A 62924-nucleotide genomic window follows, 5' to 3' on the forward strand; every position below is an offset into this window, starting at 1 on the left:
TTGAATATTCTTCATTGTTGTAAAGAATTCTTTCTTTCACGGGGTGTGAAGAGAAAGGGGAATATATTCAATTCTTTCTTTCACGGGGTGTGAAGAGAAAGGGAATTGATTCACTTGGAAAGGGGTTTTCCAAGGGTATAAGAATTAGGGAGTGTGTAAGGTACATAGAGATCTCAGGGTGAGATATTGTAATTACAACTCATAATTCTTAGTGGAAAAATCTCTTGTGCGGCAAGAGTACTGGATGTAACATTCGGTGGACAGGAAGGTGAACCAGTATAAAACTCATTGTGTACTCTCTTCTCCTTATCTCTTTCATTTTATTTCCTATTATTTTACTGCATATTATTCCGCTGCACTTTAACTTTGATTTTGCAGAAAAAGCGGTCATTATTTTAAGACAACTAATTCACCCCCTCCCCCCTTAGTTGCACTCTGATACTTACAATAACATGTTACTCAGGTCAAGTAAGTCATTACTTAGCATTTTTTACATTGTATAAAGACTTGTCCAATTCATTTGAAAATAGTTTTGATTCCTTTGAGCATTGCTACTAATTATAAATTGAGCATAAGGATAAAAGTATCTATTAAAGGCTCAAACTCTAATATCCTTGAAGCTTGAATCTTCTATGTCTTCATAGTCTTCTTCATTTTTCTTCTTTTTGTGATATTGTTGTCTTAATCAAAATCGTGTCAAAGTCACGAGCAAGATCTTCTTTAGAGATTTTACTATCTGAAGACATTAATTTTCTGATGCAATTGGAAAATCAGATTACAATCATACCATGTTTATTTTCCGTCCATCATTATTTTGATTTAATTTTATATCATACGAAATAAGTTTTTGATTTTAAAACGAGATACACATAATAAATGACAATGTATATAGTATTAAAAGCACTAATTATTTGTATCATCCTATAAAAATATTTAACCCATTTACAAATCAAAATTTATTTTGTTGACCATTAATTTCTTGAAGTAATTTTAAAACCATGTTCAATATTTTGATTTGAAAAATCAAAATAAGATTTTTATTTTAAAACGGTATTCTATTAATAAATGACAATATATCTAGTCTTAAAAATACTAACTATCTATAATATCCTATAAAAATTTATCTCCTTCACAAATCAAATTTTATTAGTGATTATAATTTTCTCTTCTTTTTTTATATGGACAATACAAATTTGAGTTTTCACATCGATTGTACCATTTTAATATGGACGGATTGGTGTTAGTATCTTCCTTGAACATTAATCAAATCCTGAGCTCATAGCTCTAGTTTAATAACTATATTTTCCAAAATTGACATAAATGAGGTTTTTTTGTATTTTATATGCAAAAATGTAGTAGCAATTCTAAATCATTTGGAAGAGAGTAAAATTTCTTCTCTCCTTCCTCATAAGTAGTGTGACGGTTGTTTACTGAAAATCAAGATGCAACATCCACATTTTAAACTCACTAGTCAAAAGGTTTTAAATTTATTCTCATTTTCTAATATATTGAGTATAATTTTATCTAACCTTTCATTATATTTTCAACAATAAAGCTTTAATTTTGTAGTTGCAAAAATGATGTGTTGTATCATGCCTCAAGAAGAATAAGAAAATAAAATCCAAATGTATTTTTTTTGTGGGCGAGTGTATAAATGTGTCCTTCAAATAATTTAACATAGGTGATTTTTGCCTTCACCATAATTTATCTAGCTTATAATTTTATATGAGATTTGTTCAAATTTGACTGACTCCTTTTATTTATATATATATATATATATATATATATATATATATATATATATATATATATATATATATATATATATATATATATATATATATATATATATATATATATATATAAATAAAAGGAGTCAGTCAAATTTGAACAAATCTCATATAAAATTATAAGAGCAATAATTATGAGTTTGTGAGGGAGATTTAATTAGAGAATAGAGATTATATATATGCACAAAAGGATAGAAACTCACTCCACACACAAAGAACCTGATATTGAATTGAATTGAATTTGACAATAATAAGAACTTGGTTGAAATCGATGATAATTGGGTGAGAATGTATAAGAAACATAAGCTACAAATACATTTGATAAAGATAGCGAGTTTTGAAATCGAGGATAATTTGGAGAGATTGAACTCATTGGAAAGATAATGAGTTTCGAAATTGGAAATAATATTTATTAGAAATATTTTATTCTATCAAAATATTCTTATTGATACAACTATAAAGATAACCGATAGCTAGACAACGTAGCTCAGCTTTTTCCTTATTTATGATGCTAATATATTTTAACTTACATCTTCCTATTATTATACATGAGAAAAAAAATATATACACATCTTTACATTATTACTATATTATTAATCAGTAATATTTAATTATTATTCAACCTTCAAAAAAAAATAATCTAAATGAACAATTAATGTTGTAATGAATATATATAAATTTTTACACTAACATTGTATACATATTAGACTCTTATTATATTTCTAAATTTAAATTTATCAAGAATTTTTACTTTGAAGGATTTAAGTTTTATGTATTTTATTTTGGTCAACCAAAACATTTTTTGTATTAAACGTATTTTATATTGTAATTTTATTTAATGCACTTTATATTATATTTTTTATCTTTATTTTAATTGTTAAATTAAGGTGAGGGATCGTTAATATGTTGGTAGTAATTGCATATGATTTTTGTTGTTGTAAAAACTAATAAGGGTTAAGGGCAAAGTAAATTATATTATGGTAGTAGTTATCTCATGTTTTTCCTTTAAGTTTTATGCATTTTATTTTGGTAAATTAGAATATACTTTATATTGTAATTTTTATTAAGTGCACTTTATATTATAATTTTGTCTTTATTTTAATAGTCAAATCAAGGTGATAGAATCATGATGGTAGTTATTTCAAGTTTTGGCTTTATATATAGTATAGATATAGAAGCATAGATATATATATATATATCTATACTATTAAATCTATACTATTAATAAAGGGAAAACATAAAATAATCACTCATCATTATACTATTAATAAAGGGAAAACACAAAATAACTACCCATTATGGTGTAATTTGTGTTTTCCTATTTTGCCCTCAATATCTTTTTATTTCTACCAAAAAACCATATAATATTATTTTCTTATTTTATCCTTATTATCTTCTTATTTTAAAAGTGTATTTAAAAAATTGAATATTAGACCAATTGAATAAATTCAACCATAAATTTAGCGCAAAAAATTATATTTGAATTTATAAAATACAAACTATACATTACAAACGATAGGAAAGCGGGTTGACAGACACGACAGTGCATATCAACACGCTAGTATATATAATATAAATAGTAGTATAAATATAGAAGTATAGATAGATATATAGTATAGATAGATATGAATATTATATTTTTGTTTTTTAAAATAATAAATTATTTGAATTTTGAATATCGTTCATATCAGCTTATAAGGAGTTTTTTTGGTACAGTGATAAGGAATTTAAAATAATGTAAATTTTGTTTTTTATACATCCACTGATCAGATTTGAATTAATAATTATTATAAAAATATAATATTTTTTAAAGTGATCAAAATTCCATGAAATGTCACTGAAAACAAAAATAGAAATAATAAGATTGTCTTTTAATTATGATGATAGATCTTAAGAAATGATAAGAAGATTAATAACGGAATAGTTATTTGGGAGATGACCACCAAGTTATTGGTCTGGTGACCAGTGGTTAAGGAATTATTAGATCCTAAAAAAACTAAAAGAAAATTTTCTAATTTTTGGAAATGAAATTGATTGAAAGAGACAATCACATATTAATAATACCGAAATAAAATTAATTGGGAGATGGTTTGAAAGTTTAATTTTTGAAAGGCTGTTAAATTGTTACTCTCTATTTGTAATCTTTATGCATGGAAAGAAAGAAGTATAAACTTCATCATTCATTATTTATTTAATATAACATATTCAATACTATCTCATTAATCAACACATCTATATTAACAATTAAATATATAAACGTTATCTTTCATGAGATAAATCTTAATAATATTTTCATTAATAAGTTGTGCTTTTATTCTTTAAATAAATTCATACAAAATACATTATCATCTGTATGAATGCATGAATATCTTACTAGTTCTATTGTAAATTGGAGGATACAACTGACATATCCCAAGTAGCAGTTGTCAAATTAGTAAAACGTTTAAAATATTAAAATATAGAAATTAAAAAATATAATATTTTTTTATATAATTAAAGATATTTATTTAATTATGATTAAAAACTAATGTCTTTTAAAGTGTATGTATATAAAGTATACCCTAAAATTAATCTACAATATTTTATATAGTTATGAAACACTAACTATTTGTATCATCCAACAAATTTTTTTAACTCATTCACAGATCAAAATTTATTTTATTGACCACTAATTTCCTCATGTAATTGAAAAATCATACCATATTTATTTTCCATCTATTATTTTGATTTTAAAAATACTTTTTTTATTTTAAAATGAGACTACTAATAAATGGTATTTATCTAGCCTTAAAAACATCAACTATATGTATTGTACTAGAAAAAAGTTATCTTATTCACAAATCAAATTTTAATTGCCACTCTAATTTCATCTCTTTTTAATATTTCTCTTCTTTTTTATGTAATCATATAAAATTGGGTGTTTTCAACGAATCTACTATTTTAATAAGATGAACGAGATGCTAATACATTTTCTGGACATTAATCGAATATTAAGCTTAAAACTCTAGTCCAATAACCATAATTTCCAAATTTGGCATAAAGATGATTTTCCGCAACTTATATATAAAAATGTGGCCACGATTCCAATTCATTTGGAAGATAATGAAATTTTCCCTCTTCTTCATAGGTAGTATAACTTGTATGTATCGGTCACGACATCCGCATTTTAAATTAGTCAATCAAAAACTTTTGAAATTATTCTAATTTTCAAACATATTAAGTTTAATTTTCTTTTAACTTTCAACATTTTTTAATGAGAATAAATTATCTCTTCATAATATGAGATAATTTATCTTCTACAACTAGTCAAAGTATGATATATGCAATATTTTGTTTAATTTAGAAATATTTTTGTAGAAAATGATTCAATAGGACACATGTCGTAATTTTAATGGTTGAATGATATAACTTATTTTCTTATACCAAAAGATACTTTATTCTTTTTTTTAATAATAAAACCTTAATCTTGTACTTGCAAAGGAGTGTGTTATGTCATGCTCAGGGAAGAATAAGAAAATAAAATCCAAATGTATTTTTGTTGCATATATAAGGGGAACATATATTCTATCCTATAAAATATACAATTTCATATGTCACTTTGTATTATTGATAAAAATATTTAATTATTATATTTTTAATTTATCACATGAAATGTCTTATAGAGTAACACATTTTTAGGATATTGTATATATAATTGTGCCCCTGAATTGATTTTTAAATACTAATTTGTTTGAGGGTATAATGATCACATACATGAGTTATGCTTCTACCATAATTTAACTAGCAAATATCTCATGTATGCATTAATTTTATAATATATTTCCGTAAACCCTAAAAAATGTGAAAAACACAAAAATAATGTATTTGAAAACCCTAAAATTATTTTAATTTAAGGATAAGTCGTAAAATTCATTATTCATATTTTGGTTTACCAAATTGCAAATTATATTATATATTGATATCTTAGTCTTAATTAAATATCCCAATACAGGTCAGTAACCCAACCGGCTTCTGTAATCAAACTGCAAGAACAAACATATAACAAAGAAAACCATAAAAAAAACATAAATAACAATTTTATTAACCACCCAAAAAATATTTGTCTTTAATGATCAGTTTAGAATAAAAATAAGAATAAGACTAATTCTCCCAAGGAAAAAAAGAAGAAAAATGATCCGAATATAATAAATAATAAATAATATTTTAAACGCTTTTGGTTATTCCCATTGCGAAGCCACATTTGCATGTTTGATGTTTCGCTCACACACGAAAACAAAAAAAGGTTTTTTTCATTTTTTCTCTCTTCGCCATCCACACACATTGAAGATAAAAAAGCAATACAAAACAAACAACAACAATAAACTTCACCATTACCGCATTGATCTCTGTTTCTATTTAGACACACAAATAAAACAAAAAATTAAAATAAAGGTAAAGCATATCTTCGAGTTTCCTTCACCTAATAAACTAAACTTGTTGAAGCCTCTCTTCTTCATCTTTCATTATTTTTCTTCTTCATCATTTTCTCTCGAACCCTAACGATGACGGTTACGCTTTTCTTATAGCATTTTTCTTCTTCACTTCTTATAAAGTTTTCACCTTTCACTTTCTCTCTCATTCTGCATTTCTCGCGTTTTTTCATCGATCCAACTTTGATCGCTCTTTTTTTCGTTTTGTTCTTAATCGTTTCTCGATCCTTCTCGTTTTGAAGCTCACGCCATCGATCTGTGAGTTTCTATTTTTGCGGTTGGATTATCTCTTTTTTATTTTTTGTCAATCGTTTGTTGTTTCCACTATTCAGCACTTTTGATGGTTGATTGTGTGATTTAAAATAAAAATCTTTTTTGGTAAGTTTTGAATTTGTATATGATTTTGGATGATGGTTTGAAGATTGTTTTTTTGTTGAGTGTTCAATTTGTTTTATAAAAGAAAAGTGATTTTTTTAGTTGAATCTATTTTGATGATGAAAGGATATGGCTAAAAACTTGCTTGTCGTTGCTTTTGCTTAATTTTTTTTTTAATTTGATGATAAAATGGTTTAAACTATTGACTGACAAAGGATTATATAGGAGTGTGTTAAATTTGGAGTGCAAAAGTGAAGGATTTTCTTATATGCTTTTAGGGACATTTTTTGTTGTTGTTTGATTGTGGAATGTGAAGTATTCTTTTGCTATAAGTAGAAGTTGTTTCATGGTATCTACTGCCTTTTCAGGAAACTACTTTCCTTATAGAATGATATCTAGATATAGAATATAGTATATTTTGGAGTTCTTCTTGGAGTGCCCTTATAGAATGTTATCTAGATATAGAATATAGTTAGATATTTTGGAGTTCATCTTAGAGTGTATGTTCTTGTTGCTGAACAGTTTTCTTAGTAAATTATTTGTACTCATCTTGTCTATTTGCTTTGAATTTTCTATTGCAGAGGTTGTTTGCTGTTTCTAGGGTGACTAAGGTGGCTATAATTTGAATGGGGAGAGGATGCCAGAGTTGAGAAGTGGAGCTAGAAGGTCGAAACGGCTTGGTGATCTTCAGCCTGGTCCGCTACCTGTTGATCAAGGAGAGAATTGTGTACAACCTCCTTCTCAGAACAGAACTAGGAGGAGAGTTGGAGGTGGAAGAGGAAGAGGTGGTAATGCCACAGCTGTAGGCAAAGGGCCTTCACCAGCTGTACCCACAAGGCGAACTGCAGCTGGTAGAGGCCGCAGAACAAGAGTGATTGATCTCGATCCTGAACCTTGTGACGTCCTTCCAGAACCTGTTGCTTTAGGGGCCTTGGAACCCATTTACAATCAAGTAGAGGTAGTGGCCAATAATAATATTGTGATGGAAGGTGGAAGTGGAGACAAGGTGGTGGCAGCTGAGGAGGAAACAAGCACAACCCCAGTCCCCGAGAGGGTATTCCCATATTGCTTGTTACTTCTATTGGATTGCATTATTGCCTTTCCAAAATGTACTGCAATTTAATTTTAATGATGCGAAGGTGCTATGTTTGTTTACTATGTTAATGACTGTTAATATCTTTAATTTTTATTTTTGCTGTATAAAGATAATATTTATCATGTCGTGGCTCATCATTTAATGTAAATTGGACCTTACTTAATTTAGTTACTCTCTGGTTGATGCAGGTGCAAGTCGGTGGTTCTCCTGTATATAAGATTGAAAGGAAATTGGGTAAGGGTGGGTTCGGCCAAGTTTATGTTGGTAGAAGGATTAGTGGGGGCTCTGATCAAACAGGCCCTGATGCAATTGAGGTATTAGGCAGGGTTCAATTTCTCTTTAAGGATGTAATGAAATATTAATGATTGTGAGTGGGATGATTGATACTTTGACACGTTTCTTGTTTCAACCTTTTTACAGGTTGCACTCAAGTTTGAGCACAGAAACAGTAAAGGTTGCAATTATGGGCCTCCTTATGAGTGGCAAGTCTACACGTAAGCACTCCGTCCTTCGTGTCTAAACAGGCTTATCAAGAATACATTTTTCAAGCTGTATGTGTTGTAACTTTATTTTCTCACTTTCCCCTTCGTTTTTTGGGTGTTGATAGTACCCTGAATGGTTGCTATGGAGTTCCCCGGGTTCATTACAAGGGTCGACAAGGAGATTTCTACATTCTGGTAAGATATAGTTTGAAGTTCCACATGTCTGGATGTGTTGATTTGCTCTTTGTTGTCTAAAGGAAAATAAAATATTTCAGGTCATGGACATACTTGGACCCAGTCTCTGGGATGTGTGGAATTCTCTTGGCCAATCGTAAGACTCTCTCTCTCTCTCTCTCTCTTATTACCCTACAGTTTTACTTTGCAATCTCTTTAAATTCTTTCCATTTTGGCTCCATTAACTTTTTAGCATCTTGACAGGATGTCTCCAAATATGGTTGCCTGCATTGCAGTGGAGGCAATATCAATCCTTGAGAAGCTCCATTTGAAAGGGTAAAGCCTATTCATAGTTTTTCAGTCCTGTCAACTGTAACGTTTTAATATTTTCTATATCCTGTTGACAGCTTTATAAATGAATCTCATATCATTTAATCAGGTTTGTGCACGGAGATGTAAAACCAGAAAACTTTTTGCTTGGTCAACCTGGAACAGCTGATGATAAGAAGTTATATCTTATTGATCTTGGTTTGGGTATGTTGTCCTTCTGAACCATTTGCTTTTGCTTTGTGTTAGGTTTTCTGTCTCAACACTAGGTTTAGTTATTATATGAAACTTTTCATAGCACATTAAAGCCCATATCTTGTATCTCCAGCATCTAGATGGAAGGATGTGTCATCTGGTCTACATGTGGACTATGATCAGAGACCTGATATATTCAGGTTTGTGGATATTATTATATGACTTTAATTTTATGGGACTATCTTTTGTTTACATATTGGTGTTGATAATATTCCTTTTCCTGCAGAGGAACAATAAGATATGCCAGTGTACATGCTCATTTAGGTAGGACTGGAAGTCGAAGGGATGATCTTGAGTCACTGGCATACACTTTAATATTTCTAATAAAAGGGAGGTTGCCGTGGCAGGGTTATCAGGTCCGTTTTTAGTATCACTTTATTGTTTTTTTACTAAGTTTCCATTATATATAACTTCTTACTACTTTTTCCTGAACCTACAGGGTGACAATAAAAGTTTCCTTGTTTGCAAGAAAAAGATGGGCACTACTCCTGAGTTGATGTGCTGCTTTTGTCCTGCTCCATTTAAGCAGTTCCTCGAAGCTGTAACCAACATGAGATTTGATGAGGAGCCAAATTATCACAAGCTTATATCACTTTTTGATAGCTTGATTGAACCATGCACTCCATTGAGACCTATTAGAATTGATGGAGCATTAAAGGTTGTTTTAATGTTCTTTTAGGGTGTTAAGTTGTTGCATATTTTTATTTTTATTGGTTGAGTTGTGTATGAGTGCTAAACCCTTCATATTAATAGGTTGGTCAAAAGCGGGGAAGGATGCTTATTAATCTGGAAGAAGATGAGCAACCTAAGAAGAAAGTTCGATTAGGGAGTCCTGCTACTCAGTGGATATCAGTGTATAATGCACGCCGTCCCATGAAGCAGAGGTAATAAATTCATGATCCTCAATTTTTTGTGTTCCACATTATGTGTTGAACCTTACATTTTCTTTCTCTAATGGTGGATCAAGTGAGTTTTGTTGCTTGATTGAGTTCCGTGTTTAATCTCTGGGGTTTCTAGCATTCCGGATAATTGGGTGTCAACCTCTCCAAAATGTTGAAATATAGCGACTTGTGTGTGAAGCCCTAGGAAGTCAGCCATATATTGATGCATGTGGCAGCTTCAAGTTCCTTTGTCGGTCTAATTAATTATCCTGCTTTAAATGATAATGGAAGGAAGTAGTATTGCTTAGTTGGCCAATTCCACCTCTCCCTTAACAAAAAGCAAATATTGGAGAGAGTATTACAGGGACATACTGAAATATTATTTGCCATGGCAAGACATCTCTAACTTCACATGTTCTTCAAAAGATATATTTTTTTGGGCTAAAAAGAGTTAGGAAGGAAATTTATTTGTAAATGATAGCTTCAAAAGGTTTCTCCCCAATATTTCATATTTATAAGTATATACGATTCTATTTATTGTACTATGTAAATCTTTACTAACTTAAAATGAGCTGTACTTATTTTCAAACTTGTGAAGTTTATGAACCTACTATGGATTTATAGATGCTGATCCATCCAACTCAAATGCTTTGTAATGTTGTACTGGTTGTGTAGTAATGCTCATTTAAAATAGTCTTAAACAAGGCAGTTATGGTTTGTAATTACTAGTGCATGGTGCAGGAATTGATTTAAAGAAGCTTATTTAGTAACAAGTGCTTATTTTTCTTGGTCTTAAATAACATTTACTTCGGTTGCAGATATCACTACAATGTATCAGAGACCAGGCTCCGGCAGCATGTAGACAAGGGTATTGAGGATGGGTTGTATATAAGCTGTGTTGCTTCTTCAGCAAACCTGTGGGCTTTAATCATGGATGCAGGAACAGGTTTTTCTTCCCAGGTTTATGAGTTGTCAGCAACCTTCCTGCATAAGGTGGTTTTTCATTCTTCCCTGATTTATATATTTTTTTCACCTCCTGTTGAGCAAATATGTATGAGTGGAATAAATGATGTCCGGGTGCTGGTATTTTGATTTTGAATCAGGAATGGATTATGGAGCAGTGGGAGAAAAATTACTATATCAGTTCAATAGCTGGTGCAGCTAATGGGAGTTCCTTGGTTGTCATGTCGAAAGGTTTTTTTTATAACATTTAGTGCATAGCTATATATGACTGAGTCCACTACTTCAAATTTTATATAGACTATTTAATTTATTTAGAAAGAGGTTTACTTAATCATAAGACTTCCATTTTACTTAAATACCACTCTTACCTGATTTATATAATTTTTATGTCTTCGCTTTTTCTTCTCTGTTTTGGCAATTTTTCTAGCTGATGTTTTGTTTTGCTAGCACTTCAAACCTGTAAACAGTACAGCATAGACTGCAAGTCTTGGTCATTTTAAACCAATTTAAATATCACCTTAAACATGTTACTATAGAATTATAAAGCATTTTGAAGACAAATTGATTCTCTCCCTTTTAAATATTTTTTCAGTTGTTTGGGTCAGTTGGTCTTGATGTGTGATTGTACTGCTACCTAGGAATGCTATCTAGATTTGTAAATATCAGTTTGTAGAGTTATAAGCAGTCACTCTTGCATTGAATTAATTGAACCTATGAAATATCACTTCGTTCTAGGCCCAACTTATTTTGTTATAGAAGCTGATCAAAGAAACTTCAAAAATTATTTTATCAGCAGACTTGCTGTTCTTTTATCTTGTTTAACTTCTGTCTGGGATGAGAAAACATCAACTGTTTTTCGGAATATAGATGACTTGCTGTTTGTTTCTCATGATAGAATCATTGCTTTGTAGGAACTCCTTACACACAGCAATCATACAAAGTCAGTGAATCATTTCCTTTCAAATGGATAAACAAGAAGTGGAAAGAAGGATTCCATGTCACCTCCATGACCACTGCTGGCATTCGATGGGGTGTTGTTATGTCCAGGAATGCCGGGTATTCGGATCAGGTATCTGGATCCTTTTTAATCTGCTTTGCGGTGATGTATGCATTCTGGCTATTTTTATCGAATGTACTTGCTTTTCATTTTGATGATGCAAGGTTGTGGAGTTAGACTTTTTGTATCCAAGTGAAGGAATCCATCGACGATGGGAGAGTGGTTACCGGATTACATCTATGGCTGCTACTACTGATCAGGCAGCCTTCATACTAAGCATCCCGAAACGTAAATTACTTGATGAAACGCAAGAGACTCTGAGGACATCTGCCTTCCCTAGCACCCATGTAAAGGTGTTTCCATATCTTGTGTTGTGTCCTATTACTTGTTAAGTTGGCATTCATGTAGTTTTAGCATGCCTTTGGTGTTAATATGAATCCCTCTTTTTGTTTGATCATTTGGTAGTTTTATCAGAGAATCAGTTGATAAAAGGAGTTCTAAAAGAAAAATCCAAAATTACTATAAATTTCAAATCCTTTCTCTCTTCATAACCAAAAAAGGAAAATAAATAAATAATCATGACCTAGAGTTAGCTGTGGTGCCCTGTACTATTTTCAAAGTCATAGTTTCATTGATCTCACCATAAAATTTATTTGAATGTTGACAAAGTTATAGATTTAGATTTTTTTTAAAATAGAAGACTTCGACCTATTTTTATATATTCGAAGTATGAGATGTAGAGAAGGGCCCAAAAGGTAGTCTTTTTTTTTCTTAGGTTTTTCCTCAGAAGATATTAATATTTAACTTGATGGTTTTGCAGGAAAAATGGTCCAAAAATCTATATATTGCCTCAATATGTTATGGGCGAACTGTTTGCTAGCTTCTGTCATGAACATTTGCCACATTCTTGAAGGAGATGGGGTAAAATTAGAAAATATGAGATGGTTTCTATGATCATTAAGTTGGAATGGGTAGGTTTTTTGCTTTTGGCCCCAGACCCAGTTACTTAAACGTAAAATCCCTCTCAAAAAATTTGGTTGTAATTAGAAAAGGAAGAAAAAGTTAAGAGAAACAGAAGCATTTATTATATGCTGTGAGAGGAATGTTCCCCAATCAATGGGAGCAATGATTTGTTGAAGAGTATTTGTTCAATGGAATGTAAGGGGTCGCTATTTTGGCCATGTTTCATGGTTGTTATTTAAAGCAATTTCCAGTTTTGTATGTACTGATTTAATTTTTTACCGACATCAACATGAGCTAAAACAACTAATTTTAAGGTATAATGATTTCTATATTTGAAGGCCAATTCATAGCATTCCTGAACTGTTGTTTGTCAGAAAGCGTTATGCTCGACATTATAATCACTTGGCGTCAACTAGTATTGCATACTCGTTTTGAGTAGACAATGTGTTATGACATATGATTACGTCTCTTGTGCCTGAGTGTCCTTAAATGGTATTGTTAGGTGGAGCCAAGATTAGAAGCATAGTTTTAGTAGATTAGTAAAACTTGAAATAATTTCATTTTTCCGCACATAATATTAGAATGAGGATGGGAAGACTAAACTAAATATTTAAGTAACAGCACATTCAAATTCTTGAAATAGTATTTTCATTCTTGGGAAGATTATGAGAAAAAGGTATATTATTTGTTTAAGAATTTTTTACATTTTTATTGCATCATTTATAATTTTTTAATTATCATTGAATTTTTAGATTTGAATGGTGAATGATGTAGATCTATAAATTTTTAAACTATGTTATTCTTATGCATCGTGTAAACTATGTTATTCTTATGCATCGTGTATCAGTGTATTAGACGGCCCTTTCTATATAATTTGGATTGACTGAAGAGAAGAGTGACCTTTTCTCAACCTAGGCCCATTATGTCATGTATTTATGAATTTACTTTTCAATAATTAGTACACTTGATTATTAACATCACTTTAGTTATTATTGGAGAATGCTGAGAGACATTAGTCAAGAAGAAAAAAAGAAGTAAATTTCTATTGAAAATGTAGTATTCAATGTATTGAGAAATAGCTTATGTATGTTTTGAATAAAAACTTACTTTTGGCAATTCCCTTATTATGATATTTTTTTATCCTTTTATTTTCTTAGTATATCATTTAGCCAGAATGGCGAAAGACTAACCTCATGCATTAGGCCTATTCCAGAGATTTTTAAATATGCATGAATCTAATGATTCAATCTATATTTAATGCTTAAATGATTTAAATCCTTCCACATAGTCAATACATTGACCATATTGTTGTATTAACCAACTGTATTTCTGAACTACATAAGTAGGAAATTAATCTTTTTCAACTACAAGTTTCACTTTCAAGGAAGTCATGCTATTTTAGGTCAGCATTGTTAATATGTTTTTTATGTACAATATATTAATATTTTAAAATTTCAAAAATTGCATACCGCAGCTGCTAAGGTTTTTCCAGTTGTATGTCTACAATAAGGAAATGATGGTTATGTTCCGAACTACATTTATTAGTATTATATCAAATAGTATGGGATATTCCTTTTTTAGTAATTGAATGGAAACAAAACAACTAACTAAGGCCTATAGTACCATGGTCCAAGGGCGTTAGAATACAACATGTATCTAAGGTTATTCGGTAGCGAATTTATTATATTAAACGAAGAAGAAGAAGAAGTAAGTCCTTTCTTAACGAGATAGTGTGTACATGAGTTCCCCTGTCTCAAGATATGTTAAAAAATTGTCTCCCACTCCATGAAACCTCCAATTCACCATAGCCAGTCTTCATTGGATCACCCAAAAAACATTTTGAGCAATAAAGTCACCACAAGGCCAATTCCATTACACCCAACGTTGACACTTAGGTATATGATTATGATTGAGGTGCACCACTTCAATATCAGCAATGTTATTGTGGATTGAGTTTGTAGGATAACGTATATCGTTCCTTTCTTGCTCCATGTAGAAGAAATTCATGTTTCGCCACGCCTGTTACAACGTCACTAAGAAATGCTTATCAACTTCCTTGGGGATATAGTTTAACCCATTCACTAGGGATTATGTTATGGTAGAATCTGTATTCTTGAAACCTATAGCATTCCAAAGCGCAACTAAATGTGGGATCAAAGGCATTGTAGAAGTGATTCATCTCTAAGATTGCATCCTGGACATATTGAGGGGACATTAATACCACAAGCTGGTCTAAGTGTGTTCGTTGGATAGAATTATGAGAGACTTTCCAAATGAAGAACTTGATATTTTCATAGGCTTCATCATGTGAACCCTTCTTGGAAGGTTCTTATGCAAGATCTATCTTGGTTGGTATTGGCCAAACTCACGGTTTGATTGAGCCCATTATGAATAAGTAAGCATCAGAATTGATTAAGTAAGATAAAAGAAGATGTAATAGATTTGAGGTGATAGGGCACCATAACACTTAAGGTATTGATAAGGTAAGGTGATGCTCGCCACAATAACTTGGTTCTTGATAAGAACTTTTAATCTTGGTTCAACTAAGAATATTTGGAGAATGCACAATGCTCTCACAAGGCATTAAAGTCCTAATTCATGGTGATCCAACAAATGATACCATTTGACTCTTAAACTACTCTTACACATGTTTAATTCGGGTAACATGTGCCTTATTACAATCAAGAAGAGAATTAAAGACATTAAACATAATAATGAAGACATAGGGTTCTTGTTGATGTTTGTGAGTCCACAACTTGATGAATTGAATAGCATATAATTCTTTGCCTCATTGATGCCACAGTTTAAGACATGAATCACATGGTGAAATTCTTGTCTTAACTTCAAGTTATGGCTCTTCGGTTGAGGAATGAATGTTAATAGCATAAGATCCTTCTTCCAATTATATTCCACAACTAGAAATGACTCCACTTTAAACAAATGGTGAAATAGGAGCTAATTCACCCTTAAATGTGTCCCACAACCTAGAATTGATGAGAATATGATGCCATCTTCAAGAGTAACCTTGCTAAGTGAACTTCTTATGTGAGTAAAATAGCCTAGGATGTTGTTGGGATCATTTATGTCCAGCAAGCCAAGCCCCAACGGCTAGAATGTGGCGTTAAACCTCCATAAATGAGCACATTATGGCCCCAACGTGCACTTCACGTTTCCCACAAGCAACTCTTCTCCAACAGCTCTGAAAATGACTTAGGATTCTATTTGATGATTTATGCCCATCTGAATTATACACCAATGGTCTAAACATGATGTAAAACCACCATTAATGACCCACTTAAGTCCCCTTCAGTCATAATCATGATCCCCACAAGAATTTCCTCTCCAATAGCTCTATTAGTCTTTATTTTTCTACCAAGAAGCATTAAACATAGTTAGAGTATCATTGGTTCAGTAAAATAAAAAGTTGGTCCAAACATTAAAGTGTCGGTTACACTTTTAGGCTTGTTTAAGTCGAGCCATTTTTAAAAATTCACATTATTTCTGGGCAGATTTATTAAATAAACTATAAGATAAAGTATACTAAGTGTTGGTCCAAACTTGGCTCATGCAATTATTATTGAAAATAAGAATGACCGATACTAAAGTGTTGGCTAGGCCTGACTCGGTCAGGCCACGCCCAACGCCGCACTTGGCACGCTAGGCGTAGGCGCCTCGGCCAGGAATCCTGGCCAAGCCAGATTGGTCCAGCACCTGGCTTAACACTTGACGCGCCAGACTCCTTGCCTCGGTTAGTTGCGACTGATGCACATTGGCCTCTGCCTCGGTTAGGCTTGGTGCCTGATGCACCTGGCCCCGTGCCACAGTCAGAATTGGCGCATTGCCAAGTCCTTGGTCTGTCTCATGCGCATGGCCTAGTCTATCCTTGACTCGGTTAGAACTATGAACCATGATGCAATTGAGCATCTTGACACCCCCTTGGGCTAACTTTGAATCACCATCATGGATTAATCTTATGAGTTGTCCAAGGGCATTTTGTGCCCTTTTTGCACGTGCCCTTGTCATTGGGCCACTCATGCCTTCAAGGCCATCATAGTCAAGCTTGGTCTCCTCGGATATTGCATCACTCCACGTTTCTAAATCTAGAGTTAGACACATTGTTGAGCTTCAATATTTTATAAGGCACATATATCCCTCTTTTGTAGTATATTCTCTACGAAAGTTGTTCTCCCACGCATATTCATAATTCTGGTGAGGGTGAAGGTGAAGGCGTTGAATGATTATTATGTTATTGAGTATAGGAAGAGTATAGGGGGAACTGTGGTAGCAATGTTATCAAATTTCTAGGTGTTGTTAACAAAGACATCGTTAATCTGAAGTTCATTATCAAGAATATTCATGCAGTTAACCAAAACATTGATATGGTCAAGTTCAATCCATGAACCCAACCAAAAGGAGAGGTTTCCTTCACTAGTGGCCAACTTATAGCCATCTTTAAGGAGAAACCAAGCTTTATCAATGAAATTCCAAGTTTGAGAGCCATATTTCTTTTTAACACTTTTGTTATTGGAAGATGAATTATATTTTTCCAATAAAATACAAACCCATAGCTTGTTCTAGCTTTGTATAAGGCTTCACACAAGTTTACCCAAAAGAGAATTGTTGCATGGTTTTGATATTCTATGACCTAGACCACCATTGGCTCTTCCCCTTGTTATTTTTTCCAACCTACTAAGTGCATATCCCTTCCTCCTAAAGAGCCCCATATGAAGTCACAAATGAACACATCTATCTTTGAGTAATGAGATTGAGGAATCCAAGCTATTTTTATGTAGTAAGACAAGATTGAGGAGAGGTTCGACTTTGCTAAAGTGTCACAAACATGTTTAATAAAGAGGTGTAATTTCCTTGACACCAATATTTGTTGCATTTTGTCAACAATAAAATTGAAGTTCTCATTACAAACTCTCCCTTGTTGCATGAGAAAACCCAAATAATTTCCAGTATATGTAGTGAACTGAATACAAATTATAGCCATGAATTCTATCTTTTTTGAAATTTTGCACCCCTTTTGAATAGATAGCATGAGATTTCGATATGTTTACATTGAAATCATAAGTTTGACTAGGATTCTTGAAAAGATTCATGCTGTTCCGCAACTATGAGCATTTAGTCTTACATAATAGTAGTACGTCATCAACAAAGAGAACGTGAGAAATGCAGGCTCACCTTGAAACCTTAACTAGAGAGATAAAAGTCTCCCTGTCTCATACCTCTATTGGGATGGATATTTGGAAGCCTACAATCTTTCAAGAGAAAAATAGAGAAGACGTTGAGATGAAGAACATAATGATATTAATAGTGCAAGAGGGAAATCCAAATTATATAAACAAGATTCCAAAACCCCCTAGTCAACGTTTTCATATGCCTTTTCAAGGTCAACTCTAAAAGCAGTATCTCCCTTAGATCGCTTCGATTTACTCATTATATAAAATTTCCTAGAGAATAATAGTATATCTGATGTTCCCCTACCAATAAGGAAACTGCATTGAATATGACCAATTAATGTGTTCAAGATTGGTCGAAGTCTATTTACAATGACCTTAGTTATGAGCTTATAAAGAACTTACAATGGTCGATATGCCTAAATTCCTTAAAAGTACTTGGATGATCAACCTTTGGAATGAGATATATGAGAGTATCATATATTTTTGGATCAAAATATGTATTTAAATTACTTTAAAGCTTCAACCTTTAGAACAACATCATAAGAACATGCCAATCAGCTAGGAAAAGAAAGACAATGGATTTTGTTTCTCATCATTCAAATGATGGCCTGGGCATGGAAAAATTTGGTGTTCTTATTGCCAAATTCCACTCAATTTTCTCGAGACTTATGGTACCAATGCATCTCCTCATGCCGAAGGATTTCATCATAATATTTTTTAGGTCCATTTGAAGAGAAAGTAGTGATGATTAATCTCCCACCTCTTTTGCTCTTGGAATTCCTATTAGCCTACCTAACAGAATTCTTTTTGCGTTTGAAAATGTTGCCAAAGCTATCCATGTTGAACTAGGTTGAGTTATCTTTAACTTTAATGAGAAACATATGAACATTGTTGGAGAAATAAGTCCAAACTTGTGTAACCACTTGAAGATATTGCTCATAACTAGGGATGGCAATATGGGTTTGGCTTGACAGACCAACCCGTTTGGATTGACATTATTAGCAGGCCGAACTAGGGATTTTAGCCCAAAAACCTATATTCAACCCGATTTGGAAGCCCGTTTTTTAGACGGGCCACAGAGGGCTTGGTCAGGCTGGCCCGACGGGCCAACATTAAGATAAAGATAGGGCAAAAGAAACACATTACAACCACAGACATTACAGTAGCCACATACATTAGAAACACATTTCAACACTCAACAGCCACATACATTGAGTTATCAATCTCAGCAGCCACATATATTATAGCCATGAAATAGAAAGATAGGGCAAACGAAAAACACCGTATTAGAAGAGAAATGAACCATGAGAGAAGAACATTGAGCTATCAATCTCGTGTCTCACCTCTCCCCTTTTAATCAGTCGTCTAGACCCTGCCAACAACACTCTTTGCATCTCCACCTGCACCACGAGGTCAACCAAGGAGTTGTGTGGTCTTCTTCTACATACCGTGGTCGATGCAAAGCATAGAGGTTTTTGCGTAGCTCAAAGCTTTAGGAGGAGGCTTGCTCTCTGTCTAATTCAGGTACCACTATCATTTTGGCTTCTCTGCAACCTACTATAAAGTATGTAGTCCCATCTTACACTTCGTACGCTGCTATGTTGAAATGGTACACAAGAGATTCTAGCTTCATGTACCTATATTTTTTCAATGTATTTATTCATGGGTGTTATTTCAGTTTCAATTACTGAGTTTCAATTTTTGTTTTTGGAGAATTAGATTAACACACATTGTTGATGGTCAGCTTTATAGTAGTTTTTGAAATTATGTTTTATTTGATAATGATTCTTGCATAAAATTGACTTTATATTAGTATTCGAAACTTATTGTATAAAATTATTTAATGTAGTCTTGTGTACTCTGCCTTCTTTGTGATTCATTACTCACATGATGCTAACTTTATTTTGTATATTTTGTTGTTATTTTGGACATAATTAATATGGAAGGTTCTAGTTATAATTCAAATCCTATTAATGTTGAAAATGAGATGAAAGATGGTGAAGATGAGATTTAAGAATCTCAATCGGTTGAATTGGGTAAGAGTAACAAACAACCTAAATCTCTAACTTCCGATTTATGGAAATATTTCACCAAGATAAGAGTTGCGGATGTTAGGATTGAGAGGGCTAAATGCAATGGTTAGAAAACCATATATAAATGTAGGGTTAGTGATGGTAAAGACTATGTTATATTACATTTACATCGTCATAGAGGAAGATGTACTAAAATAAAACACGGTGATGCTGATCAAATGGTAATGGATAAGGAAAGAAAACTGATATCTCGAACGATTGATCAAATGGTGGTACATGACATGTTAGCTTGTGCAATCATTGAACATGATTTACCTTTTATATTTGTTGAGTTTAAGAATATTAGATGCTTGATTAACTACTTGAATCTAGATTATATTCCCGTTTCTAGAAATACGACTAAGGTTGATGTCATGAGAATGTACATGATAGAAAAGGACATGCTTAAAAAAGAGATGTCTAACATTCCTACTAGGATATCTCTAACTTCCGATTTGTGGACAGATTATACAACTGAGGATATATTTGTTTGACTGCTTATTATGTTGATTCAAATTGGAAGCTAGCAAGTAAAATTATTAACTTTTGTCACATGCCTACCCCTTATACTGGATCTGAATTGTCTAAGAAAATACTTGAATTTTTGAATGAATGAGTTATAGACAAAAAATATTTTTCTCTAACTTTAGATAATGCTTCCTCCAATGATGTCATGCAAGAGCAATTGAAAAATAAGCTTATTGTGGAAAACTCATTGTTATGTGATGGACAATTCTATCATGTGGGTTGTTCTACACACATGGAATTTAATTCCCTTAGAGGGGTTGAAAGTAGCTAGTGATACCTTGTATAAAATTAGAGAGAGCATCAAGTATGTGAGAGGTTCAAAAGGTAGAATGCTCAAACTTAAGGTATGCATTGAGAATATATGTGATGTTGATACTTCTGTTAGCTTGTGTCTAGATGTTCCTATATGGTGAAAATCTACTTATTTGATGCTTGAATATGCTTTTAAATATAAGCTCGTATTTGAAAAAATCCACATGTATGATGATAGTTACAGGTTTTCTCATTCAATAGAAGAGTGGAAAAGAGCAGAAAAAATCCATGTGTTTTTGTTTCCTTTCTATCATACCACAATCTTGATTTCTGGCACATCTTTTCCTACTTCCAACTTATATTTTATGCAAGTTTGGAAGATTCAATGTGTACTCCTTAATACTTTAAGAGATGAAGTTGAAGTTTTGATGAGCATGACTAATAGGATGGTTAAGAAGTTTGAGAAATAACAGGATGATTATAGTGTTGTGCTTGCAATGGGGGCAAGTCTTGACCCAAGAGTGAAGTTGGGGACATTGAATTATTGTTTTGAAAAGTTGATGATTCTACTTTTGAAACAAAGTTGCAGTTAGTTAAGAGAAAGCTGTACATGCTATTTGATCAATATCGTAGCACAAGTGCTCATACTTCTATGCAGACTCTGACTTCTGATGCTCCTCGGAAGAAGGATAAATTTCAAGACTTAGGCTATGCGTTTGATGTAAGTATTTTATACTTTTTTTAATTAATAGTTTAAATATTTAATGATTTAATATATTTATTTGCTATTAACATGTTTCATTTGTAAAATATTTAATATGATCTCGATAGACACAAGACGCAACTTGCCACAAAAACAAGAAAGTCACAACTTGATCTTTATTTGGAGGAGGCATCTTTAAATTTTAAAGATAATAATGATTTGGATGTGCTAGAGTGGTGGAAAGAAAATAAAAATCGATTTCTAGAACTATCAATCATGGCCTGTGACGTGCTTTGTATTCCTATTACAACTGTTGCATCTGAATCTACATTTAGTATTGGTTGACATGTTCGTAACAAGTATAGAAGTTGACTTTTATCCAAAAATGTGGAAGGTTTGATTTATGCTTGGATTTGGTTGAATGATTTTTTGTGTGAAGGTAATGTATTCTTTTTCAATGTAATTATCATTTATTTGTTAGTTAATTATTTTTGTAAGCATATATTAATTTAATCATGTACACAATGTAGATGACGAAGAAGAATAAGATTTGAAAGTCGTTGATGGTGGTAGTAATAGAAAAGTGGAGGCATATTTTTCCAACATAACATCTAATGTTTAAAACTTAGGAGTTAGAAGCTTTATTGCAAACTAGGAGTCTAAAAGTTTAATACTATGTTGGCATGTTGTTTAAAACTTACAACTTTCAAACTAAGACGATATGTTATTGGGAGATTGTGGACTTTGGTTTGTAATTTTTTGTTTTAAAAGACATTTATGAGGCGTGATGATTATTTATTTTTGAAATTGTGATTGAGTTGGTTATAAATATGTTTTTTGAAGAAAAAAACAGACCAGCCCGCCGACCTGCTAGCCCTGCCAAATATGGGTTAGGCTGACATTTTGAGCCCTTTTAGCAATAAGGGTCTCGTCTAGCCAAACCATATTTTGGCGGGCTAAAGGCAGGCCGAGCCGAGCTGGCTTGTATTGCCACCCCTACTCATAACCCATCCAAGCTACTCCAAAACCAAAAGGTCTTGGTCCTCTAAAGTCCATAGAGTCTATCTTGCTTCCACAATGAAGAACAATAGGATTGTGGTGAGAGTGAAGTCTACATATATTTTCTATGAAGAAGAGCTTCTAATTGACATTGGCTAAATTTTGACGTAGACACCAACATCAATAAAGAAGAAAAAAGTTGAAAGCCTTATAGATTGGAAAGCATAAGTTAATAGATAATATTTTATTGCTTTCTAGTTTAAGGTTTTGAAGAAGATCTTGCTCCTGATCTTGACACGATTTTGATGAAGACACCAACATCACCAAAAAAAAAGACCTTGAAAGTAACACCTTAACTCATCAGAATTAAAATAAATAAACAAATGAAGAATTGATTCATGGCGGAAGCAAAGTCATTTTGAAAAAGTGAAATAAATTTTTCCAAAATATTTTTCAAACTCATTCTAAAACTGTGCACTACATGCACCTCATCCAAAACTTCAGCCAAAAGGATGGGGAGCCAATTGTTGAAGCTTGGGAAAGATTAAATGAGTTGACTGAAGCTTGCCCTCATCATGGCATTCCACCATGGATGCTTGTTCAGAACTTCTATAGTGGGCTAGACTTTCCATCACAACAACTGTGGGACTCTTCAACAAGTGGTACCTTTATGTGCAAAGGAATTGATGTTGCTTCAAAGATCATAGAGAATGTAGTTTCCAATCATCATCAATGGGAAAATGAGAGGAGACACCATCCAAGAAGAGACTTTGGTGCATAATATGCAGGCAATCATATGGAGAAGGTAATTTTCACGCTGGAGAACCTTTCTCAAAGGTTTGGAAAGCTAGAAAATTACCATGCTAAGACTATTGTGTCTACTGCAACATGTGAGGGGTGTGGAAGAAAAGGACATGAGTGGTCTGAATGCAAACACTTCACTGAACCTGAACATGGAGCATTGATTAATGAACAACCTGAATCATGCAACTACTATGACTACAAAGAGAGGAGTGGGCAAATATTCAACCCACCATACAGGCCGGACAATCCCAACTTTTCATGGAGGATCAACAACACTCTTAATCATAAATACTAGGATGGACCAGGTAACAGGAAACCTCCAACAAGGTTTCCACAGGTAAAATCTTCCCCTATTGATCACACTCTTAAAACATTAATGGATGGTCAGGAAAAATTGCTTACTAACCAAAATAAATTTCATGAAGATCAAGTCATGATTAATAAAAGTATTTCAAACATGCTCAATGACTTGAATTCTAAAACATGCTCAATGACCAGGTAACAGGAAACCTCCAACAAGGTTTCCATAGGTACAATCTTCCCCTATTGATTCTACTCTTAAAACATTAATGGATGGTCAGGAAAAATTGCTTGCTAACCAAAATAAATTTCATGAAGATCAAGTCATGATTAATAAAAGTTTTTCAAACATGCTCAATGACTTGAATTCTAAAAAAGAAAACCTAACCATCCATGGTAAAATGTTGGAAACACAAATTGCCCAATAAGCTAGTAATCCTAATAGGCAAACAAGGATGTTTATAGGACAACCAGAAAAAAATCTAAATAAAGAACATTGTAAAACTGTCAAATTAAGAAGTGAAAAAGAACTAAATGATATTCTTCAAATTAGGAAAAATGCGCAAGTGGAAGAGGAAGATACTGAGATAAAACTCCCTAAAGGGGGACAAACTTTTAAAAAAAATGCCTAAGTATGTAGCTCCACCACCGTATGTACCACTAGTTTCTTTTCTTCAGAGATTGGCAAAGGTAAAATTAGAAAAGAAATTTGATAAATTTTTAGATATTCTTAAGAAATTATACATCAGCTTACCCTTCACTGAGGCACTACAGGAGATGCATGCATGCATAAACAAAATTTCTTCAGGATATTTTATCTAAAAAAAAGAGACTAGAGGACTATGAAACAATTGCTTTAACTAAGGAGTTTTTCTATCCCATGTTTAATAGGAAACACTAGTTTTGATCATGCCTTATATGACTTAGGGACAAGTGTGAGTCTCATGCCCTTATCATCAGATAGGTCAGTTAAATTCTCTATAGGCATCTTGGAGGATGTTCCTATCAAAATTGAGAAAATTTTCATTCCAACAGATTTTGTAATATTGGAAATGGAAGAGGATTCTCAAATCCCAAACATACTAGGTAGTCCCTTTTTGGCTACTATTGGTGCTATAATTGATGTAAAGAATGGAAAACCTTCCCTAAGCATAAGGGATAAAAAAGTTGAATTTGATATTGCTAAATCTATTAAACATCCTTCTCTTGAGGATTCATGTTGCAGGGTTGATATGTTGAACCAAGTTGTGAAAGATGAAACAACTAGAGTGCAATCTAAGGATCCATTGGAGAGATGCATGATATATGATGATACTTTGAATGTTGATGAGGAAGTGGCTGAGATTATTGAATTTCTGAATATAAGCCCAACACTTCCTCATAACCTGCAAGATGAGAATTTGAAGGTAATGCCCAAATCTGAAGATTGGGAGGAGGGGAAAACACCTAAGATTGAAATAAAAACACTCCCCTACACCCTCAGGTATGAATTTCTTGGACCCAATTCATCTTACCTAGTTGTTGTTAATGCTAAATTAAATAAATTGGAAATTGAAAAATTACTAAGGGTCCTGAGAATGCATTGGAAGGTAATAGGATACACATTGGATTATATAAAAGACATATACCCTTCTTTTTTGCGTGCATATAATTTTCATGGAACCTAACCATAAATCTTCAATTGAAAACCAGAGGAGACTAATATGAAAGAAGTGGTTAGAAAAGAAGTGCTGAAACTTTTAGATGTTGGAGTAATATATCCTATATCTGATAGTGAATGAGTGAGCCATGTTCATGTAGTTCCTAAAAAGGGAGGATTGACTGTTGTGAAAAATGAATTAATACAAACTAGAACAGTCACAAGTTGGAGAATGTGCATTAATTATAGAAAATTAAACACAAACACTAAGAAAGATAACTTCCCTCTTCCATTCATTGATCAAATGCTTGAAAGGCTTGCTACACATGAATATTTCTACTATTTATATGGGTACTTGGGATTTCATCAAATCCCTATTCACCTTGAAGACCAACAGAAAACTACTTTATAATGTCCTTATGACACCTTTGCGTAAAGGAGAATGCCTTTTGGGCTATGTAATGCTCCAACCACTTTCAAAAGATGCATGACGACAATATTTTCTGATTTTATAGAAAACATAATGGAAGTTTTTATGGATGATTTTTCTATTTATGGACTTTCATTTGATGATTGTTTAACAAAATTGATAAAAATATAGCAGAGATGTGAGGAAGTAAATCTTGTATTAAATTATGAAAAATGTCACTTCATGGTGCGCAAGGGTATTGTGTTGGGGCATTTAATTTTGGGAAAAGGAACAGAGGTGGACAAACCAAAAATTATAGTGATAGAAAATATGCCACCACCAATTAACATAAAAGGTGTTAGGAGTTTCTTAGGCCATGCAGGATTTTACCGCAGATTCATAAAAGCTTTTTCAAAAATTGTGAAACCCCTTTCTAATCGTTTAATGTAAGATACTACATTTGATTTTAGTGCTGCTTGTCTAGAATTGTTTTGCAGGTTGAAGGAGGCATTGGTCACTACACCAATATTGCAATCACCAGACTGGAATCTTCTCTTTGAAGTGATGTGTGATGCTAATGACTATGCCCTAAGAGCAGTGTTAGGCCAAAAGAAGGACAAGAAGATACATATAATATACTTTGAAAACAAAACACTTGATGGAGCTCAAGCCAACTATGCCACCATAGAGAATGAGCTATTAGCTGTTGTGTTTTCCATAAAAAAACTTAGGTCATAGCTAGTAGGTTCTAAAGTTATAGTCCACACTGACCACTCTGCCTTGAGATACTTGATGAGTAAGAAAGAATCCAAGCCACGACTCATCCGATGGATTCTCCTTCTGCAAGAATTTGACCAGGAGATTATTGACAGTAAGGGGATAGATAATCCGGTCGCATATCACTTATCTCGGCTTGAACATCCAAGTGGAGAGGATGAAGACATACCTATTAATGATTCCATTCCTGATGAGCAACTCCTCCTCCTCGACACTTTAGAGGCACCTTGGTATGTTGACTTTGTCAACTATTTAGTCAACAAGATTCTTCCACCTGAAATGACACCGCAACAGAAAAATAAATTCTTCTCAGATCTGAAAAAGTATATGAGGGATTATTCTTACCTCTACCGACTCTACGCTGGTGGTATTTACAGAAGATGTGTTCCAGAAGAAGTGTCAAAGATCCTTCTTTTATAGATGTTGGTTTCTTCACCAAAACCTAGCCAAAGCAAATTAGAGTTTCTTCTTTACATAAAATATTGATTATCTTATCATATCATAGGTCATTAGATATAGGTATCTTATCATATCATAGGTCATATGATTTTTAGCCCTTATTTTTTCTCTCTCCTAAAATTGTGTTCCTGGTCCACGAGTCATCATTTTTGCACCAATCCGGTGCATACTTCATGTTGGGTTTATTTAGTGTTTATATGGATTTCAGATGGGTTTTTAGGGTTGCATGAGTTTTATTAATTTAGCATTTGTTATTCATATTTTATTTTTATTTCATTACTACTAAAATGATTAATATTAATTAGATAAAAAAGAATGATATTAAAAACATTTATATTAAAATCATAAAGATTACAAATATTGAAATTAAAAACACAGAAATTGGAAATATTGAAAAAGTGAAGTTGTGGTTACCATCCACAACTTTAGGGGAGATAAAATGGAAAAAAATGAAATTGTGGATACCACCCACAACTTCAGGAGAGAGAAAAAGTAAAATTGTAGATGATGTTCACGATTTCAAGGCGAAAAAAACATTTTGTTTGTATCCACGAGTTCAATGAAAGTACATTATTCTGGTAATACTTTAAAAAGTTACACTAAAATTGTAATAAATAATTCAAAATATACTAGTTCTATAAATTTTTCGCTCATATTGTCACAGACGTGAACTTTTTTGAGGCCATAGTGCAATGAGCGACCGAAAATATTAAGAGTAGAGCCTCATTTCAGTCACTCATGTTTTTTGTTCTTACCAATTTGTTCTTTCAAAAATTGAAAAATCTAAAATGTTTCAAAAATAATCAAGCATAAGTCAAATTAATCCTTTTTATGGTCAAATTAGTTCCTATCAGGTATTGCAAAATATGCTAAAAAAGACTAATTTAGCTCATATTTGAAATTTTAGGTGAACCTTTTTAATTTTTTTAATTTTTAGGGGACCAAACTGATAAAATCGAAAACATAAAAGATCGAATGTGTATTTACTCTTAATATTTTGTCAAGTTTTTGCATATGGGTGTTATATAATTATGCTATACGAATAATAGTTTAACCAAACTAAATCATATCCTTGTGTTGGTTTACTCAATTATACAAACAAGTGGAATCAATCCTAACTATTACACTCTAATTTTAACAAATCATTGAAAGGTATAGAAATATTATCTAGAATAATTTTACTTTCGGTTTTTCAAGTTTTGAAGTGTTATGTGGGAATAATTTGACTTTTGATGGTTTCAAATTTTAAACATGGAGGCCTAGTGCATTTTATGGACATGATTTTTATAGTTGATAAAATATATATTTTGTTTTTCTTTTATCAAATGCATTCTTATTTAAACATATTAATACTTTTATAACCTTTTTCCAACGTTATGCTTGACAAAAATTAATCTATGTTAACACATTTATTATTTGTTCTACTACTAATTTTATAAAACTCGGCTCAAATTAGCCAGTCCGACTGGTTCAACTGTGAACTGGATATCTAACTGGTTTGAGTCTCTCATCTAACCAGTTTTGCATCAAAATTGGGCTAACTCGATAAGTTTGAGCCTAAAACTGACGACTCGGATGGTTGGACCGGCCGAGCCAATCAAAAAATATTTTTTTTTAACAAAACAACCAAATCGATATCTTTTTTAGGTGAAAAATCAAGTAATTTTAACTAGTTATGTTTGTCATTTGTTAGCTTATGTTATAGCAAAATCTTCGTTATTTAATTAAATTTTAAATTTATTATACGCTTTTTTTGTAGTTAGAGGTGGAAACAAGTCAGACCGCCTGTTAGGGGTCTATTACATAGCCTAACAGGCTAGGCCAAACCAAGTTTTTTTTTTAACATGCTAGACTTAGACTTTTTGAAAAGCTTATTTAGTTTAACACGTCCGATTTTAGGCCAACCAAAAAGTCTATTAATTATATTATGTAATAATGTTCATATTATACAATTTTAATATAAGTAATGTTATTCTTTATATGTAATTTTAATATAAAAATGTATACAAAAATATAATTTGATTGTTAGGTTTAGAATGATTTAGTTAAAAGTAGGGATATTAGCCTATTTAAGTATACACATAATGACTTATTTTAAGATTATATAGTATAATATGCCTTTAAACAAACTAACAGGTCAGACCTAGGCTTTTAAATTTTTTTTTAAACATGCTAGCAGAGCAGACTTAGGCTCCTATATGCTATATAGGTTCGGCCTGTTTAAGGCAAAGTCTGGTCTGACCTGACATATTTCCACCCTTAGTTGTAGTTAAAGCATAGTTTATATGATGTTTTCAACTATTTTATGTCATTATATAGTAGTATAATCTTGTGTGTTAGTTGTTTAATTAGGTATCTTAATGTTTTAAAATTTTGAGTATATAATTATTAAATATTATTATGTAGTATTATGAATTTTTTAGAATTTTTAACATAAACCGAGGTAACCAATCCAATCATTGATCCACTAATTGAATCAGTGACTCATTGGCCTAGTGCCTTAATCGAGTTATTGACATGCTCGAGTTCAATAACACTGATTTTCTTTATCTTATTTAAATAAATTTTCTAATGCATACCCATCATTAATTCCTTAATGTGCACATATTCCTTAACAGAAACATCTAGACAACCAAATTGGAGAAAGAATAGACTCTAAATCATGTTTTTGTCGTTCAACTTGTTAAATGAATTTTTCAACCATAATTAAAATGTAATATAAGCAAATACCATCCAATAAAATGTTTAAAACTCATTGAAATTTGTACACCACGTCATAATTAAGGATGATAAAATATCCGATCCGTAATTAACCATAAAATTATCTGCAATAGATACCCATAATAATAATAGTTTATGGGTGAGAATAAATATTATGATAATGCTCCAATATTTATAAATTTTTTAATTGAATATTATGAGGAGAAATTCGTTTATACCCATTTTAAGTTACACTAATTATAGTCAATCTCATCCATTCATTTTCTTAGATCTAACAGACCAAATGAGTAAGTGCAATAAGTGAGTAGAGAGAAAAAAAGAAATCTTAAATAACTTTTATATTTCAGTCATTTGGTCCATTGGATTTAAGAAAATGAATTGCTAAGATTGAACGCAACTAATGTAACTTACTTGAGTGTAAACAGATTCATCCTATAATTATATATTGTATATAATTAAAATTGAAAATCTACTAAATACCCATAAGTACACGTAGGTATATCCGCAAAAAAGTACAAATATAAGTATGGGTAAGTATTATATGTGCCTTCCTAACTTGTTGTCATTCCTGGTCTTAATTGATTTAGTGACTTTAAAGTTGGAAAGCAAAGTCACTTTGAAAATAAAATCACTCTCATTAATTTGTATGGTTGAATGAAAGTGGAATGTCTCTACCTTATGAAACTAAATAAAAACACAAATTGGAATCGAAATCATTCCATTTTCATCCAATGATATAAATTACCCAAAGTCATTGGATCAATTTCTAATTGCCTATCCAATTTCCTCTTGTTCCCCACCCCATTGGATAAAGTTGGAGGAAAAAACCCTAAAATAGAGAAGCAAAGGCCCTTTGAATTGGGCTTTGGGCCCAACATTGTAACCTGTTCGGTTCATAAAAACGAAGCACAAGCCCACACATTGAATTAATCATTATAAGCTATATACAAAACCCTAAACCTCAAATACTCCCTTGTTCCAGCACCCATTGTTGAAGCTCACGAGCTACAACCACAACTCTTCCATTTTCCTAACAATGAGACCCCCAAGAGGCGGCGGCCGCGGCGGCGGTTTCAGAGGTGGACGTGACGGAGGTTTCAGAGGCGGTAGAGACGGTGGTTTCAGAGGCAGAGGCGGTGGTCGTTTCGGCGGCGGTGGTCGCGGTGGTGGCTTTCGCGATGAAGGACCACCCTCTGAAGTCGTAGGTATGTAGTAGGAAACTCTTAAAGTTCTATTCTTTTCCCTGTTTGGTTTATCACAATGGTATCTGAAGATAAAAAAGTTTCGTGCTTTGTGGTGTTAATGGAGAATTTGTGTAATCAACTTACTTAAGCTCAATAATATTTTTGTAATTAAGCTAGAAGAAAGCTTATTTTTATATGCTTCTGATAAGCAGCTTATTGGAATAAGCTAAAGTGATCAAATAAGAGGTCATAGCCTATTTTCGTAAGCTATTTTTATGAAATTATTTTCATAAATTATTATTTTATGTCCAAATAATCTCTTTTGTTAAATAAGCTCTTCATAAAATAAGCTCTTTATAAAATAAGCTCTTTATCAGCTCTTGTGAAGACCCATCATTTTTATTTTTAATGTGTTTGATTTGATGTACGCAGAGGTCTCAACGTTTTTGCATGCATGTGAGGGAGATGCAGTGACAAAGCTTACTAATGAGAAGATTCCCTTTTTTAATGCTCCTATATATCTGCAAAACATGACTCAAATTGGTAAAGTTGATGAAATATTTGGGCCCATCAATGAATCTGTGAGTTTCATTTTGTATATCATAACAATTAACATGTTTATTGTTTCTAGTTTTTGGGGGTCTGTTTTATAGAAATTCTCATGTGATGTGGTTTTCTGTTTCATTTGTTAAATTGCAGTACTTTTCGGTTAAAATGTTGGAAGGAATTGTTGCTAATTCGTATTCATCCGGTGATAAGTTCTATATTGACCCGAGGAAACTGTTGCCTCTTGCAAGATTTCTTCCACAGCCAAAGTATGTTCTCTTTGCACCTCATTGCCTAATAATTAGCCTTTCAAAATGTGTGCAGTTTGTTTGATATGCAGTACAGTTGTTCCTAGAAACCCACTCACATGAATGTGCACTGGAAAGTATATGAAGATAAAGAAGGGCAGTGCCCAATTAATATCCCTTATTTCATATCCAGTCATGTATGATAAACTTTAATCGTATTATTTTATTTTTGTAAATATTAGTAACTAAATTAATCCTTTTGTCATTTATAAATAGGTAAATTTGTTTAAAATGGTTTTCAATTCAAGTAAAGGGATCGACTTAAAAATGAACTAAGTTATTATAACAAAAAGCATAGTTTAACTTTTATTTTTTTATTTTTCTGGGTATCTTAACCTTTCCTTTTATGTTTCTGACTGTCTTTGTAAATTTTTTGAATACTTCTTCTTTGTAACCCTTTTAAGTTTTCAGTGAATCAGAATTGAACGAAACTATAGGGTTGATCTCCACATTCCGTATTCACTGTTATAATTTACATATCCCCTGATATCAGTCGTGTGTATGTATCCATGTGTCAACACTATTCTGTTTTACCATTATTCGGTTTTAGCTTTCTGCATCAGCGTGATTCTCCTAAGTATACTTATCTTTGCAGTTTGCTGAAGCTGTATTTTTTCATTGTAAAACCTGTTAAATATTCAATGCTATAACTTTACTTCTTGATCGTTGCTACGTGTTCTTATGCATTCTAGTAGTTTATCCCTATTTATTTTGAATTTAGTACTACACCACTCTTGTTTGTTTAAATTTTTTGATATGTTGTCAGATCATTGTGTGCAATTTCTTGATATCAAAATGATATGTTGATTTACCAAAAAAGGAGTGTCTTATGCCATCTCTGCCAACAATTTATTGATTTTGGACGTCATTAAAGTTTTAACTTGATTTACTGGTTACTGTTGCAGGGGACAAGCACAAGGTGGTGGCGGCAGAGGAGGTCGTGGAGGAGGCAGAGGAGGTTTTCGTGGAGGTGGTGGTGGTTTTCGTGGAAGGGGTGGCCCAAGGGGTGGGAGAGGTGGTCCTCCTAGAGGTGGTGGACGCGGTGGTGGTTTCAGGGGAAGGGGGAGATTCTAGGGAAACTTTATGTAATGTATTTTTCATGAATGCTTCAACCATTTTGCTTTTAAGATCACAAAGGTTGAACAATTGAAGATTTGATGCTACATTGAATTTAATATTTCTTAAGCTTTGAGTTGTTCCATTGCATGCTGCTTGATTATATCCCATCTCTTGATTGGTAAGGTGGGTTGAGTTGCGTAGTTCCCATCCGCATTCTTATTTTTTCATTCTTAATTATAGTGTGTGAGACTTGAACCCTTAACTATCTTATTATTTTATTCTTTAAACCTCTCACCCTCAAACATTTGACCCCCATTTGACAATGTATAATCTTGATGCTACCACTGAACTAGTTAAATGCAAGTGGGATGATAGTGCAGAATAGCTTAAGCATGTTGTTGATAGCTTCATCTACTCTTAGTTCCATAAAGATTATAAAACTTTGAAAAATGAAAGTAAACAGGGAACATGTTTTTATTACTTTGTCCAATATATCAGTTAGAGTTATAATTCGTGATAATTTAATTACAAAGCGATGCATTGATTTTTTATTTATATTCTTAGTTTTAATTTAGGACCAGTTTTTTGATACTTTTTTTACTTTATGGAATGGCCTGAGGATTCTGTAACTTCTTTTTTCTTGCATAATCTTGCTTAGCCTTTGCTATTTAAATATGTAAAAACAAATTTGGTACTACCAAGGGTATTTTATTATCTAATGAGTAAATATTTAATCTCTTTCGGTGTAAGGCTCTACATGATATTCGAAACGACCAAAATGATTCATTATTGAGAGCGATATTTATTGTGAGGGAGTCAAAACATCCTTAAAGATTAGGGTGATGAGATACATTTGGTACTAACAAAAAATTGTCACATTTATTAACGTTATATTATTTTATGGATGTAATATTTTTATACTGACAATGTAAATGATATTACAATGATAGTGTAAAATGTATACATTTTCTTGTCTTATGTTATTAGGTTAAAGTATATGGCTAGCTAAGCTCATTTTGCTAAGATTATTTTCTTAGCAAGTATTTACCAAATAATCATATGCTTAAGGCAATTTCCCTTTGAATCGCCAACCCTTTATCTGATTGAGGATTTTGCATGCACAGATTAACATCACTGATGTCTGATTTCACTTACACAGTTACACTTGTTTTGCATTAAAAAACTTTCCATACAATTGGTGGTATCAATTGTACATAATGCATGCTCAAGTTTTTAAACTCGCTCTTTTGCATTATCTGGATTAGATTTGAAACATGGATCAAAAGTCAATCTAATGAAATGGTAAAATTTATAAGAATTTTATGGAAAGTTTTTTTATGAAGATAAATTAGTTTTTATTAGATTAAAATCAAAAGGCCAAAAACGTGTGATAGATGGTTGCATTGTTTAATATTATGTCAAAGATTTAATTCTAGTAAACTTTTTGTTCATAGAGAAAAAAATTACTTTGATAATATCTACTTATAAAAAAATATTAGCTTTTGGTTATAAAATTGAAAATACCTTTAATACCTAAGGATGACAGCCAGCCGAATAATCACGGGTAGAATTTTCCCATAGTTATACCCATATTATTTGTAAGTACTCATGCGGATAGTGGACCTATGTGGATACTAAACAAGTTTTTAAGTTGAAATATATATTTATCAATTTTATAATATTAATATATAAAATAATTATTACATGAATAATAAAAGTTATATACATGTTAAATATATCATTATATTTTAATCAGAAAAATTCATTATAAAATAGATAATATACAATTATAAAATTATAAATTATATAAAATATTTAATTAAAAAATAAATTAATAAGTTTGTCAATAGAGGGTATCATAATAAATTAATAGAGGGTATCATAATATTTATTCTCACTTATAAACTATATTTACGAATATTTATTAGCTTACCCACTTTTGCCATCCCTAAATGATACCCACCAAAAAATTAAAGGCAAGTATCATGTATTTTGAATATATATACATATATAGTATATATATACACTCTTATATTCACCCTATTAAATGTTCTAATTTGTAAAATATCATTCATTTCCTTCAAATTATATTCTTCATGTATTTACTCTTGAAAAAACTTCCTATGACTTTTGCAGGTGAAGAGATTATTGACATATTTTACCATTCGTGAAGGACAACTTAGTTGAATGAGATTTATTTTTTTTGGATGAGATTAAGCGAATAAAATAAATTTAACTAACATTCTTAATAATTGTATTAGTCATTGTTTGGCTTATATTTGTGTCAACCGTCTTCTTTCCTCAATCAGATATAAATACACCCAAGAAAACTTAGGGTGAAAATTATAATTCACTCAACAAATGATAGCAGCAAAATAAGTTGTGGTAGCACCTAAGATTGGAGCACTATTGAAGGGAGCACATCTGCTGCTCGCCCACAAACATGTACATTTCATGTGTTACTGTTTTTGATTGATTGAAAAAATATGTTTAAATTAAAAATTTAATAATTAAATATTTTTTTAACCAATCACAAACATTGACACATAGAATAATACACATTTTGGTACATAAGATTTTCATCCCTTATTGAAAGCAGCAGCAACAATATGATGTTAAGCTTCCCAACCTCTAAGGATAGTAGCTCGTGCTACACGGTTAACTCCCAAAGTGAATGCTCCCATACGAAGATCACATTCATGAGTTTTGCACATGTCCTTCACATCTTTGAAAGCCTTGGTCATGTAGGTCTTTAGCTCATTGTTCACTTTCTCCTCATCCCACATGAACCCTTGGATGTTCTGCTTATTACAAAGTCACCATATAAGGACTAAATAAAGTATATATCAATTGAAATGTAAGCGTTGGACATATATACTAGAGCATCTATTTGAAATCATACGGTTCATTATGGAAATGTTGGGAATCAATTAAAATTGGGAATGAGTTGATTTGATTTTGAAATTAAAATTCAAAATGACTTCAAATTACATTAATTAAATTTATGTTGGTTATTGGAAAATGTGAAATAAAGAACAAAAAAAGAAATCTCACAGTAGAGAAAACACTAGAATAATGTTAGTAAGTAAGAGTTATGCTTCTTGGGATGTGAGTGTAGGAATATGGGTTTTATGATGGGGAGACCACTCACTACATGACCAAATGTGAGTGTGTTATTGTTGATAGCCAGCTCTATACGACTCGTGTTTGGGCCTTGACAATGTACGCCCGAATACACGCCAGCGCACGCCTCACTTGCACTTCATCTAAACGTTCATTTTTAATAACATGCATTCTAGACCATTGCCTTTTGACCATTTAGGTTCCTATGCTTATATGTAGAGCCTTTGATCTCTTGGAAAAATGCAGTAGTTGGGATGTATTTAATCAACTTCTTCTTTCTCCCTTTCTTTCTCTATCGAAGCATTTTCAATCATCTTTTCCCTCAATCTTTCGTTGGCACTTTAGAGTGACAACAACCATACATAGTAACATTAGTCATATTGTGAGTGTAATCCTAGAACGGTTCCGATGGTGCAGTGAGTATCTAATATAATGATCTAGACTATTTTATTATAGGTACATCATAGTTGATAGTTTTCTTACAAATTATTTAACAATACCATAAAATATCTTAAAGAGACCAACCTAGTCTATGATTCAAGCGGTAATTCTTCGGTGTAGTAATTGTCTTTTTATACATTTTAAGACGATTTAGTACTTTCATGACTATTGAAGAAATTATTGGTTCTGGATTTGCCAACTTTGACATCAACAAACCTTTTCAGTTTGAAGAGTATCATTTAAAATGTTGGTCATAGAAAATGATATTTTTCTATACTATGAGAGAAGCAGTCAATATAGTCTATGTGATGTGGTGCATGAGGATGCTAAAAAACAAGGAAAGAATAAAATGACTATATAATTAGCCTGGTGGCAGGAACATAATTTTTTATGTAAAAATTTCATATTGAATGAACTATCTAATGATCTTTATAATTATTATAGTGTCTATAAGACTGTCGAGGAGAAAAAAATATAATACTAGGGAAGTTGGTACTAAAAAATGTTTGTACCGCTACCTCAAGTATGAGATGATTGATTATAAGTCATTAGATACTCAATCCCATGAATAACAAAAAAATTATCATGAAATTATATATGAGAGAATATCTTTGGATGAACAATTTCATGTAGTCATCATAGTTAACAATCTGCCTTCGCCTAGAAGCACTTTAAAATCATTCTCGTGCACAAGACTAAAGACTTATATCTGAAAAGTATGATAACATGTATATGCATTGACGAAGTATCACATAGACAAGAGTGGAGAGATTATGTGTTGGTTGCCTCGAACAACAACACTAAAAAGGAATTCATAGTTGCGGTTTTTGGCAAAAACCTTCAAGAATCAGAACCGTAATACGAATAAGAACCTTGCAAGCCACAACAAGAATTGAGACTCTCTAAAGGTCCATACTACGAGACAACAACCAACTATGAGAAGTGGCCATGATGGATCATTCATCTGCTACAAATATGGCAAGTCAGGTCATATGTCATGCTAGTGCAAGAACAAATCGAGAATGGTGCTCCACATACCAACATGACTGAAGAGCCATTTATGGTTGTGTTATCTGATATCACTATGGTTGGAGGATCAGAAGGGCGGTAGGTAGACATTGACACCTTCATCATGTCTATTATGATCGTTCTATGTTTAAAACATACAAAATAACTAAAGATAAGAAAATGTTATTATGTAAATCTCACACCACTAGTGTTTTTGGAATTGGAGATGTGAAGCTGATTCTGAAAGATGTTATATGCACACTCCATATATGAGGAAGAATATATTTATAGGGAAAAAGTGTACCATTTATGACATATTTAAATTAAATATTAATAAAACTTATGCTTCTATTTACATGTTGTGTAAATTTGATATTCTACATATTAGGCTTTATCATATCAATAAACATATGATTTCCAACATGAGTAGCTTAGAACTAATTAGAATGATCATGAAAAAATTGTTTTTCATAGTCAAACTCAATTTACGAGAAAATCACACAAATCAATAGTTAGAGAATTCAAATCATTAGATTTGAGATACTCTGACATATGTGAATTAGATGAAATATTGATCAGAAATGGAAAGTAATATTTTATCATGTTAATTGATGATTGTTCTGATTATACATGCGAAAATTAAAGTGAAACACTTGATATGTTTAAAATATATATGATTGAAGTTAAAAATCAATATAACATAAATATTAAGAAACTTTGAAGTGACATACGTTCTGAATATGATTATTGAATGAATTTTATAAGATGTATGAAATTATAAATGAAACAACAACACCATATTCACCTCAAATGAATAGTACAGTCAAATGATAACATATAAATTTTACTAAATTAACTTTAGCTATCATATTAAGCATTGGTGCTACATCTTTGTGATGTGGTGAAATATTATCAGCAATATATTATGTTCTAAATAGAGTATCCAATGCATAAAGGAAAACATCACTATTCAAGATATTAAAGAATAAATAACCAAAATTTGTCTTATTTGTGAACTTGAGGTTGTCTGGCTTATGTTTGAACCCCAACCGTAAAAGAGTTGAACTCACAAACAAAGCATATCAATATGTATTCATTGGATATATTGTTAACAACAAAGCGTACAAGTTTTAATATATGAACACAAAAGTGTTCATAAAGTCAAATGATGTTTTCTTTTATGAAAACAATTTCCTTTCAGATTTAGAAACAGTGGGAGCTCTTCAACTAGTCACATTCATGTGACATGAATAATGATAACAATGAAAAATTAGAATTAGAACCTAAGAGAAGTAAGAGAGCAAAAACTTCTAAAGAGTATGAGCCTGATTATGTGACTTATACATTAGAGGAAAATTCAACAAACCTCCAAGAAGCATTGACATCATTAGATGTTGAATTATTGCAAAAAAAAAAACCATAAATGACGAGATAGATTCTCTAAAATATAACAAGACCTATAATTAAATAGATTTTCCTCCTGGTTGCAAACCTATTGGTTGTAACTAGATTTTAAAAAGAAAACTGAAACATGATGGATCAGGTGATAAATACAAGGCCACTATATAGTTTTAGACAAAAATAGAATGTAGATTTCTTTAACACATTTCCACCATTTACCAGAATAATATGCATTAGGATATTGATTTTTCTTAGTGCTTTATATGATTTATCAGTACACCAAATATATGTTAAAACCAGTTTTTAAATGGTGAATTCGAAGAAGAAATCTACATAGAGCAACCTAAATAAGGTTTGTTAGTTAGATAAATTTTTGTATTGCCTTAAGCAAACACATATGCAATGAGATGAAAAAGTTGTCAATTAAATTTTCATAAATGAGTTTAAGGTGAATAAAAGTATCAAATGCATTTATTACAAGTATGAAAATTACATTTTTACTATCGCATGTCTTAGACGACCTACTCATATTTGGTTACAACATTTATGTTGTGAATTATGTAAAATCATGGTTGTGTAACAACTTTGATATGAAAGGCATCAAAGAAGCAAGTATAATTCTTGGTATTAAGATTACTAGGTCGAAAGGTGAAATTTTTTTATACTAGTATCATTACATTGATAAAGTCTTAAAGAATAATAGTTACTTTCATTGGAAATCGACTAACACACTGTATAATCCAAGTGTAAAATTGTTTTCAAATATTGTAAAGGTGTACGACAAAATGAGTACGCAAACATCGTTGATAGCCTTAGATATGTAGTGACTATACTAGATCCAACATTGCCTATGTCTTAAGATTTTTGTGCAAGTTTACCAGTAGACCATGTATAGAGCATTGCTGCACTATTGAGAGGGTCATGAGATACCTCATGAGAACCATGAACTATAGGTTAAATAAAAAAATCATGCTATCCTCATAGTATATCGTGATGCAAATTGGAAAAACTTTGAGATGATTCCAAATCAATCAATGACTATATATTTAGAATTATTGGAGGGGTTATTTCTTGGAAGTCAAAGAAATAAATTATTTTGGCTGAATCCACTATGAAATATGGGATAATAACACTAGCAACTGCTAGTGATGAAACAAGTTGGCTAAGAGGCTTGCATGTAGAGATTCTATTATGGGAAAATCAATACCAGTAGTGTTGATCCATTGCAATATTATCGCGACTATTGCAAAAGTAAGAATCATTATTACAACGGTAAGAAACGACAAATATGTCATAAGAACAATATTATTAAAGAGTTATTCTCAACTAGAACTATTAGAGTGAATCATGTAGATACTGATAAGAGTCTAGAAGATCCTTTGACGAAATGACTCGCTAGAGAGAAAGTCCAAAATACTTCAAAAACAATGAGACTATTGCCCTTAGAAAGATATATCACTCTTGATGGTAACCCGACCTAACTGATTGGAGTTCCCAAAAAATAAGTTCGATCAATAACAATAAGTCATGAAGTGATATGAGATGAGCATGCTATATAAGAAACAAGATTCCTAAACTAATGAGAGGTTGAGTTAATAGAAATCCATATCTATACTCTAATTGGAGTGAGATACCTAGACTACAAGAATACTCTTGATAGACTCACTTATGTGAATATGAAAGTGGGAGCCACTTCCTATGAAATTATTTTGGCACAAATTTTTAAAACGTTCACTAAACTAGGATAGATGTGTATGCTCTTTTAGCGCCCGAGCTTTATAGAATACAACACATGAACACACATTTGCGCACGTTGCTGACCATCCGACTCAGCTCGGCATGGCTCAACTTAGTTCGTATTCAGTCTTAGGCTTATAAATCCTTTTACCCAAAGTGACTATTTTTAAGAAGAAAAAAATAGACGAGATGATGTCAATAAATCCTCATGCGCAAGCACACCTCAAACAAACATTTTGAACTTTGGGCACACACTAGCATACAACCCCGCACATGGTCCGCTAGCGCTTTACCTGACCATACATTTTTTTCTCTTTGTAAAATATGCGATTTGGGCCTTTGTCTTTCTGATTGTTTGGGTTCCTAGACTTATAAATATAGTCTTTGAACTCTTGTCAAAATGCACCAGTTGAGACGCATTTCGTGAACTTCTTCTTTCTCACTCTCTTTCTCTGCCAAAACATTTATGGCCATCTTCTCCTTTCTTTCAATGGCAGTTTTGAGTGGTAGTAGCCATATAGAGTGATATTAGCAATACTATGAGTGTAATCCTAGTAAGGTTGCCATAGTGCACTGGGTGACCGATACATTAGTTTGGGCTGTTTTGTCCTTAAGACGTGAATAATAGTCTGTTTTGCACAATTTTTTGCAATACCACAAAATGTCTTAGAAAGAACAACTTAGTTCGCGACTCAACAAGTAATTCTTTGGTGTCATAATTGTCCTTTTAACAATTGAAATTGACTTAAAAAAACTAGTTACCTGAACCCATTCAAAGTAACTGACTGTAACCCCTCCTGAATTTGCATATATGTCTGGGAGGATCACAACACCTTTTTTCTTCAGAATCTGCAATATAGGATAGTAGTGAATAAGTAACAATGCATATTTTCTAAAAAAAAAAATTCTGTTTGACAAACGGAAGGAAATAGAAAAAGTAACCTCATCAGCCTCTGGGTCAGTTGGGTGATTAGCTGCTTCAATGATAAATTTGGCTTTGATTTCATTTGCATTTTCCCTTTAACCAGAAGTAGGGAAAAATAGAATTAGCTTTAACCAAGTCATATTTATAATTCAACTTTAGAACACATCTCCAAGAGGCTAGGATAGAAGATGCAATACATTTATTAACAAAAGCAAATGACTAACGTTTGTTAGAACAACACTTAACTAAATAAACAAATATGGTTTGAGTGTCCCAACAATTGAACTTTTGACATTTTGATTTACTCGATGGTCTAGTGAAACCTTATACCACTATACGAACGTCTTGTTAGTGTATTGTGCCATTTGTTAAAAGAATCATTAAATTTTTAGGTGTTCTTGTTTGCATTAAGAACAAAGAACTTTTGTAGTTAAATTAGAAAAAATACCTATTGATGACACCACCAAGAGCTGCTGGGACTAGAACATCACAGTCTTCAACCAATATTGAATTAGGATCAACTGGATCAGCACCATCAAATCCTTTTAACCCCTTGTGCTCTCTGGAATGCTTGAGTAGGCTTGGGATGTCAATACCTTTGCTGTTCTTTATGGCTCCAGTTACATCACTCACAGCAACAACCTTTCCACCTTTCTCGCTAATTAATTGGGCTGCCCAAGACCCCACATTTCCAAAACCCTGAAGAAATATACATGATAGGATGGTTTTATTTGAAGAAAAAACAATACATTATAAGGGCAAAGTTAAGAAAAACATCCCAAAGTTCTCACTTGTTATTATTCCACTCACATTGCGGTGTGGTTATTATGATTGCGGTCATGACGGCTATTGCAATGTTGATTGTAGCCATTGTAGTGTGAATTATTTTGTGATTAATTTTTTTTGAATTTGATGCTAATACGGTCTTGCATCGCGGCCCGATGCAGCTGCATGCATTATTATGTCAGTGTCACACTGTAATTGTGGTGTGATACTTTTGTGATCGTCACTACAATTGCAATACTGTGGCGGTCACCACAACCATAATATTGCAGTTGCATCATTTGATCCGCAATTTAAATCAAGTTCCAGTTATTTTTTCCATAAAAATTAATTTCAGCATCATTTTCGAACTATTGCTCTCTTGGGGCTCCAGTCCAAACATATAACATGGAATACGTGCTACTTTCACAAGCATATAGATTAATAAATGGAACAATATACATAGCACAATACAACAAGTACCTGTATGACAAATCGTTGTCCAGATACACTCTTCCCATACTCATTAAGCAATGCCTCTGTTCCAATGAGGACTCCTCGCCCAGTTGCTGCATCTCTACCTAGAGATCCACCAAGATCCTATTTTAAAACGAAAAGAAAAAAAAAGAAACTTGGTTTATTAAGCATAGGTTGGTGTCAGTTTCAACGACCGTTAAAATGAAATGACAAACACAATCAATTACTTACTATAGGTTTTCCAGTCACTACTGCAGGAGAGTAGCCATGAAATTTGGAATACTCATCTAGTATCCATGCCATAGTCTGCATGCATAACCAAGCAATTGATAAATATTATGTTTCAAAATCATGTTAGTGTATATATAATAACAGGGTGAGGCAAATTAGATGGACCATCTTCAGACCCCACTAAGTAAGAGTCTCATTTATATTTAGCCGTTTTTTAAATAAATATATAATATAATCATGTCATTAGCAAAAGTATAATCTTAAACAATCTGAGAAAGATTCCGTGGCTAATTCTTTGTACTGACCTGTGGTCCTGTTCCCATATCAGGTGCAGGCACATCAATGTGAGTTCCAATCAGATCATGAATTTTCTGAGTAAAGACTCTGGTAAGTCTTTCTAACTCAGAAATGCTTAATTCTGCTGGGTCACACCCTATTCCTCCTTTGGCACCACCATACGGTATATTTGCTACAGCTGTTTTCCATGTCATTAGTTGTGCTAAAGCATTCACTTCATCTGGATCCACCTAGTTAATTCAATAATTCATTCAGTGAGAATTGAAATCATACAAAAACAATTGCTAATTAAAAATAGTATAAATACTTTTGTATGTTTTTTCACATTACTAATTTGGTCTGTTAAAAACAGAAAAAAAGAAATGGTTCTAAAAAATTTAAAATGTAGGTCAAATGAGTCTCTGTCGGGTGTTGTAAAACATGTTAAAAATGATTAATTTGACTGTCATTTAAAATTTATGGGACTATTTCAGGGTTTTTAATTTTTGAGGTACCAAATTGATAAAGTCACAAGATACGAGAGACTGAAATGAGTATTTATACTTAAAAATGACTGTTCCTTGGAATCTTCCTACAATTTGTGTCTTAGTTCTAAAAATTTAAGGAGAAGAAACCAAAATATAATCATTGACAAAAATCTGAAAGGAAGTAACTGAACTTTTTGTTCAATCAAAAGAAATCCTATCCTTACAGCAAACATAAACCTGCAAGTGTTTGAATATAAATAACCTCAGGATGGTATCTGATTCCTCCTTTCATAGGGCCTCTGGCGTTATCATGTTGAACCCGAAAGCCAACATAAGATACCAACGATCCGTCGTCTTTAGGTATGGTACATTCGACCTGCATTTTCATGTAATGTTATTTAGAACCAGAGTTGATGAACTATATCAAACAGAACAAGAAAAATGAGAGCAATTTGGCAAAACAAATACATGATAAACATACAATACAATTGAACTTGCCTTGATTTCCCTGAATGGAATCAGTAAGCTTTTCTCAAGCTTGGAATCCAATCCAAGAAGCCGAGTGGCCAACTTAAAGTTCCTATTGGTAGCTGCTAGTGCATTCATTGTTTCCTTTAGCAACAATAAAGACTTGCACAATATTCAATCTTCTAGTCAGAGATCTACAAAATGTGGAAAACAGATCTTGCAGGATTACTATTATTGGCAATAATTGAAATCACATTAAAGAAGAAAACATAGCAATCTGTACTTATATTTATATACTTTATAGCAAAAGATACACAACAACCACCTCAAGTCAATGTCAACAATATAAAGTAGTAAAAGTTTGGTGATGACTATATGGGACAAGCAAATCCATAAGTGCCAGCAATGTGCCATTAAAGTATAACAACATCACGATATGACACTTCTATCCTTTTAAAAGTAAGAGCAAAAAACAACAACTTCTCTTCTCTCTCCACTAGTGAAGAGGATTCTGATTGAATAATAGGGCTACCCAATACAGAAAAAAGTATGATGTAAGGAAAAAAAACAATGATATCCACTCTTACACAGGCTAGATACAATAGCTGTACTAACATATAAGGTATGATTTTGATGACATTTATCAAAGGCAGAAATCATTTAGTTGCCTCTTAACTGCAGTATCCAACAAAGACATTCAATAGATTTTTTTAAAACATTTTCCTCCAATAATTTGATTCAACTATGAGTGTATCTATTTTGTGTTCTAGATAATTTTAGATTCACATGAAGAATAATTGTTAGGGAGACCTAGTACAAACCTTGGAATGAGAATACAGCTTGTTTTTTCTTCTTTTCTGGGATTCAGAGTTGATGTATTCAGGTAACGTAAATACAATTTTCTTTAGCCAGTGCCCTTTTTATGTACACTTTATGGGGTATTATTTGTTATTTTGTTATATAACCAGATAATCTTATCTGTGATGTGTATCTGTTTCTCCCAACAAATGTCATTATCAGGAATTGACTTAACATTTTGGTCTATTTGAGAATCCAGTGGGGCGTTACACTACAAGACCAACACCTTGTTGGTGGGATATTATTTGTTAAATTGTTGCTCAAGGTGCCAAAAAGAATCTCAGGAAAATCATCTTTCTAAAACATCAAAAGGCCAACTAATTAGGAATCTGAGAAGGCATGATCTGGGTGAGGTAGGAAGGTAGATACTCTAACGAAGAGACATAGTTCAACACTTTAAGCAAACAAAAAAATACTCCTATGCCATTAGCCGTTTGATATTTAAATATGTTTCGTAGATTTGCAGGTTGAAATTTCTTTCATTGGTTCCACTGGTTCATGATTGTCAAATAGAGGTCACGTATATTTAGGAACATAGATTATGCATTTAGACAAAAAATATATCTAGTGGCTTGTGTTGCGGGACATGACTTCTTGTCACATTTATTATATTTCATTACAAGTTCATCTGCCAATTACAAAATGAAGGAATACCAAACTTTACTAAATTATTTTCCTTAACTACCATGATGCCTTATTCAGTTGTATTGATCTGACGAACATCCATAGCTGTCTGAAGATCTATTTACATGATTTTTTTGTTATTCCTCTTACCTTATAGTTAAAAAATTAATCTTTTCGAACAGTATGATTGTATATTTTCAACAAATGTCATTTTCAAAAATTAAATGCTTAACTTTTTAATTTTTCTAGAAATCTAATAAGATTTTATACAACTAAAAAAATAGTTTGTTAGTTGATCTACTTATAAGCCTAATGCCTATAAGTTTTAACATGTGATATTTAGAAACCTATTTCTATGTTCATTTCCCTTAACTCATAGACAATTCCTAATATAAATAATACAATTTTACATATAAAATTAGGAAGTTCTCTTCATCTTTCCTAATTTTGTTATTGTATAAAACATATATGAACCTTCCCCAATTGGCAACTTGTTCTACTTTTATAGTCAAGTAGTAATTTTCAAGCTCTCAATTTAATTTTTTTGTATTATTATATTATCTCATCATTTTGGATAAGAAGTTAGTCATTTTCAGAGTTTGTGACTGTTTCTCCCAACAAGTATTGCTCTCAACAATCAAAACTTTGACATTTGTTTATTCTAATAATCTTTTAAGACCTTACACCACTAGTCCAACACTTTATTGGTATTTATTAATTTAATCTAAGAGCTATAAGACTGTCTCCTCAATCATCTTCAAAACATTAAAAAATAAAATTGTTTGAGCAACACTTGCTTGGGTTGTATGAAAGAGAACATGCTAAGATATAAATGAAATTAACAAACACAGCCTAATCTACTAAGCTTATCACTTTATCAGTAGGTAATGGGACAAGATTCTGACTGAAATCTAAAGCACGGAGATTAGCAGAAGATACATGCATTTTTTCAGAAGCTAGTTCAAACTCTGCATCATAGATGAGGTAATCATATATATTAAAAAGTTGGATTATACCCCTAAATATAAAAAGTTTGGAATGTCCCCATAACAGCATAAGACTAAGTCAATTATTGACAAATGCAAGAAATTGAATAACATAATGGACACCATTATGTCCTCTTTTTAAGGAGGGATCAGCATAAAAATCTCTTGCCTTCCACTTCTAAGTTCATGATTTTTATATAGTCTTTGCACATATCCACTCTTTTGTTTTAAGCAAACGTTACTTCTTTTTTACATTAGATTAGATACTGTAGATTTGAATCTGAAATAAACTCAAACATCAAGGCTATTTATCGTGAGTTACACTTCAATTTATCTTCATTTCATACATGAATAATTTTTTTTCTTAAAAACTAAGAAGGCCAATGTTTTACACTATCCACCTAAATGGATAGGAATAGGATACATAGTTTTTTTAAATAAAAATTTGACTGAAGTCTTATTTTGGTTCCTCAACAAAATTTGTGAGCTTCATCAATCCAAAATTGTAAACCTCAACATAATCATAAAACATCAAATACGGATTAAATTAGTTTTTTATGACCCCTAACCTATACTATTGTTTTTTGGGATCAAACTAGTGTCCATGCAAAGTTTTAAAAGTCAAAATGGACGTACTCTCTAAAAACTATTATACATAAGTTAAAGTAATACATTTTCACTGCCAGAAATCAAATATCTCAATTGACGTGTCACTTTACCTCTCAAACCTTTATAATAGGTCAAAACATAATAATTTTATTTAATAATTTAAAAGAAAATAGTCTTTTTAGGATGGTAAATGTGTTATCTTATTTAGTCCTACTTCCCCACGATAACAAAAACAGACTGAAGACTAGATATATCAGCACTAATGTACAAAGAAATAAGTAATTGGGTGAAGAAGAAGAAAACATATTTTCCTGTACAAACGAATGATATCTACTAGTAAAGAATCCTTACTAGTAACTAAGTGATTGTTTCTCTCAACAAATATTGTTTCAAAGAATCAAATTTTTGATCTTTTAGTCAATCTATAGATCTAGTAGAGCTTTGTACCACTAGATCAACACATTGCTATATGATACTATAAAATTAATTCATTTCAATAGTTTGGCGTTAAGTATGCAAAATATAAGACACAATAATCGTTGTTTATTTTTATCCAGAGACTAAAAGAAAATCATTTATTATTATCATTGTAATTGAATGAATTTATCAGCATCAGCACTGGGTGCTAAGTACGATTAAAAAGACAAAGCAACATAACATAGGATCTTCCTAACTACTGAAGGAATCATATATAATTTTTTTGTTAAATATTGATACATGTAATAAATATCTTAGAATTTCGATGCTTTTAGAACACTATTAGCTATCATTGATAATTTGGGCAGGCCCGACTACATGTATTGGGCAGGTAAGATATGACAAATGTGAACATTCACACTAAAATGTTAGTTCAACATATCATTTTCGCTCATGGACATTTTAAATGAGCGGACAGGGTGAGCCACGTACATCAATGAATATTGTAATAAGAAATTTGGTTAAATTTCATTGCCACACTATGCATTGTATGATAACATGAATATTGTAATGTTTCAATAAGAAATAATATATAATAAACAACAAAATATGTGCAATATTATTGATTAAAGAATAAATCCAAGATAATTAAGAGAGACATACCAAGATAGGAAATGCAGAAGCGGACTTTCAGAAATAGAAGAAATGTGTAGCTGTGGTTGGATAACACCAATTAAAATATAAATAGTGAGAGGGTGAAAGAAGTAACCAAAAACTGAGAGAATAAGAATTGAATTCTTTAGAGGAATCTAATTCAATTGAAAAAAGCAGACTCGCTGTACAAGTCAGTCAAATGATCAAATCAACTTGTGCAACAACAACATCAACATTTGTGTCTTGTTCTGCTTTCGTCACGATTATCAAGAATAGGAATATGCTTAATCAGATTTTATCCTATATGTTGTCTCATATTAATAACAATAAAATAGAAATAATATTAATAATAAAGAGATGTTTAAATTTTTTAATTAATATTACTTGTTTTTATAGACACTACATATAGGACAGCAACTAAGACATTAGATCTTTGTTCAATTATCAAAGTTCTACCGTGAGAAAAAATGATTCCTATATGAACAAAAGAAGGGTGGTTTGACACTTTGAGGTCATTTCCCTAAAACCCACTAGGCACTAGACAGCATATCTTAATTTTGAAAAATCAACCTCTACCATTACTATCACAAACTTTATTTAAGCATCACTCATTATTATCACTCATTATTATCACGGAGGTAGAAGAAAACGTGGGTTGCCGTTGCACTGCCTGCCACTGCAACGTAACTATACATATGTATGGTTTCAACGAGGTACGTGAATCCAACGCGATTTCCACATCATCTAAACCAACCAACCATTATGGAAATATATTTTTTTTGCAATTTTTTCCAAAGGGTATTTGCATGTGAAATTGGTATAAATTGTCGTGTTAGTTTCAATTCTTCATCTTCTCTATCTCTTCTACCCAAAGCAAAATAAAACACATTTAATTTTTTTGGTGTTACCAAGAATATAATCCTATTCTATACGTAAAGAACTAATCTCTTTCAAAATTTATAACTAACCCCTAATAAATATCTTTTCTAGGAATCACCACACTAACCAACATCTTGTTGGTAACAAACTTGGTATGATGTAACTTAAACTTGTAATAATGGAAATAAACCAAGCTAAAAACCCAGCTCCGCTACAATTTAACACGACGGCTGTGTACTATAAACTTGAACTTTTGATTATCCCGATTGAAAAAAGGAAAAGTTTATGGTTGGGCGATTTTTATGCATAGAAAAAAAATAGTTTTTGGTTGTGGGTGTGGGGGCATAGGATGCCCTGTATGAAAAAATAATGCATATTCTTTTCTTGTTTTTTTCGGTGAATACATATTAATTTCTTGTTTGTAATCCGATAGGATAAAAAATAATATAAACAAGGGTTAAATTATAAACAAACTATTGATGCTAAAAATTTCATGTACAATTGATAACTATTGAGAAATGATCATGTGCAGCTGGAGAAAACATTTACAACTTTTGTTCAATAATAACATAATTTATTAATTTTAAAAAATAACACATTTTTTCGAAAAAATATGTATATAGTTAATAATGGAGTGAAGTAACAACTTGATCTTTAGAGTTATTAACAATTTGCAATTTACTCTCCAAAATTTTTATAGGTTAGTTTTCAAATTAAAAAAGTTATGTTTATGTTAGTCCTTTAAGATGAAAGAGATTAAACGAAAAAAAAAATATTTATTTGAAATTAATAAATATAAAGAGTCTTAGGGAAATGACCTTGGGTACCCAACAAATCTATGGTATCCATAAATTCAAAAAATATTTAAATTTTTTTCAAACAACTTATACATGTACACCTTTTCTACCATCATATATATTATTTTAGACACATAAAATAAGCAGCAAATGATGATAGCAATTACAAACATAATTAAAGTTAAAGCAAACAACTTTAAATTGTCACACACATATATATATATATATATATATATATATATATATATTACTAACAAAAACATAATTTAGAATAAGAAAATAAAATATATCAAACATCTAACGTTTCTCCATTAACATAATATTATATGACAATTATGGATTAACAAATATAACATCATTTTTAACAACATAACATCTGAATTATGATGGGAAATATGTTTATTATGTTAACTAGCAAGTTACTCGTGTATCAGCATAGGACAGTACTTCTTTGCTGCAAGATTAAGAACACATATTATATGTATATTTACATGGTTAAAAAACACATGTTACTCGTGCATTTGCATGGTTAAAAATACACATGTGACCCGTGCGTTTGTATTGTTAAGAATACACATGTGACTCGTGCATTCACATGACTAAAAACATACATGTTACCCGTATACTCGCATTACTAAGAAAATATGATATACATATTTCTAATTAATATATATATATATATATATATATATATATATATATATATATATTACTAACAAAAACATAATTTAGAATAAGAAAATAAAATATATCAAACATCTAACGTTTCTCCATTAACATAATATTATATGACAATTATGGATTAACAAATATAACATCATTTTTAACAACATAACATCTGAATTATGATGGGAAATATGTTTATTATGTTAACTAGCAAGTTACTCGTGTATCAGCATAGGACAGTACTTCTTTGCTGCAAGATTAAGAACACATATTATATGTATATTTACATGGTTAAAAAACACATGTTACTCGTGCATTTGCATGGTTAAAAATACACATGTGACCCGTGCGTTTGTATTGTTAAGAATACACATGTGACTCGTGCATTCACATGACTAAAAACATACATGTTACCCGTATACTCGCATTACTAAGAAAATACATGTTACTCATGCATTCGCATAGTTAAAACATATATATTACTCATACATTCACATTATTAAGAATACACGTCTTACTTGTGTATTTGCATGTTCAAGCACATAAGGAAAATAAATTACAATTTTTAATTTGAATTTTCTAATGTAAATAGCAAACTGAAAGTCTGAAACATGATACCATATTATTTTTATTAAAATAAATATTTTAAAATTTATAGAAAATGAAATGATTTTTCAATTTTAAATATGATTTTTAATGAAAATAAGGAAATCAAATCGTTATACCATATGAGTCTTTTTTATTAAAAATAAATTTAAAAGTTATAAAAAACTTCAATATGGAATTTGACTTTTTTAATTATAATAGAGAAAAATTAAAATTCACAGAATCTGAACTGTAATATTAAAAATCAGTACGAAAAGTGTCACAAAACTTTGATGAGGTGAAAAAATACAATTATTCTTAGATTAATGGTAAACGTTAAATAATATAGATATATTATTGTAAAGAAATAGTTCAAATGTGAAAAAAAAATGATTTCAATCTTATCTAATGTTCAATGATTATTAATTTTTAATATAACAAAAAATAGGTACCGTAAACACTAAAATTTGGTTGGGTTCGACATGGACCAATTACTAATTAGTATTAAACTATTAATATATAAAATATATAAAAAATTAATAATGGTAGTAACGTTTTAGGAGGGAATAAAGGTGAGAAGGAGGTGACATGTGGCATGAAGGAAAAAAATGTAAGGAAGAGGTGACATGTGGCATGAAGGAGTTTTTTTATTATATTGTTAATACATAGATAGAAGATATATATATTTAGGAATTATGGTCTGTGTACCTCATTGACCAGACCGGATCCATTCAATAGGGGGTTCCAAAATCTTCGGTTTCAACTACCCATGAGTCCATACCCATCACAGGTATTACCAACATGTACATGCAGTCTAAGTACCCATTGTCATCCCTAGACCGGAAGGAAGTTAAGCCACTTAATTATGTATTATGGGATCAATTTAAGATTTATGTATACATTAAAAATAAATTAACCAACAAGACGTTAGTCTAATGGTGTAAGATCCCGCTAGATCTTAAAACGATCAAAATGTCAATAGTTCAATTTTGGGAACAACACTTGTTGGAAATGGCAACCACGACCTAAAAAGGATTGGCTCTTTACCTAAAAGGTAAGGGATACTTTGATAATAGCAAAATATAATAATTTGAAAGACGAAAAACTATTATTTTATGTTAATAATATGAGTTTAAAATTTATGCATCGTTAGTGTAAAGTTTTTACACTGTTAGCGCATCATCTATAATTGATTTGTATTACTTTTGTTTGAAAGTCAATGATAAGTAACATATGAATGATAGATGATTTGTTGACATTTTAAAAAACATTTACACTGTCAATATATACATATAAAATTCTAATAATTTTTTATTTAAACTTACTCGTGTTATTTAGGTATAATTCATACTTTATACAAAATAAAATGAAAATCACATTAAGTTGTTTGATCTATTTTGATCGTAATAATGTTTAATATTTCGGTATTGATCCTTCTATACAACGCTAGTCACACCATCCCCAAATGGTTGAAGATGGAGGGAGAAATGAATGCCAAAGTTTTGTATTTTATAATGATCAAAATAATCCAAAATGTCTTGCGGTAACTAGTCACAATTTTTTTGTTGTGCAATAACTCATATCTCTAGATAACAGCAACACAAGTTATGGGCTTGGGCTGATGTAAAGGGGTTGGGGTAGAGGGCTATATATATTGATGTTATGTAAACCTAATGTAACAAGGAGAAGAATAGTAAAACACTAATCCTTATTCTCTAATAATATATAGTGGTAGCCGCTCAACGCTCCCGGGGACGTAGGCACAATTGGCCGAACCTCGTTACCAAATCTCTTGTGTTATTCTCTTGTCTCTATACTCTTTACTATTTGATTGTTCGCTTGTTCCCAACAATTGGTATCAGATGGCTCTTAACCCAGGTGCCAAATTCGAGGTGGGGAAGTTCGATGGAACTGGTAATTTCGGATTGTGGCAAAGGAGGGTTAAGGATGTGTTGGCTCAACAAGGTCTATCAAAGGCGCTGCATGAGAATAAACCAGAGGGTATGGATCAACTGGATTGGGAAGAGTTGAAGGAGAAGGCTGCGGGAACCATACGACTCTGTCTATCAGATGAGGTGATGTATCATGTTATGGATCTGACATCACCAACAGAGGTGTGGGAGACATTAGAGAAGCGGTTCATGTCCAAGTCTCTAACAAATAAGCTGTATTTGAAACAGAGACTCTATGGCCTGAAGATGCAGGAAGGTGCTGATTTGCAACAACATCTCAACAGTTTTAATCAAGTGATCAATGACTTGCAGAAACTTGATGTGAAGGTTGATGATGAGGACAAAGCAATAATATTACTGTGTTCTTTGCCAAATTCCTATGAACACTTGGTGACAACATTGACGTACGGGAAAGACTCAATCAAACTGGATGAGATCACATCTGCACTTCTGTCCCACACTCAAAGAAGACAGAATGTAGGTGAAGGGTCTCAGGGTGATGGTCTGTATGTGAAAGGGAGCCAAGTGCGTGGGAGGAGACAAGGCAGAGGAGGTCATGCCAAAGGGAAAAGACCAACTTCCAGGGGCAGAACACCAGTAGAGTGCTACAAGTGCAAACAGACTGGGCATTATAAAAAGGATTGTCCCAATGAATGGAGTCCTAGCAAGCCGGTGGGGAAAGATGGAGTATCTACATCTGCAAATGTTGCACAGAAAGATGACTCTGGTTACAATAGTGAAGTTGATCTACTATCTGTATCATCAAATCACAATACAGATGAGTGGATACTTGACACTGGTTGTTCCCACCACATGACGCCTAACAGGGAATGGTTCACCACATACAGGGCAGGCAATTTTGGTTTCGTGTATCTCGGAAATAATAAAGCATGTGAAATTATTGGTATGGGAGAACTCAGAATTGTGATGGATGATGGTGTAGTGAAGACGTTATGTGAGGTTAGGCACATACCAGATTTGAAGAAGAATTTGGTTTCTTTGGGGACATTGCAGGCCAAAGGGTTTAGCTATAGAGCTGATGGGGACAGTGATATTCTTCGAGTATGCAAAGGTGCTCTGACTGTGATGAAGGGTAAAAGGACTGCAGGGAACACTTACAAGTTGTTAGGGAGAACAGTTGTAGGTGGAGTTGCTGGAGTGGCTGAAGAGATCTCAATAGATTCAGACCATGGTGCTACAAAATTATGGCACATGCGTTTGGGACACATGAGTGTGCGTGGTATGACAGAACTATGCAAAAGAGGACTGTTGAGGGGAGTCAGCAAATGCAAGCTAGATTTGTGCAAGTATTGTGTGCTTGGAAAACAAACACGAGTTAGTTTCAAGGCTGGCCAACACAGGACTCGAGGCATTCTAGATTATGTCCACACTGATGTATGGGGACCCACTCAGGAACCATCCCTAGGAGGTTCTAGGTATTTTGTTACTTTCGTTGATGACTTTTCTCGCAAGGTCTGGGTATATTTTCTGAAGCATAAGTCAGAAGTATTTGCCAAGTTCAAGGTTTGGAAGGCAGAGGTAGAGAACCAGACTGGTAGAAAAATCAAATACATGAGGTCAGATAATGGTACAGAGTACAAAAACTCACAGTTTCAGAAATTCTGTGAGGAACATGGCATTCAGAGACACTTTTCAGTGAAGAAGACTCCTCAGCAGAATGGTGTTGCAGAGAGGATGAATAGAACTCTTACAGAGAGGGCCAGATGTATGAGACTGAATGCTGGACTTTCCAAAGGATTTTGGGCAGAGGCACTTAGTATGGCATGTTATGTCATCAATAGATCACCACGAGCTTCATTGGATGGTAAAGTTGCAGAAGAAGTATGGACAGGTACGTCCTATCAAACCTCTAGAGAGATATGGCTTTGAGGATATGGCTTCAGTTGCTCTCCATATCATTTCAGGAGATCCATGTAGCTTTCAAGGGGCTATAAACTGCCAGGAGAAAGAACAATGGATGAGTGCCATGATGGAGGAAATGGAGTCTCTACAGAAGAACCAAACTTGGGAGCTTGTTCCATTGCCCCCAGACAAGCGTGCAGTTGGGTGCAAGTGGGTGTACAAGAGGAAGCCAGCAGTATCAGAAAAAGAAGGGGAAAAATTCAAGGCTCGTCTTGTAGCAAAAGGGTATTCACAGCAGAAGGGGATCGACTACAATGAGATTTTCTCCCCAGTGGTGAGACACACTTCTATCAGGGCAGTGCTTGCCTTGGTAGCCAGCCGGGATATGCACTTAGAACAGATGGATGTGAAGACTGCCTTTCTCCATGGTGAATTAGAGGAGAAAATTTACATGACACAACCAGAGGGGTTCAGTGCAGCTGGACAGAGTCACTTGGTTTGCAAGTTGAAGAAGTCTCTATATGGGTTGAAGCAGTCTCCCAGACAGTGGTACAAGCGGTTTGACACTTATATGTTGAAGCTTGGTTATAAGCGTTGTGAGTATGATTGCTGTGTTTATGTGAGAAGCCTTGACGATGGTTCGTTTATTTTTCTGTTACTTTATGTTGATGATATGTTGATTGCTGCTAATCATTTGAGTGATATCAATGAGCTGAAAGTCATGCTAGGTAAGGAGTTTGACATGAAAGATTTAGGGGCTGCTAGGAAGATTCTTGGGATGGAGATTCACAGGGATAGGGGAGCTAGAAAACTATGGCTCTCCCAGCAAAGCTATGTTGAAAAGATCTTAGAGAGATTTGATATGAGCAATGCTAAAGTAGTGAGCACTCCATTGGCAAATCACTTCAAGCTTTCCCTAGATCAGTGTCCAAAGACAGATGAAGAGAAGAAATACATGTCAAAGGTTCCATATGCCAGTGCAGTGGGTTGCTTGATGTATGCTATGGTTTGTACTAGACCGGACTTGGCACAAGCAGTTAGTCAAGTATGCAAGTACATGTCGAAACCAGGGAAGCAACATTGGGAAGCAGTCAAATGGATTTTCAGATATTTGAAGGGGACTACAGGTCTCGGTATCATGTTTGGCAGCCAACAGAGTAAGCCTTCAGTTATTGGTTATGTTGATTCGGACTATGCAGGAGACTTGGATGATAGAAGGTCCACAACGGGGTTTGTCTTCACCCTTGCAGGTGGACCAATTATGTGGAGATCATCAGTTCAGTCTGTTGTTGCTATGTCCACAACTGAAGCAGAGTACATGGCAGCTGGTGAAGCTTCTAAGGAAGCCTTGTGGCTTATGGGGCTAGTAAATGAGTTAGGCATTGAGCAAGGTGGAGTTTCGCTGCATTGTGACAGTCAGAGTGCTATCTTCTTGGCAAAGAATCAGGTGTATCATGCTAGGACCAAACATATTGATGTGAGATTTCATAAGATCAGAGAGTTGGTAGCTTGTGGGCAGATACTATTGCAGAAGGTTCACACTTCAGAAAATGCAGCTGATATGTTAACCAAACCGGTTACTGTGGACAAGTTCAGGCATTGCCTGAGCTTGTTGAACATTCACTGATGATGGACTATGGAGCGCCCCCAACCCAATGGCGGAAGATGGAGATTGATGATATTCGCCAAGGTGGAGATTGTTGTGCAATGACTCATATCTCTAGATAACAGCAATACAAGTTATGGGCTTGGGCTGATGTAAAGGGGTTGGGGTAGAGGGCTATATATATTGATGTTATGTAAACCTAATGTAACAAGGAGAAGAATAGTAAAACACTAATCCTTATTCTCTAATAATATATAGTGGTAGCCGCTCAACGCTCCCGGGGACGTAGACACAATTGGCCGAACCTCGTTACCAAATCTCTTGTGTTATTCTCTTGTCTCTATACTCTTTACTATTTGATTGTTCGCTTGTTCCCAACAATTTTTTATATTTATAAGGACCAAAAACTCATTTAAACCTAAAATTTACTATTTTTTTTTCATTTCACTTTTCTTATTTTTAAAGTATTGTTGAGATAGTTGGTTGTTAGTTTTTCTAGTTCTCTATATATAAATCATTGTATCCTATTCTAATTCAATCAATGAGAAATATTATTCAAAAAAGCAAGCTTTGATTCTCATTCTTTATTCTTTCACCTTCTTTCTTATTCAAGCTTTTCTTTCTCATTTATGCATAACTCCTACTATTTTAACTTGGTATCAAAGCGATAATTATGAGCTTCCGCTTATCCCTTCCATCTTCTTTTTTTCTCTCTATCAACCTTCCTTTTCCTCACCTAATATGCTAGGCCTTCTCCACCTTCTAAAATGGTACATTCCACTTATAGTTTCAACAGCTTCTGATGCAATTATTGGTTTCACATGGATATGGATCATTACCCAACATCCCACAAAGGTAATCGTTTCAACATTTTGGCTAAGTCCACTTATACCATGTGCAATGGGAATTCTATTTACATACATTGACATATTAGAGAGCACTTTTGCTTTCAAAATGATCCAATATTCATCACTTTTGCTTGCAATGGATCAAACTTCATCCACTTGGTAATTCACACAAATCAAGAAGTGCAGCTGTTGGGAATTCGTATGATTGGTAAAATACCAATCCTAGGATCTTGAATTCCATGATTCTCACAATAATATAAAACAAGGGTGTAGTGTCATACCTGAATCGATATTCTCTGATATACTCCTTTGGTATGATGGCCTTCCTCAACCAAATCCTTAATTCCTCTTGGGACCTTCGTTTTCTCTCAAATGGGAAGAGGTGAAAACTGTTTGGGTTTTGGTGTGTTGGGGACCATAACCATTCCTCATGGGTTAACTTATAGGGTTCTCATTATCTCATATGGGCTAACCTGTTGGGTATTCACTCATTAAATCCATATTTGTTATCAGCTTTTAGAAGTCTATGGTTTGCCAATAATTAGATCACTTATAATTTAACCCATAAATAAATAGTCGGTATAATTGTATTAACTATATGATATCCACCTTAATTAAAAATTATGAATTTCTAACAGTAACGCCCACAATTTTCTACTCTTTCAATATGTGAGTGAAAAATCTTGATTTACTTTTGTAGAAAAATACTGTTGTATGAATTTGTTTTTGTTTAACATAATGCGAGGTACTTGCTTATGATATTACATCGTCATGAAATGTTCTTAAATAATTTTGTTTGTATGCATGTGAATATTGTGATAAATTGATAATTGTTTTATGTGCTAAATGTTTGTAACCATGTGGTAATTTAGAAATATCTCAATTGCAATGATTATGTTATTGATCGTTGTATTGTTGTACTGCAATAAAAAATATTAGAAGTGATTATCGTATTTAATGGGAATACATATGTTAGTTGTTATATTAATTTGGAAAATACATAAGTTTTAAATTGGGGCTTTGCCCAACTGGGATCACTAAGTTAGCATCTTGAGCTCGTCCGTTGGACTTGGCATGATATAAATACATTGGGGCTGAGATGACGAACTTAGGTGATAATTATGAAAATAAAACTTATGAAAACCTTGATTAAAAGATTTAATGGGCTAACTTCAGTTAGTGTACATGCATTGTATTCTTATAGTTGGAGAAAATGGAAAGATACGGTGATAGAAATATCATTGGGATTTGGATAGGGGCGACAATGTCGGTGATTCGCCAAGAAGCTTTGAGAGATTGCTTAGGTGGGACAGTCTAGTGAGGGTCCAGTCTTATAAGCCGTATGATCAGGATACTCCTACATGCAAACTAAACGATCTTTGACACCCCTTGCACATTTCATGATCGGTAGAGAGGAATCCTGAAACGGACTAGGCTTACCACGTAAGCACCTCAGACAGAGGTACTGGACAACAAAGATAACTGTTACTTGCCGTTGTTAAGGATATTTGTACTCTCGATTGCTTTCCCACTAGGATCTTGGCCTTCGGTTATTGTAATTTTGGTGGTGATTGGTTCGTGAATTGCATATTGCATTACATGAAAGATATATTAATTGTGGATGTGAATATTCCCTTGTATAATAAACTAATTTCATGCATCATTTGCATATGTTTGACATTGTTTGGTTTGATTATAGTTGTGTTATAGAGTGTCTCACTTTAATGTAATTTCACGGTACAGTCGCCATAGTTGGTTCTTACTCCCTTTTCTTTGTCTTTTCTTTTATCTATACTATGTGTATGAACATGTTTGTTGCAGTTTCTCTATGAATATCCATTGATCGAAATATAAACAAGAAGAACTTAGCTGATGTATAGTTAAGTATCTTGTTTATATTGTGATTATTGACTCTGATTTAGGAATATTCTTGGTCTTTTGAAATAAATTTTGTATAAGTTATATTTTATGAAAAATACTTAAGAGTGAGTCTTTTTGCATACATGATATCTTTTCTAATCATTTTGGTAAGATTGAATTAATGATTTTGTAAAGCTACATACTTAAAAATAGATAATTATATAAATCATGGTTTTTGAGGTTGAATGTGATACCTCGTTATTGGGTAATGATAATATTGACTATTTCTGCATCTTTAACATGTCAATGAAAATTAATTTTAAATTAACTCTGATTTCTAACATGTTGCCTTTAATTTATTATAAATTTTCATCATATTTTATAATGAAGTCCTAATTTATAAGTTGCAAAAACGGGGTGTTACACTAACAATCTCCCACTTGAGTTTCATATTTTCTTGAAATAATGATATCACACATTCTTTAGGTGCACATCTGTATGCTATTTACATTTAGACTTCTCCTTAATACAATCTGGTCCATCTCATATATCAATTATGGAACCACCACGACTTTTATCACATTCAAGCGTGACTTGACCACGATGATCACCATATTAATATACTTAATGTCATAGATCAAATATGGATGAGTGACATGAAAATTTCATGCAATGTGATCTCAAACATGTCTATTTTCAACTAGTCCTTCTTTATTCTTTAGTGAGATCAATCCAAAGTCTTTAATTGCAACACGATAGTTACAATGCACAATTTCAAAATGGAACAATAAACCATCAACTTTATTATGCATAAAAAACTGAATATAACATCCAAAGTAAATCATAAAACATATAGACTCTCACTGAACTAAGGTATCCTAAGGAACAACACTCATATGAGCAACATGCCCATAGAAGACTTTAGGTACCAAACACTTAGTCGGTGGAAATTTGTCCATTTTGAACACTTTCTTTAACAACCAGAAACTTGATGTCAATAAATTTTGACTTTGTAGAACTCCTATTATTGTTGGAGTAACGAACTGCTGACTTGTTGTCACAATAAATTGTCAATGGTCTTTCAATATCATCGACCACACGTAAGTCAGTGATAAAATTCTGCAACCATATGCCATGGTCTAATGTTTCAGAACAAGCCATGAACTCTACAACCATAGTTGAAGGAGCTATAAGTGTATGTTTTGCAGACTTCCAAGAGATAGCACCTCCAGCCAATATAAACACATATCCAGAGGTAGAGTTTCTGGTGTCTAGACATCCAACAAAATTGGAGTCAGAGTACCCAATGCTCTCTAAATTCTTAAACCTCTGATAAGTGAGCATATACTCCTTTGTTCTCTTCGAGTAATGTATAACATGTTTGGCAGCCTTCCAATGATGCATTCTAGGATTACTAAAATATCTTCCTAAAACTCCCACGACAAATGCTATGTCGGGACGTGTGAAAACTTGAGCATACATTAGGCTTCCTACTGCATATGCATACAAAATCTTTTGCATCTCGTATCTTTCAAGGTCATTTTTGGGGCACTGTTCGAGACTAAACTTGTCTCCCTTAGCTATAGGGGTATCCCCTGGTTTACTGTCTTTCATCCCAAATCTATCCAGGACATTATGTATATAGCTTTCTTGTGATAACTTTAGGATACCTTGAGAGCAATCTCTCAGTATCTGAATACCTAATACAAAAGAAGTTTTCCCAAGATCTTTCATTTTGAAATTCTTCGTTAGAAATCTCTTAGTCTCTGGCAATAGTCCCACATCACTACTAGCAAGCATTATATCATCGACATATAATACTAGGAATATAAATTTACTCCCATTGAACCTGTGGTACATGCAATCATCAACTTTATTTGCCTCAAAACCATATGAAGTAATACCTTGATGAAATTTGTGATTCCATTAAGGAGAAGCTTGTTTAAGCCCATAGATGGATTTCTTTAATTTACATACCATTGAATTTGAGCCATCTGACATAAAGTGTTATGGTTGCACTATATAGATCGTTTCATTAATGTCACCATTTAGAAACGCAGTCTTAACATCCATGTGATGTAGCTTTAAATCAAAATGAGCTACTAGTGCCAATATTATCCTAAAATCAACTTTCTCAAGAAATCTTGCATTTCTCATCTCAAAAAAGAGTCTTAAAGTGGGATCATAAAGTTTATAGCCCCGAGAGCATTCAACATAGCCAACAAAATAACAGCTAACTGTTCTTGAGTCCATTTTTCTTTCATGCGGCCTATAAGGTCGCGCCTCAGCTGGACAACCTCGAATGTGCAAGTGTTTTAAGCTTGGTCTTTTATTAGTCCAAAAGTCATATGAGGTTTTGTAAACTGCTTTACTTGACACCCTATTAAGGATGTAAACTGCAGTCTTTAAAGCTTCCCCCCCAAAGAGACTCTGGTAAGGAAAAATGACTTATCATACTTCTCACCATAACCTTAAGAGTTCGATTTCATCGCTCAGCAACACCATTCATGCTAGGTTTGCCTGACATAGTGTACTGCGGAATAGTTCCACACTCTCTGAAGATAAGCGCAAATGGTAATGGATGTTGTTCTCCTGATCCATCATATCTGCCATAGTATTCACCACCACGGTCAGATTTGATAGTCTTAACTTTCTTTCCAAGTTGAAGTTCAACTTCATCCTTGAAAGACTTGAAAAAATCCAACGATTAGGACTTCTCATGAATAAGATATAGGTAGCCGTACCTAGAGCAATCGTCTATGAACGTAATAAAATAATGTTTTCCATTCTAAGAAACCATATGGAAATGACCACATATATCGTATGTATTAGTTATAAGACATCTTTAGCTCTTTCAGCACCTAATTTCCTTTTGTTTGTCTGTTTTCCTTTTATGCACTCAATACAAAACTTCAAAGTTTGATAAATCTAAAGGGTCAATAATGTCATCTGACACAAGTCTTTGTATTCTTTGTTTAGATATATTACCTAAATGCTTGTGTCATAATGTGGCTAAATTCTCTTTTAATTTTAGTTTTGTACCATATAAATTTGTTTGCAGTACTTCATTATTGGAACTAGAAACATCAAGCATATATAGGTTATCAATTAAAGAACCATAACCAACAATATTTGAATTTTGATAGAGACTAACTTTATTATTTCCAAAAGAACAAGAAAAACCAAATTTGTCCAAGCTGGAAATACTAATTAAATTCTGCCTAAAAGACAGTACAACAAATGTCTCAAATAAATCCAAATGAAAACCAGTTCTTAAACATAATCTAAATGTTCCAATAGCCTCAACTGCAACCCTTTTTCCGTCACCCACAAAGGTGAATCTTTCACCATCACTTGGCTGTCGGCTTGATCGAGGCCGTACCAGATACAAATAATATAACAATTAAAACTGCAGTACTAGGAAGTGACTCCTAGGTCGTTTCTCAAGGATTATCTTTCAAGCAAAGTTTCAAACACCTTATACTCACACACAAGGGGTTTTTTGTTGTTGGATAGTATGAACATAAATCAAATTCAGAAATAGTAGTTAAACAATGTAATAAAATGGCTAAATCCCTTTGGTTCGTTTGTTCACAACTCAATCATCGGTTTCAAAAGATTATTTTCAGATTCCAACCATTAACTTCTGAATTTTTTGAGAATCA

The 62924-nt window shown here is 32.6% G+C and overlaps 3 protein-coding genes across 7 annotated transcripts; 2 read left to right on the forward strand and 1 right to left on the reverse strand.

Annotated features, from left to right (window-relative positions):
• The first annotated feature begins 6084 nt into the window (after positions 1-6084).
• LOC109341071 (casein kinase 1-like protein HD16) lies at positions 6085-13031 on the forward strand. 4 transcript variants are annotated; one of them, XM_019578874.1, is made up of 17 exons: positions 6085-6221; positions 7216-7688; positions 7919-8044; positions 8151-8224; positions 8338-8407; positions 8488-8543; positions 8651-8722; positions 8826-8920; positions 9042-9108; positions 9195-9324; positions 9408-9626; positions 9722-9852; positions 10668-10842; positions 10953-11043; positions 11724-11881; positions 11974-12162; positions 12630-13031. In XM_019578874.1, exons 2-17 carry the CDS (start codon positions 7272-7274, stop codon positions 12687-12689), a joined length of 2130 nt encoding a protein of 709 aa, XP_019434419.1. In that variant the 5' UTR covers positions 6085-6221; positions 7216-7271; the 3' UTR covers positions 12690-13031. The 4 variants fall into 4 exon arrangements, with proteins under 4 accessions (XP_019434419.1, XP_019434418.1, XP_019434417.1 ...); XM_019578873.1 differs by lacking the exon at positions 6085-6221 and adding an exon at positions 6228-6536; XM_019578872.1 differs by lacking the exon at positions 6085-6221 and adding an exon at positions 6228-6517.
• Positions 13032-30577: 17546 nt separating this feature from the next.
• LOC109341062 (putative H/ACA ribonucleoprotein complex subunit 1-like protein 1) lies at positions 30578-32865 on the forward strand. The gene is made up of 4 exons (XM_019578861.1): positions 30578-30826; positions 31238-31386; positions 31505-31620; positions 32565-32865. The coding sequence occupies exons 1-4, from the start codon at positions 30658-30660 to the stop codon at positions 32731-32733; spliced, it is 603 nt and encodes a 200-aa protein (XP_019434406.1). The 5' UTR covers positions 30578-30657; the 3' UTR covers positions 32734-32865.
• Positions 32866-34990: 2125 nt separating this feature from the next.
• LOC109341063 (glutamate dehydrogenase 1) lies at positions 34991-48374 on the reverse strand. Of its 2 annotated transcripts, XM_019578862.1 has the most exons (11): positions 48213-48374; positions 44086-44249; positions 43850-43963; positions 43129-43350; positions 42824-42898; positions 42599-42715; positions 41802-42052; positions 41371-41446; positions 41191-41277; positions 35304-35519; positions 34991-35124 (listed from the first exon to the last, which is right to left on the reverse strand). In XM_019578862.1, exons 2-10 carry the CDS (start codon positions 44191-44193, stop codon positions 35334-35336), a joined length of 1236 nt encoding a protein of 411 aa, XP_019434407.1. In that variant the 5' UTR covers positions 44194-44249; positions 48213-48374; the 3' UTR covers positions 34991-35124; positions 35304-35333. The 2 variants fall into 2 exon arrangements, with proteins under 2 accessions (XP_019434407.1, XP_019434408.1); XM_019578863.1 differs by lacking the exon at positions 34991-35124 and having other exon boundaries at positions 35253-35519.
• Between the last annotated feature and the right edge of the window lie 14550 nt (positions 48375-62924).

Source organism: Lupinus angustifolius, unplaced genomic scaffold (assembly GCF_001865875.1).
Source record: "Lupinus angustifolius cultivar Tanjil unplaced genomic scaffold, LupAngTanjil_v1.0 Scaffold_356, whole genome shotgun sequence".
Classification (NCBI taxonomy): Eukaryota; Viridiplantae; Streptophyta; class Magnoliopsida; order Fabales; family Fabaceae; genus Lupinus; species Lupinus angustifolius.

Bases quoted from the DNA above. Each gene is read 5' to 3' on its own strand.
- LOC109341071 (XM_019578874.1), top strand. From the start codon at position 7,272: ATGCCAGAGTTGAGAAGTGGAGCTAGAAGGTCGAAACGGCTTGGTGAT. The intron at 8,225-8,337 runs GTAAGCACTCCG...GGGTGTTGATAG, and splicing joins TATGAGTGGCAAGTCTACAC to TACCCTGAATGGTTGCTATG. The intron at 11,882-11,973 runs GTATCTGGATCC...TGATGATGCAAG, and splicing joins ATGCCGGGTATTCGGATCAG to GTTGTGGAGTTAGACTTTTT.
- LOC109341062 (XM_019578861.1), top strand. From the start codon at position 30,658: ATGAGACCCCCAAGAGGCGGCGGCCGCGGCGGCGGTTTCAGAGGTGGA. The intron at 30,827-31,237 runs GTATGTAGTAGG...TGATGTACGCAG, and splicing joins ACCACCCTCTGAAGTCGTAG to AGGTCTCAACGTTTTTGCAT. The intron at 31,621-32,564 runs GTATGTTCTCTT...TTACTGTTGCAG, and splicing joins AGATTTCTTCCACAGCCAAA to GGGACAAGCACAAGGTGGTG.
- LOC109341063 (XM_019578862.1), bottom strand. From the start codon at position 44,193: ATGAATGCACTAGCAGCTACCAATAGGAACTTTAAGTTGGCCACTCGG. The intron at 43,964-44,085 runs GCAAGTTCAATT...ATGAAAATGCAG, and splicing joins TTCCATTCAGGGAAATCAAG to GTCGAATGTACCATACCTAA. The intron at 43,351-43,849 runs GTTATTTATATT...TGAATTAACTAG, and splicing joins GAATCAGATACCATCCTGAG to GTGGATCCAGATGAAGTGAA.